The sequence below is a fragment of the Eriocheir sinensis genome, chromosome 42 (assembly GCF_024679095.1).
Source record: "Eriocheir sinensis breed Jianghai 21 chromosome 42, ASM2467909v1, whole genome shotgun sequence".
Classification (NCBI taxonomy): Eukaryota; Metazoa; Arthropoda; class Malacostraca; order Decapoda; family Varunidae; genus Eriocheir; species Eriocheir sinensis.
The window spans coordinates 6,314,530-6,376,894 of NC_066550.1; the positions used below are offsets into that span (position 1 = coordinate 6,314,530).

Here is a 62,365-nt window from a genome sequence, read left to right on the forward strand (position 1 = left end):
CACACACACACACACACACACACACACACACACCAACCCCCCTCATAACACACACACACACACACACACACACACACACACACACACACCCCTCTACACACACACACACACACACACACACACACACACTACCCTCCCTCCTTACACACACACACACACACACACACACACACACACACACACAAACACACACACACACACACCCCACAGGCCTCCTGTACCAACACCATCCACCAGGGCAAGCTGCCAGGCACGTGTAAAAGTGTTGTCAGCAGTAACTCTTACTACTACAACTTTCACTGCAGGGCGAGGAGCGACACGTAGCTTTCCACTGCCACGGCACAGAGGTGACTGCTGACTGGCTGGCGGGCGGCTGCGGCCCACAGTGTTGCCAGGTGCCGGGCCTCTATTTTGTGTGGTATTGTATAGCTTTGCCAGTAAAATGTCTGGAGATTCAAGAAAATAGATCAGGGCCGTAATTTCTGGGGGGCTTGGGGGACTATTATACGCCCAATGATTTCTATACTGACCTTAAAATTCTCCTGAAAGTGATAATTTTTCAAAAAATTTACCCCACCTGCGGATGCTCGCTTCGCTCGCCACCCTGCCCAACCCCATCTCATGAACCCTCTAGTCCCCCAATAATATGCCAAAATTACGGAACAGTTTATGTAGATCATAGTTTTCTACAGGTGCCGTGCGCGAAACGTCGCAACGTCAACAAGTTCACGCTCGCCGGTCTCTGGAGGACGTACCAAGAAGCAGCACCACGCTTCTCCATTGATGCCGAAAGACAGATTTTTTGCCAGAATGCCAGCCTCTTGTGGCATGGTGGGTGCAGAAATAAAAGAAATAAGTTCCCCGATAAGTCATACTACAGACTCCCAGCTGTGGACAAGATACAGGGACGGAAAGGAGAAAATAACACGAGAACGCTGAGGGAAGTGGCTGGCCAACCTGTCCAGTGACTAGCCCGAGGCACGAAGGAGACTTATCGTTGATTAATACCTTGGGGCATAACCTTTAAAGAAAGTCAATAATCTAAGCGAGAAACGTAAGCTACACCCGACACAGTAACCCGCCAGGCCCAACACCCAGACCCACAGCTCGCAACATTGTACCCGAGTCCTTTGATTGCTGAAATAATTATTTTCACTCTGAGCACTTACATCCTCTGTATGTACCTTTTAACCCTAACTTTTGTAATCAAACTAACCTTGCAATATTTTATCTAGTTATTATAAACTATATTTACTTAATATATGATATCTAACCTCATCTAACCTGACAATTAAATATTACCTAACTATACTTGACCTGTGCTGCCAAGCTGTGATAAATGGAAAAGAGTCCCTTGATATATCCCCCCTCACCAGACCATATTTTAAGAAACAATTCTCACAAACAGATGATTTGCTACGAAAAACATTACATCAGTGTGTTGTATGTGCACAAAGTAGCCTACTTCATATAGCACAAGGGTGTCCATCACAGTGTGACTGGTGGACTTCTGAAATAATACCCTAATGTCAACCACCAGAGTAAGTTGGGTGTAATTCCAGGGTGCAGTGGTTAGTGTCCTTAAATAAGAATGTCCTAAATTTTAAGGCTTTGTCTTTTAAAACTCCTTGGCTATTCACCCTTGTCAGTGCCATACCAGACCACCCTGAGTATATGGATATAACCGCTAGGTACCTCCAGTGCACGGGACCTATATAGTTTGTAATATTGTTTACATAAGCAGGTGTATGCTTCATGATGTCAACACACATATTTCAGCTTCAAATAAATCTTTTACATACATACTAAGTAATCAATCACTTCTGTTCATTCCGTTCACGGCAGAAAACATTCTCTATTGTTGCACTGGAACATGGTAAGCACAAACATTTTCGTAGATATAGCCGAAAGTGTTTTTCTGCATAACCTAAAAATCTGAAGAAATACAATTGTTTCTGTAGAGCTGGCAACACTCGCTGCGGCTCCGTGGCTGCTGGCACTCTAGTGTTGCCAAGGGAAATCTTGGAGTCCGCTGCACGACCCTCGGCACGGTACAGCACCGTATCTCACCGTATCCTCCACCCGCCACATGACCATTTTTTAGTTAGCTGCGACGTTAACCTTGCAAGAAAAACAAACTGCGTATGAGGTCAGTAGTCAGTAAAGTCGGAAGACTAGAAATATCATCAGTAAGACAGATTTTGTATTGCATTATAGAAATAAAACTGCCAGCAGCAGGTGAATGGTCCTCGTCTTACTGTGTGTGAAGATAAATCACATTGGGACACACATAAATGTATCCTTAATCACTCAAAGGTTTCAAACTACCCGCTATAACGAGAACCACCAAGCTAGACTAGAAGCAACAATATTCAGAGAGAAATCACCGATATGGCAACACTAGACCATTTTGCATTCTCTCTCTCTCTCTCTCTCTCTCTCTCTCTCTCTCTCTCTCTCTCTCTCTCTCTCGTGCAATTCCTTTCTCCCTTTCTTCATGTTACCAATCAAACAATTCCTTCTTCCTCGTCTCTTCTACATTAGTACCTCCCTCTTCTCTACGTCTCCTACATTCCCTTCTTCCCTCCCGTCCTCCTCCTCCTCCTCCATAATAGCTTAACCTCCAATTCCTTCCCTCGAGCCCTCCACCACGTTACATCATTCCACCCTCCATCCCTTTTGTGGTCCCTCCCTAGTTGTTTTTTGCTCCTTTGCCATCTCTCTCTCTCTCTCTCTCTCTCTCTCTCTCTCTCTCTCTCTCTCTCTCTCTCTCTCTCTCTCTCGTGCAATTCCTTTCTTCATGTTACCAATCAAACAATTCCTTCTTCCTCGTCTCTTCTACATTAGTACCTCCCTCTTCTCTACGTCTCCTACATTCCTCCCTTCTTCCCTCCCGTCCTCCTCCTCCTCCTCCTCCATAATAGCTTAACCTCCAATTCCTTCCCTCCCTCCACCACGTTACATCATTCCACCCTCCATCCCTTTTGTGGTCCCTCCCTTCCCTTCCCTCCCTAGTTGGTTTTTGCTCCTTTGCCATCTCTCTCTCTCTCTCTCTCTCTCTCGCTCTCTCTCTCTCTATCTCTCTCTCTCTCTTCATGCCCTTCCATCCTGTTCTCTGTTTATGAGGTTGATTTTATGTGCACACACACACACACACACACACACACACACACACACACACACACACACAGAGAAAAAATAACAAACAGACTAACGATGTAATATAGTAGACAATACATTACCTAACAATCAGCTTTCCCGTTTCAAATCAAGCTTGATGATTTAAGAAGTAGTCGGAAAACTTTTGAGAACGCCTTTCAATATTTTTCCATTTTTCTTTCTTCCGTCACTTTTTTTTTCTCTCTCTTCTGCATCGTTACCAGAAAAGTAAGGATCCCGCCACCAGGAAAGTTTTAAGTTATGGTGTGCCTTGAGTTAGCACGGAGGGCGCCACACAGAGCAAAGAAAACGGAGTCAGCTCACAGAAGAGGACAAACTATGATATATTGCCTTAGTGTGTGTGTGTGTGTGTGTGTGTGTGTGTGTGTGTGTGTGTGTGTGTGTGTGTGTCATCACGGCTTGATCACGAGCTGGACTTGGAATCGCCAGCAAGTATCCTCCTGACACGAACAAGCCCATGCTCATTATTATCGTCGATCTCTGGGTACTGCCAGAAGCTCACACACCACACACCCCATACCCCTTGCCCGGAGAGTGTGTATCGAAGTATATATGTATGTATATATGTTCGTCTGTCTCTCTGTGTGTAAGTTATGTCTAATTCCCTGTCTGTATCTATGTTACGTCTATTTTCCAGTGTCAGGTTCCTTGATTGTCCGTTAGTGTGCCTGTTATGCCAGTTCTTAATCATAAATATTTCCATTTTATAGATTATTGGAAGTCTCTCTCTCTCTCTCTCTCTCTCTCTCTCTCTCTCTCTCTCTCTCTCTCTCTCTCTCTCTCTCTCTCTCTCAACGTCGGACAACAAAAATGATCCCTTCCTTGCGCAACAAATCCTACGAAGAAAGGCTTTCCACCCTTAACATGTTCTCTCTTGAGAAACGTCGCCTCCGAGGAAAACTGATCGAATGTTTTAAAATACTTAATGGTTTCACGAATGTAGACAGAACAAAATTGTTTATGATCGATGACACTTTGCGAACGAGGAACAATGGCACAAAACTCAAATGTAGACAAGTAAATTCAGACTGCACCAAATTTTTCTTCACCAACGTTGTAGTGCGAGAATGGAATAAGCTCCCACCATCAGTGGTCCAGTGTAACACGATTGACTCCTTTAAAAACAAGCTCGACCGTCACTTCCTTGAACTTAATATTAACTAGAGTAGAAAAGCAACGTTTTGGAGCCATCTGATTAATGTAAAATCACTTAGGTTTAAGGACAGACCACCTAGTCTGGACCATGGGGTCTGTGTGATCTGATAAATCTCTCTCTCTCTCTCTCTCTCTCTCTCTCTCTCTCTCTCTCTCTCTCTCTCTCTCTCTCTCTCTCTCTCTCTCTCTCTCTCTCTGTATATATTTCTTCAGTCTCTTCCATTTCTTTCCCTCATTCCTATTATCCTTCCCCTTCAGGGGCTGAGGAACCTCCCATATCAAAATAGGCTGAAACACCTCAACTTAATTCACTAAAAAGACGAAGAGTGCGGGGAGATCTGATAGAAGTATTCAAATGGGTAAAGGGTTACAACAAAGGCGATATAAGTAAAGTACTGAGAATTAGCCAGCAGGATAGAACACGCAGTAATGGATTTAAATTAGAAAAGTATAGATTTATGAGAGATGTAGGCAAGCATTGGTTTAGTAATAGGGTGGTGGGGGAATGGAATAGACTCAGCAATCACATAGTTAGTGCAGGGACGATAGCTTGTTTTAAGAGTAGACTGGATAGCTACATGGACGAGGATGACAGGTGGCAGTGAGGTGTGGGTGCAGTAAGGAGACAGGGTACTGGAGCATACGCCCGTACCGAAGGTAAACGAGGATCAAGCCTCTACCTGTAACCCCTGAAACTACACCTCACCCATCGTGAGTAGTGGGGGGGATTCTGGAGCTGCCCGTGTAGGCCACTCGGCCTCTTGTAGTTACCCTATGTTCTTGTGTTCTTATGTTCTTATGTTTTCCCTTCACTTTCCTTCACTTTCTTCTTCCTTTTCTTTCCCCTTTCATCTCTTTTCTCACCCTCTTCTTATCTCCCTTCTGACATATTCCTGCTATTTCTGCTTCTAATATTTTCTCCTATCTCCACCTCATCCAATTTTATTTATTTTCCTATTTATTTCTTTGTTTATGTCCTTCTCCTCCTCCTCCTTCTCCTTCTCCTCTTTCTCCTCTTTCTCCTCCTCCTCTTCCTCCTCCTCCTCCTCCTTTTTCTCCTCCTCCTCCTCCTCCTCCTCCTTTTTCTCCTCCTCCTTCTCCTCCTCCTTTTTCTCCTCCTCCTCCTCCTCCTCCTCCTCCTCCTCCTCCTTCTCCTCCCTTTGGTGCCTCTTTCTATCTTAATCTTCGCTAAGACTTTAATGAATAATTTGACACCATTTTTTCATCCTTTAGCTCACAGATTTTTTATTGATATTTTTTACTGTAATCAATATTATTCACATCGGTTAATCATTAATATTAATAATCAGATCTTATAAATAATCCCTGTCCAAGGCCTGTAAGCTAGTTATCCATATTTTGTACAGCTACGGCCTACTTTCTCTAATCTCGCAGGTGTTACTCAGTCGTTATCGGCATATGGCCTTCTTTTTTATTACTGTACTTTAATTCATCAAAAAATTGTTTTACAACGGCACGAAAGGGTTTACATAAGTTGGATTAAACTCAAATTTTATCATTACACTCATTGCAGTTAGTCAGGATGTCAAATTTTATAACATTTCGCTATACTACTACTGCTACTACTACTACGACTACTATTACTACTACCTCTACTACTACTCCTACTACTTCTACTACTATAGTCGGTTTCATTTAATCTGTCTCAACAAAGCGGGAATTTTGATACATGTGTCACCTGCGGATTTCTAGTTCCTGAATACGTGAAAATCAACTGTTGTGATAGATATTTAAGCTAATTTTTCAATAATATATTCAAATGTTTATGTATAAAAAAATCAGTCCTTACAAATCTCAAACAAGCCGATTTGCGTCGATAATATACCATACCAGCACACGAAAGACAATCTTGTATCAAACAATATATATAGTCATATCAGACTCGAACGATCTTATGGTTTTTCAAATGCCTATAATTCATCTCATTTTAGGCACATTAAAAGACAACTTGGTTCTGCAAGTGCAAATAAAGGGTATTTCAACAATTCAACAAATAACGATTAATATTCCAAATCAGTCGAGAACAAGACAAGTTGAATGTTACCCAGCACCGGAATAGAACCAGTGCGTTGGCGCCGTTGTCTGCCTCGCCAACACTTATATGTCACCTTCCCGCACCGGATAGACTAATGCCTGTGACTATAAATTCTCATCTTCCCGTCTCACCACATGGCCAAACCGCTTCAGCGTGGACTTGCTTATCAGCTCCGTAATACACTCCTGCTTTCTTACAATCTTACATTTTCCTCCGGTTCTTACTTTTGTTACATTTCTTGCTTTCCTCCATTCTTACAATTTCCTCCATTTCTTACATTTTCCTCCATTTCTTACATTTTCCTCCATTTCTTACATTTTCCTCCATTTCTTACCTTTCCTCCATTTCTTACATTTTCCTCCATTTCTTACATTTTCCTCCATTTCTTACCTTTCCTCCATTTCTTACCTTTCCTCCATTTCTTACATTTTCCTCCATTTCTTACCTTTCCTCCATTTCTTACCTTTCCTCCATTTCTTACAATTTCCTCCATTTCTTACAATTTCCTCCATTTCTTACCTTTCCTCCATTTCTTACATTTTCCTCCATTTCTTACCTTTCCTCCATTTCTTACCTTTCCTCCATTTCTTACAATTTCCTCCATTTCTTACATTTTCCTCCATTTCTTACCTTTCCTCCATTTCTTACAATTTCCTCCATTTCTTACAATTTCCTCCATTTCTTACATGTTCCTCCATTTCTTACATTTTCCTCCATTTCTTACCTTTCCTCCATTTCTTACATTTTCCTCCATTTCTTACAATTTCCTCCATTTCTTACAATTTCCTCCATTTCTTAAAATTTCCACAATTTCTTAATTTCCTCCATTTCTTACCTTTCCTCCATTTCTTACATGTTCCTCCATTTCTTACATTTTCCTCCATTTCTTACATTTTCCTCCATTTCTTACCTTTCCTCCATTTCTTACAATTTCCTCCATTTCTTACAATTTCCTCCATTTCTTACAATTTCCTCCATTTCTTACAATTTCCTCCATTTCTTACAATTTCCTCCATTTCTTACCTTTCCTCCATTTCTTACATGTTCCTCCATTTCTTACATTTTCCTCCATTTCTTACATTTTCCTCCATTTCTTACCTTTCCTCCATTTCTTACAATTTCCTCCATTTCTTACAATTTCCTCCATTTCTTACCTTTCCTCCATTTCTTACAATTTCCTCCATTTCTTACATTTTCCTCCATTTCTTACATTTTCCTCCATTTCTTACATTTTCCTCCATTTCTTACCTTTCCTCCATTTCTTACATTTTCCTCCATTTCTTACCTTTCCTCCATTTCTTACAATTTCCTCCATTTCTTACAATTTCCTCCATTTCTTACCATTCCTCCATTTCTTACAATTTCCTCCATTTCTTACATTTTCCTCCATTTCTTACCTTTCCTCCATTTTTTACAATTTCCTCCATTTCTTACGTTCCTCCATTTCTTACATTTTCCTCCATTTCTTACATTTTCCTCCAGTTCTTACAATTTCTTCCATTTCTTACATTTTCCTCCATTTCTTACCTTTCCTCCATTTCTTACATTTTCCTCCATTTCTTACATTTTCCTCCATTTCTTACCTTTCCTCCATTTCTTACCTTTCCTCCATTTCTTACCTTTCCTCCATTTCTTACCTTTCCTCCATTTCTTACCTTTCCTCCATTTCTTACCTTTCCTCCATTTCTTACCTTTCCTCCATTTCTTACCTTTCCTCCATTTCTTACCTTTCCTCCATTTCTTACATTTTCCTCCATTTCTTACATTTTCCTCCATTTCTTACCTTTCCTCCATTTCTTACCTTTCCTCCATTTCTTACATTTTCCTCCATTTCTTACATTTTCCTCCATTTCTTACCTTTCCTCCATTTCTTAATTTCCTCCATTTCTTACCTTTCCTCCATTTCTTACATGTTCCTCCATTTCTTACATTTTCCTCCATTTCTTACCTTTCCTCCATTTCTTACATTTTCCTCCATTTCTTACCTTTCCTCCATTTCTTACCTTTCCTCCATTTCTTACATTTTCCTCCATTTCTTACCTTTCCTCCATTTCTTACCTTTCCTCCATTTCTTACATTTTCCTCCATTTCTTACCTTTCCTCCATTTCTTACCTTTCCTCCATTTCTTACATTTTCCTCCATTTCTTACATTTTCCTCCATTTCTTACCTTTCCTCCATTTCTTACCTTTCCTCCATTTCTTACATTTTCCTCCATTTCTTACCTTTCCTCCATTTCTTACCTTTCCTCCATTTCTTACATTTTCCTCCATTTCTTATATTTTCCTCCATTTCTTACATTTTCCTCCATTTCTTACCTTTCCTCCATTTCTTACATTTTCCTCCATTTCTTACCTTTCCTCCATTTCTTACATGTTCCTCCATTTCTTACATTTTCCTCCATTTCTTACAATTTCCTCCATTTCTTACAATTTCCAACATTTCTTACAATTTCCAACATTTCTTACAATTTCCTCCATTTCTTACATTTTCCTCCATTTCTTACAATTTCCTCCATTTCTTACATGTTCCTCCATTTCTTACAATTTCCTCCATTTCTTTCATTTTCCTCCATTTCTTACAATTTCCAACATTTCTTACAATTTCCAACATTTCTTACAATTTCCAACATTTCTTACATGTTCCTCCATTTCTTACAATTTCCTCCATTTCTTACAATTTCCAACATTTCTTACAATTTCCAACATTTCTTACAATTTCCTCCATTTCTTACATTTTCCTCCATTTCTTACAATTTCCTCCATTTCTTACATGTTCCTCCATTTCTTACAATTTCCTCCATTTCTTACATTTTCCTCCATTTCTTACAATTTCCAACATTTCTTACAATTTCCAACATTTCTTACAATTTCCAACATTTCTTACATGTTCCTCCATTTCTTACAATTTCCTCCATTTCTTACAATTTCCAACATTTCTTACAATTTCCAACATTTCTTACAATTTCCTCCATTTCTTACATTTTCCTCCATTTCTTACATTTTCCTCCATTTCTTACAATTTCCAACATTTCTTACAATTTCCTCCATTTCTTACATTTTCCTCCATTTCTTACAATTTCCAACATTTCTTACAATTTCCTCCATTTCTTACAATTTCCTCCATTTCTTACAATTTCCTCCATTTCTTACCTTTCTTCCATTTCCTCCATTTCTTACATTTCTTTCTCTCCTCCATTCTTACATGTTCCTCCATTTCTTACATTTCTTACTCTTATCCATTTGTTACATCTCCTCTTAGATTCGCCACAGTGTCTACCACCAATTTCTTATCCACATCACAAAGAAGATATCGTTAAAATTTATATCGTCTATTAATCTTCCATTCACTTTACACGGGGAATCTCATCATGGTGAACAAGGTACTGGAACCTATTAATTACTTGGTGGTCTTTGTTACCCTCAAGTTCCTTTCTAATACCTTGTGAAAAAGTGTGTGGGTGTTGTGTGCTGAGTGCTGTGCTGTGTGTTGTGCTGTGTGTTGTGCTGAGTGTTGTGCTGTGTGAGTGTGCTGTGTGATGTGTGCTGAGTGCTGTGCTGTGTGAGTGTGCTGTGTGTTGTGCTGAGTGCTGTGTGCTGTGTGAGAGTGCTGTGTGATGTGTGCTGAGTGCTGTGCTGTGTGTTGTGCTGTGTGTTGTGCTGTGTGTTGTGCTGTGTGAGTGTGCTGTGTGATGTGTGCTGAGTGCTGTGCTGTGTGTTGTGCTGTGTGAGTGTGCTGTGTGTTGTGCTGAGTGCTGTGTGCTGAAGTGTTGTGCTGTGTGAGAGTGCTGGGTGATGTGCGCTGAGTGTTGTGTGTTGTGTGTTGTGCTGTGTGTTGTGCTGAGTGAGAGTGCTGGGTGATGTGTGTTGAGTGTTGTGTGCTGTGTGTTGTGCTGTGTGAGAGTGCTGGGTGATGTGTGCTGTGTATTGTGCTGTGTGTTGTGCTGTGTGAGAGTGCTGGGTGATGTGTGCTGAGTGTTGTGTGCCGTGTGTTGTGCTGTGTGAGAGTGCTGGGTGATGTGTGCTGAGTGTTGTGTGCTGTGTGTTGTGCTGTGTGAGACTGCTGGGTGATGTGTGCTGTGTGTTGTGCTGTGTGTTGTGCTGTGTGAGAGTGCTGGGTGATGTGTGCTGAGTGTTGTGTGCCGTGTGTTGTGCTGTGTGAGAGTGCTGGGTGATGTGTGCTGTGTGTTGTGCTGTGTGTTGTGCTGTGTGAGAGTGCTGGGTGATGTGTGCTGTGTGTTGTGCTGTGTGAGAGTGTTGGGTGACGTGTGCTGTGTGTTGTGTGCCGTGTGTTGTGCTGTGTGAGACTGCTGGGTGATGTGTGCTGTGTGTTGTGCTGTGTGTTGTGCTGTGTGAGAGTGCTGGGTGATGTGTGCTGTGTGTTGTGCTGTGTGAGTGTGTTGGGTGACGTGTGCTGTGTGTTGTGTGTTGTGCTGTGTGTTGTGCTGTGTGAGTGTGTTGGGTGATGTGTGCTGTGTGTTGTGTGTTGTGCTGTGTGTTGTGCTGTGTGAGTGTGCTGGGTGATGTGTGCTGTGTATTGTGTGTTGTACTGTGTGTTGTGCTGTGTGGTGTGCTGGGTGATGTGTGCTGTGTGTGTGTCTTGTACTGTGTGTTGTGCTGTGTGAGTGTGCTGGGTGATGTGTGCTGTGTATTGTGTGTTGTACTGTGTGTTGTGCTGTGTGAGTGTGCTGGGTGATGTGTGCTGAGTGCTGTGTGTTGTGTGTTGTGCTGTGTGTTGTGCTGTGTGATGTGTGCTGGGTGATGTGTGCTGGGTGTTGTGCTGTGTGTTGTGCCGTGTGAGAGCGCTGTGTGATGTGTGCTGTGTGTTGTGCTGTGTGAGAGTGCTGGGTGATGTGTGCCTAGTGCTGTGTGCTGTGTGTTGTGCTGTGTGAGTGTGCTGTGTGCTGTGTTGTGCTGTGTGAGAGTGTTGAGTGCTGTGTGCTGTGTTGTGCTGTGTGAGAGTACTGAGTGCTGTGTGCTGTGTGTTATGCTGGAAGCTGTGTGTTGTGCTGTGTGCTGTGGTGTGCTGTGTGAGAGTACTGCGTGCTGTGTGCTGTGTGTTATGCTGGAAGCTGTGTGTTGTGGTGTGTGCTGTGGTGTGCTGTGTGAGAGTACTGAGTGCTGTGTGCTGTGTGTTATGCTGGAAGCTGTGTGCTGTGGTGTGCTGTGTGAGAGTACTGAGTGCTGTGTGCTGTGTGTTATGCTGGAAGCTGTGTGCTGTGGTGTGCTGTGTGAGAGTACTGAGTGCTGTGTGCTGTGTGTTATGCTGGAAGCTGTGTGTTGTGCTGTGTGCTGTGGTGTGCTGTGTGAGAGTACTGAGTGCTGTGTGCTGTGTGTTATGCTGGAAGCTGTGTGCTGTGTGCGTGCATGGTTATTACACATTCCACCATCAGCTTACTCTAGTATATCGCTGGAGTTTTTAAACCTCGTACTATGAGTATTAATAAAGCTGTGGCTAGTTAGGCTATTTACTTTTATTTCTAGGCTAGGAAGTTAATAGAGAGAGTCCATAGAGTTCTGTCGACATTATTACAAACACAATCGAAATCTTGATCTTGATCTTGATGTCACAGGTGGCTTGAGATTTCTCCCAGCCAGGCCTTTGTATCGGCAGCTCCTGTGAAAGAAAACAAAAACATGCGGAAAGTCTATGTTCTACTCGGGGCAAGATATCATTGCCTACATCTTGCACGCCACATGCTCTCCATGCAGGAACCCTTTCACCGCCTCAATCACTCGTCCACTCGTCTCTCCACTCAGCCCCAGCAGCAGCACCATCCAGGATCAAAGGATCCTTTGATCCTGGCACCATCCACTCCTTTACCGTCCTCCCATTCACTCCACGTCCCATCTCACTCAGAAACACATGCATCATCTTCGTTATCTCCCTGTCATACTTCTTACATTTCAGCACTACATGCTGCACAGTCTCGTCCACACCCCTGCCACACATCTGGCACACTTTGCTGCGGGACTCAGACCATCTATAGTTCCTTGCATTCACATCCAGACACTGCGCTCTAGCACGGAAAAGAAGATCACCTCCCAGGCTTCCCTCATACCACACCTCACACTTTGGGGCCTCTTTCTCCCTGTACCAGTCGAGGGTTTCCTTTCTTTCCATCTCATTCTTCCACTTGCTCAATCCCTCATCTTTTACTGCCATATCTATCACATTTTTCCACTTTCTTACATCCCACTCAAACTCCGCTCCATTTCTGTTTGTTATTCTCCATTCAAACACATTTTGCCTATCTTCAAAGGGTCGGTATACCCACCTACTAAGCGCAACATTCCTGTTTATCATTTGCCCACATTTATTCGCCCATTTGCCATCCTCTTATATTCCACAAGTATACTTTTCTTGCTAATCTTGCATCCTCTATTCGCTCCAGTCTCACTTTATACCTCAGGGTTGCCTTCACTGGTCTTTCCCTAAAAGTGCTCCATCCCATGTCACCCCTAAGAGCCTCTACTGCTGCAAACCTTGGTGCATTCAGTGCCATTCTTGCTACCCTATTCTGCCCCACTTCCAGTTTCTCTATCTCTCTCTCGTTCCACGTCACCACATCCATTCCATACATAATGCTCGGGACAGCCACACTCTTCCCCACCTCACGGATGACATCATACTTACTCGCTCTCATCCTCGCTGCACTCTTCAGATGGCCTACCCACTGGTTCGTCATACTTTTTTTTTTTTTTTTTTTGGTATTTCGTTGGGGATATACCCCAATGGAGGAAGGCGGTGCATGCCGCGCAACCCCCTAGACGGCTGGTAGAGAGATACCCAATTCTTTCAAGGAGGAGGCCCAACAACGGGGGTGTGGGTGTCGGAAAGAGCCCACCTGTCCACCCCCATGGTAACTGATAGGTCTCGAACCCACGCCCTAGCACCCCGCCGAAGCGCAAGGCAGAGACTCTACCACGGGACCACGGGAGCCCCCATTCGTCATACTTATTTTCTCATTCTTGATAAATTGGTCTTGGTCTTGGCTCACGAGGCAGCCACTCCGTTACTCAGCTCCAAAACGCTCTCTTTTTAACGGGGTAACTATACGTGTTTTTTGTTTTATTTTGTATTTTACTGAAATTGAATGAGATATATTAACAAGCGCCTTATTAGTATTATTACACCGAAGAGGAGGGGAGGAAAGGAAGAGGATTTGGAGGAGGAGGAGTGGAAGGAAGAGGAAAAGGAGGAAGAAAAGGAGGAAGAGAAATAGAAGGAAGGAAGGAAAGGGAAGGGGAAGAGAAGAAGGAAAAGAGGAGGAAACGGAGAAAGAGAAATAGAAGGAAGGAAGGAAGGAAAGGAAGGAAGAAGACGGAAAATAATCAAAACAGGAGGAATAAGGAAGAGAAAAAGAAGGAAAGAAGAGGAAGGGGAAGAGAAGAAGAAGGAAAAGAGGAGGAATAAGGAAGAGGAAAAGAAGGAAAAAAAAGTAAAGGCGGTCAATGTGGATGACTAAACTGTTAGGCCAGGTAAGTTAACAAGCAATTAGGCCTCTCACCGGTTTTACGTGACACTTATTAAATGTAAGCAACACAGACAATGTAACAACAAAATTTTCATGCTATAATTTTTTTTCCTTTCTCGTGTGTGTGTGTGTGTGTGTGTGTGTGTGTGTGTGTGTGTGTGTGTGTGTGTGTGTGTGTGTGTGTGTGTGTGTGTGTGTGTGTGTGTGTGTGTGTGTGTGTGTGTGTGTGTGTGTGTGTGTGTGCGTGGTTTACCTTCAATTAGTGTCACGTAAAGAAGGTCAAAGGTTTCATTACACGCTGACTTACCTGGCCTGACGAGTTTGATTGCCTGCACACACCTTGCCTTCCTCCTCCTCTTCCTCCTCCTCCTCTTCTTAATATTTATCATAGGAAGAAGAAGACGAAGAAGAAAACGAGGAAAAAGACGAAGAAGACGAAGACGAAGATAATAGTAATAATAATAATAATAATAATAATAATAATAATAATAATAATAATAATAATAATAATAATAATAATAATAATAATAATAATAATAAGAAGAAGAAGAAGAAGAAGAAGAAGAAGAAGAAGAAAAAGAAGAAGAAGAGGAAAAAGAAAAAGAAAAAGAAGAAGAAGAAGAAAAAGAAAAAGAAAAAGAAAAAGAAAAAGAAAAAAGAAAAAGAAGATGAAGAGGAAGAAGAAAAAGAAGAAGAAGAATAGTGTAGTCCCCGTTATTGCTGTGACGGTAGTTTTGTATATATATGAAATCATCGCCCAAGGAACGTTTTGTATTTACCAGACTTTCAGAAAGACCTTGGCGGGGTACCACGCGAACGACTCGTTAAGAACCTAAAATTAGAGGGTTCAGGAGACGGTCTGCTGCTGGGGTAAAAGTATGGGTCACTAGGAAGCAGTTAACAACAATTACTCTGGCTTTGGATTAGGGTTAAAAAATCTACGTGAACAAATACTGCAGCGCAACACTCGCTGCGTTAGGTACAGCCTGGGCCACACCTGCGACTTAGCATATGCAGATTTATCACTGTTCAAGAGGAGAGTATCGAGACGCCTCTCCACCTCTCTTTTGGCCACTTTTTACTACTCTGTTTTATAGAAGCAGCGATTAGCGGTTTATTTTCCCTTCACTTTTGTTTGCCCTTGAGCTGCCTCCTTTACTGAAAAAAAAGTATTTGTGCGCTTGTTTAGCAGGAAACTACTTCAAAGGGTAAATATAAATTCAGTAAATTAAATTATGATAAAAAGATCCGTTCGGCGATGACGACAGATTTGCGTGACGAGCAGGGTCCGTAAAGCCCCAAATAAACTGCCGAATTTTTGTTCACGAATGTGCGCGAATATGCAAGTCATCCTGTGTCGTGGACAAGTTCGGCATCTTTCTTGCCTGTTCTTAGCCATTCGGGGACATGTCTGCGACTTTTGACAGTTGGTCACGACCGCCACGAAAGTTTCATGTTGCATGAAAAATTCGTGGCCGTTCGCGGAATGTGCACGAATGCTAAATGGCCGCCGATTTGTCGCCGAAATGTCGCCGACATGTTCCAGACAATACGGCGTCCAATTCGCGGTGTTCGGCGAATTGTCGCCGAATTTTGACCATTGAAATTTTAATTTTGTTGGCGAATTTGTCGCCGACATGTCGCCGACTATTCGGGAACATGTCTCCGAATGGCCGAGACTATTCGGGGACATGTCCCCGAATATTCGGCGAACATTCGGCGAATTAATCACGACACGGCAATCGGGTCGCGGTGGGAGGTGTACACGGGGGTCTATCTATCTATATCTATATCTATCTATCTATCTATCTATCTATCTATCTATCTATCTATCTATCTATCTATCTATCTATCTATCTATCTATATATATATATATATATATATATATATATATATATATATATATATATATATATATATATATATATATCTATATATATATATATATATATATATATATATATATATATATATATATATATATATATATATATATATATATATATATATATATATATATATATATATATATATATATATATATATATATATATATATATATATATATATATATAATAATATAATCTATAGTAAACAACAAAATATGAAAAACAAGAAGAATCGTGAATTTATAAAATAGGCGTAAAACTAACATTTTCATTTATTTCATAATTTATTTACTATTTATTACTTTATTTATTTCTTAATATCATTATTCTGCCATTATTTAACCTTTGTTTTATTTTTTGGTTACTTAAATTTATTTCTTCTTTCAGTTACTGGTTTGTTTATTAATATTACGTAAACATTCATTCATTCTAAAATATTTGTAGGAGGGCAAAACAAAAACAAGTCACATTTATACATTTTATTACACATACTATCATACATATTGCCACATATTATCACACACGGTATTTACTCACCCACAACAAGTTGCGAGAGACGAGGTGGGCTCTTCAGCTGCCGGTGAAGAAGTGTGTTGCACCCCGGATTCCCGTGCTTTTATATGCCACATGGGCATCAGATGATCAGCTGTCAGAAATCTTGGCACTGTCGGAGAATTGTCCCCGACATGTCGCCGACACTTCGGGGACATACGAAGACAATTCGGAGACTTGTCGCCAATTATTCCGCGACAAAAAAAACGTTAAAATTTCAGATTTTGAACTCGGCGACATGGACGCCGAATAGTCGGCGACATGTCTCCGAATTGTCCCCGAATTGTCTTGAGCATTCGCCGACATGTCGCCGAATGGTCACGAACTGTAAGAATCTTGGTCATGTCGGCGAACCGGTCGCCGAATTTTCTCACGAACTGATTCGGCGACAAGTTCGTGGCCAAAATTCGGCAGTGTATACGAGGCTGAAGAGTCTTCTCAGCAAACTATCACAGCGTCCACGGCATACACGTAAACCAATTAAAGCCCTAAATACACTGCCGAATTTTGGTTCACGAATGTGCGCGAATATGCAAGTCATCCAGTGTCGTGGACAAGTTCGGCATCTTTCTTGCCTGTTCTTGGCCATTCGGGGACATGTCTGCGTCCACCGCGCGACTTTTGACAGTTGGTCACGACCGCCACGAAAGTTTCATGTTGCATGAAAAATTCGCGGCCGTTCGCCGAATGTGCACGAATGCTAAATGGACGCCGAATTGTCGCCGAAATGTCGCCGACATGTCCCAGACAATTCGGCGTCCAATTCGCGGTGTTCGGCGAATTGTCGCCGAATTTTGACCGTTGAAATTTTAATTTTGTTGGCGAATTTGTCGCCGACATGTCGCCGACTATTCGGGGACATGTCTCCGACATGTCGCCGAATGGCCAAGACTATTCGGGGACATGTCCCCGAATATTCGGCGAACATTCGGCGAATTAATCACGACACGGCAATCGGGTCGCGGTGGGAGGTGTACACGGGGGTCTCTCTCTCTCTCTCTCTCTCTCTCTCTCTCTCTCTCTCTCTCTCTCTCTCTCTCTCTCTCTCTCTCTCTCTCTCTCTCTCTCTCTCTCTCTCTCTCTCTCTCTCTCTCTCTCTCTATATATATATATATATATATATATATATATATATATATATATATATATATATATGGAATAAAATAATATAATAATAAATAGTAAACAAGAAAATATGAAAAACAAGAAGAATCGTGAATTTGTAAACTAGGTATGAAACTAACATTTTCATTTATTTCATAATTTATTTACTATTTATTACTTTACTTATTCCTTAATATCATTACTCTGCCATTATTTAACCTTTGTTTCATTTTTTAGTTATTTAAATTTATTTCTTCTTTCAGTTACTGGTTTCTTTATTAATATTACGTAAACATTCATTCATTCTAAAATATTTGTAGGAGGGTAAAACAAAAACAAGTCACATTTATACATTTTATTACACATACTATCATACATATTACCACATATTATCACACATGGTATTTACTCGCCCACTACAAGTTGCGAGAGACGAGGTGGGCTCTTCAGCTGCCGGTGAAAAAGTGTGTTGCACCCCGGACTCCCGTGCTTTTATATGTCACATGGGCATCAGATGATCAGCTGTCAGAAATCTTGGCACTGTCGGAAAATTGTCCCCCGATATGTCTCCGACACTTCGGGGACATACGAAGACAATTCGGAGACTTGTCGCCAATTATTCCGCGACAAAAATAACGTTAAAATTTCAGATTTTGAACTCGGCGACACGGACGCCGAATAGTCGGCGACATGTCTCCGAATTGTCCCCGAATGGTCTTTAGCATTCGCCGACATGTCGCCGAATGGTCACGAACTGTAAGAATCTTGGTCATGTCGGCGAACCGGTCGTCGAATTTTTTCACGAACTGATTCGGCGACAAGTTCGTGGCCAAAATTCGGCAGTGCATTTGGGGCTTAACACAACACAGCAGGGAGCGCACTACGATGCAACGGTGTACCAGGTGAGCAGCAGTGCAGCAGGTGACCGTGTACTGCCGACGGTGTCCAGGCATCCAGGTGCATCAGGTACCCACGTGGAGACTGTTGGCATGCGGCACTCAAGAGAATTTGGTCAAGACTGAGGAGGAGGAGGAGGAGGAGGAGGAGGGGGGGAGGAAAACACACATCAGAGATATTATTTAAATTACTCTCATCACATGCACTAAGCTACAACAACAAAGAGCCACGAAACTCACACCACACGCATCAACAACTTGTGGCTCGTGGTGTTTACAAGGGATACCATTCGGGAATCAGACGATAAAACGCATGCACAGGGCGATACTTAATAAACAACACACTCACTGGTTACACGGAACAATAGCAGACAATATAAAGACAAAACTCATTGGAAAGTATTTAGGACCATTGTCATGATTTCATTATTCAAGGAATAGCCCGTGGAAAAATACCGCGGGAGTCCCCGCCATTTTGATTGAGAGAGCGGGAAGATGCATCAGAGGACAGGCGGGAAAACTAGAAGGCGGGAAACAGCACCTATTTTAAATCATATTCGTTATTACTGCCAAAGCTGAGCTATGTGTGGGATGCATGACCCACTATTACCTAGTGCATGTGTTAGGTTATTAATAAATAATAATCCATAGCCGTTAGGGCGTTTTAGTGTAAGTGTTATGCAGAAAGAGAGATGTCAGTGTAGCGAGAGCTGGCATCTTGACCGCGAAGCCCGGCAGCTGAGCCTTGTGGGTCTTCGCCGCTTCCCGCAGCCATCTTGCTCCCAGACACTACCGTGACCAGACGTCCCGCACCAACCTCCCGCACCACGTGTCCTTCGTGGTGGTTTACCTGCCTTTGTAATATCCACAAGTCAGGGTGACTGTGTACTACAGGCGAGGGAAGCCATTGGAGGTAAGGTACGAGAGGCGGCGTGCTGCAGAGAGGTACGAGAGAGGACTGAAGGAAGACTCCAGGGCTCCAGACTACGAGGGAGATCAGGTGTGGCTTGTGCTTCGCCCACCTACAGTTAAATACTCTATTTGCATAGGATGTTTTAAGATAGATAGCTAGGTTGCTGTGTGCCTGGAATTAATTAATTATTTCTTAATTTCCAGCGAGTTTCTTTGTTGCTTTAACTCGGCAGCGTCGGCGGACCCATTTTTGGGCTCCCGGGAGTCGGTACGCTAAAACGGTGGACCCCGTATGGGGCTCGGCTCAAAACGCCTAATTCGAGCTAATTGTAGGCGGGGGCGGCATAGAGCAACCCACCATGCACGCCCTGGGTCATTGTGGTGAGTGATTGATCTTGAGGTGAGCTCATTTGTCATAGGTGGGGCTGTAAGGTCATGGCAGACTGAATTAGCTATCCATACAGTAATCACTTGTCAAATTCTCTAAAGCAGACAACAAGCGACTCCCGGCTAGATGGTACGTGTCACGAGACCGTTAATTTTGTAACAAACACCACCCCCAGAAAATGGAGTTTGAGTATAAATAAATATTTTTATCGGCTTTATGGTTATGAAAAGAGTACTCTGACATACGTTCCATGCTCTTTTCTTAGTCTCAAAATGCAGTGTACTGGTGCCGTTTCTCGGCCACTTCTCGGGTTTCCCATAGCCGAAGCCCACGGGTTAAATAAACTTAAGAGCAGGTTCATCTCGTCTTTGCTTGTCCTATGAGAGATGTGATTGGTCATAAATAATAAGTGACTAGAAGGGGCTGTGAGTCTGAGAACTAAATTTTCAGATATTTTATTTTATATTTTTTATTGCTGAGAATTTACGGGATTTTCGAAAGTCCAGACCTTTCAAGAACCCCACATAAAATGGCGCCCGAAGCAGTAAACTGACCTTACACTCCATAGGAAAGTATTGGCTGTTAGGCTCGAAGTATTTATCTCGAAAGATGTCTATATCACAGTGGAAACTGGAAGCGGATGTGTTAGGGTACAATGCTAAGGAAACCAGAGAATATATAATCAAAGAGCAAGAAAAAGCGATAGAGCGTGAACAGGAGGAATACCAGCTAGAATTACGGAAACTGGAAGCTGAGAGAGAGCGAGAAAAGGAGGCCCATGCAGTAAAAATGGCCGAGCTAGCGGCGAATAATGGGAATGGTAATAACTCTCGAATAATAAAGTAGTTTCTCCAAAGCTAAAGCTTAATCATTTCAAGGAAGGTGACAAGATTGAGATATTTATAGCGCGGTTTGAGGAAGCCGCTAACTTAATGCAGTATGATGAGGTCACCAAGCGTGTGCAATTCATGAGTCTTTTTGAAGGTAAAGCTTTGGAGGTGATTCATAGATTGGATGATAACTCTCGTGAGTATAAAGATATGAAGGAGGCATTATTGGCAGCTTATGGAATGTCTGTTGATGATTTGAAGAATCAGTTTTCCTCTGCCTCCATAAATGACGATGAGACAGCAATTCAATTTGCTGCTCGCCTCAAGGGGTACTTAGAACAATGGCTCAAGAAAGACGGTGCTGAGGAGACAGTTGAAGGTGTGAAGGACCTAATATTGCGTGCGCAGTACGTAAAATCCTGCCCAGATGAATTAGTCACGAGGCTCAAAATAGACAAGGTGAGGAAATTGGAAGTTATGAAGGAAATGGCTAATTCCTATTTTGAGGCCTGCGGTAGGACGAAAAAGCCTGTAATTAAAAGCAATAACATGCAGAGTGAAGTCCCTAGAAAGATTGGTTCAGGCGTCGCCACCAACCATGGTGCGATCAGCCGCCCATGGCCTTCAGCCAAAAGTAACCAGAATTATGCACCGCGTCCGAAAACTGGAAATTATGGGTCGCGACCGTATCAGGGAAATAAGTGGCACAAAAATGCTGCAGTAAGACAAGAAAGTGCAACGCAGCATGGTAATTATGGTAGGAAGCAGGGTTCGCCACCACATGTGCCTTCCGTGAACGGCCAGTATCGCGATGAGGCGCAGAATCAATGACTAGTGGCCGGCGCAGCCACTAATCAGTACGATGAGCGGTTGAATTTGAGTAAAAGTTGGGCAGGAGACCGAGAGGTTACGGTGATGAGGGATAGTGGTTCTACCATTTGTACTTTGAGGCACAGCTTAGCTAGGAGCCATGAATTCACAGGCAAACGTAGAAAAATATGGCTGTTGAATAGCGCGCCAGTGATAGCTCCTGAAGTCAAGATAAAAGTCAAGTCACCCAATTACACAGGCTGGACCATGGCGGTGACACTCGAAACACCGCTCTATGATTTAGTGATTGGCAGCATTCCCGGAACTACTAACGGGGTGAGTAAAAATGCAGTCACTCAAACACCTAACGCGGTGTTGGATCCAGAGGATTTTGTAGAAAGTGAAAGGGTACAAGGAGAAGGTGAACCTCAGATTGGCGCAGCAGTAGTGACCCGAGCAGCTGCTAAGCGTAAGAGTACTGTTAGGCCTCGCATGGTTACATCTCTTGGAGATTTAACTAACAGCGAGGACGTAACGCAGGAGGTGGAGAGAGACGACACCCTGCACGGCGTACGCCAACGTTTGCAGGAAAACAGTGTCATTCAGCTGAACGACAACCACGTCAGTTTTATCAAGCAGCGTGGCTTGATATATAGGCAGATTATCTCTCCCTCGGGGGAAAGGAAATTGCAGTTAGTTGTGCCTGCGAGATACCGAGGGGTTGTTCTCAAGTTAGGTCACAGTACTACTCTAGGCGGTCACATGGGAAGAACCAAGACACTCGCTCGCGTACAAGCACATTTTTATTGGCCAGGGATAGGCCAGGAGGTAGCTAGATATGTGAGGTCGTGCCATGTGTGTCAAAAGACTAAAGATAGGGGTAGGGTAAAGCCTGCACCCTTACAGCCACTGCCCATTATTGACTCTCCCTTTGAAAGAGTATCGGTAGATTTGGTGGGGCCAATAGAGTCCCGAGCCAGCGATGGCTCCCGGTACATTCTTACGCATGTAGATTTTGCCACGCGTTGGGCGGAAGTGGTGACGCTGAAGAATATTGAAACGCAAACTGTGGCTGAAGCTCTCATGACTATATTTTGCCGAGTAGGTATACTCAGACAGATACTGAGTGATCGAGGTACTCAGTTCATCTCAGGGATGATGGAGGAAGTAATCCGTCTGCTTGCGTGCAAAGGGTTACATACCACGCCCTACCATCCCATGGAGAATGGACTGTGTGAACGTTTTAACGGTACACTTAAGAAAAGGCTTAAACGCATGGCTACCGAACAACCCAAGAAATGGCCTAGGTACCTGGCTCCTTTGTTGTTCGCGTACAGAGAAGCGCCACAGAGCTCCACCAGGTTCTCCCCGTTTGAGCTAATGTATGGAAGGTCTGTTAGGGGTCCGCTTCAGTTACTGAGAGAGCTGTGGGATGACAATGCTCCGGACCCGGACGTCAAGACCACTTACCAGTATGTGTTAGATTTAGGTGACAGGCTGAGAGAGACCTGTAACATTGCTAAGGAGGAGTTACTCAAAGCAAAACAAGTACAGAAAAGTTACTACGACAGGAAGGCAAAGTTGTGTAAGCTTAGTGTAGGAGAACAGTGTCTAGTTTTGCTTCCCACAGCGAGCAACAAGCTGTTAGCTCAGTGGAAGGGACCTTACGAGGTTCAGGAGAAGGTTAATGACCTTAATTATATTCTCCTGGTTGACGGACACCTAAAACGGTTCCACATCAACATGTTGAAACAATACTACCGGCCAGATGCAGCCACAGGTTGCTTGCGAGAAAGTGAGTATGATGAAGAGAAGGTGAGGTGTCTAGAGTTCGTTAAAGCTCACTATTCTCAACCTCAGACCGTAGATGTGGGAGCGGCAGTAGTAATACAGGATGATGAAGACGGCGAGGCTCCTCTCACTGTATCTTCTAGACAGTCAGTGCATGACGTGACGTTGGGAGAAAAGTTAGCCCCAGAGGAGAGGGAACAATCAGCATCGTTGCTAGAGGGTTATGCAGAGGTTTTTTCCGACAAACCTAAGGTTGCTCGGGTACCAGAGTATCGAGTCGAGTTGACGAGCAAGGAGCCTGTCAGACAAAAGCCTTACCAGATTCCTTTATGACTGATAGACGCCGTAAAAAGCGAAATCAGTCAAATGGAGGCCGCGGGTATCATAGAGAGATCAAATTCCCCCTGCTGCAGCCCCATGGTAGTCGTAAGGAAGAAAGAAGGGGGAATTAGGATTTGCGTGATTATCGAAAAGTAAACGCAGTGACGCGCGTAGACGCTGAGCCAATGTCTGATCCGCAAGCCATATTTGCTACTCTGGCTGAATCTAGAATTTTTTCTAAGATAGACCTGACGAAAGGGTTTTTCCAGATTCCTCTGAGTAAGGAAAGTTGTAAGGTGACAGCTTTTAGTACACCTGGGGGCCTGTATCAGTACAAAGCCTTACCCTTCGGGATGACCAACTCACCAGCAGCTTTTAACAAAGTCATGCGCGAGGTCATGAGAGGTATGGAAGGAGTGGAGCTTTTCGTGGATGACGTATTAATTCACTCACCCACATTCAGGCAGCATCTAGAGACCCTCAGGTTAGTGTTGGAGCGGCTTCGGCGCTACAACCTGACCATTAAGCCCAGTAAGTGCTTGATTGGGCACGAAAAGGTGCCATTCTTAGGACATGTCATTGGTGAAGGACAGTATGGGTGCCAGATGGATAAAATAGAAAAGGTTAGAAATGCTCCACGTCCTCAGACCAAAACTCAGGTAAAGTCATTCTTGGGCTTAGCTGGATATTACCGGGATTATATCCCCAATTGCGCTGTCATTGCTGCCCCTCTGCATGAATTGTTGAGAAAACATGCACCCAATAAGGTACTATGGACAGGCGCTCAAGAGGAAGCCTTCGCGACACTTAAGAGCATGTTATGCAAAGAGCCCATTTTGCAGCTGCCTGATTTCAATAAGCAGTTCATTCTGCGTACCGATGCATCACAGGAGGGCATTGGTGCCGTGTTGATGCAAGAGAGTAATAATCAGGTGTTTCCTGTAAGTTATTACAGCAGGAAGTTGCGTCCAGCTGAGAGAAACTACTCTACGGTAGAAAAGGAGCTCCTTGCAGTAGTAGAGGGAATCAAGAAATATTACTTTTACGTAAATGGCGAAAAATTCGTTCTCGAAACTAATCATATGCCCCTAGCCAGTTTGAAAACTTCTAAGAACGCAAATGCATGTCTAGTAACAGAGTAAGATGATCAAAGTGTGCAGATTAGGTGGCTTTCGAGGATGGTTGGCGGAGAGTTTTGCGGCATGCTAAAATTTAAGTTGCATGGTATGGTGCATGGTGTGATAATGTAGGAAAAATCAGGCAGTTAGCCAGGAATTTATACAATAAGTTACACCATTTTACACCTACCTACAGCTACTCCACATCTGTCCCACCTACACTGTGTATACATACATAACACCATTTACATATTGTGAATAATTGTAGTCAAGTTCGCCAAGCCCGCTCTAAAAGGTACTGGCGCCTCGCTATGGATTTTTCCTCTAGTTTGAGTATTAACGTAAATGTTGAGGTTTTTCACTCACAGGCGAACCGTCAATTACCTGAGCAGAGGTTAACTGACATACACCACAGTATGAGAGGGTGTGTGAAAAAGTGTGAAAACATACTGTCAGGAACATGTTAATTCGGTAGGTGCAGGTGTAGGGCATGTTACCAGTGTTGGCAGCGTATCACAGTTAAAAACTTTTCTCTGAAGACAAAAGTTTTCTTAAAGGGGGGGCGAAATGTCATGATGTCATTATTCAAGGAATAGCCCGTGGAAAAATACCGCTAGAGTCCCCGCCATTTTGATTGAGAGAGCGGGAAGATGCACCACAGGACAGGCGGGAAAACTAGAAGGCGGGAAACAGCACCTATTTCAAATTATATTCGTTATTACTGCCAAAGCTGAGCTATGTGTGGGATGCATGACCCACTATTACTAGTGCATGTGTTAGGTTATTAATAAATAATAATCCATAGCCGTTAGGGCGTTTTAGTGTAAGTGTTATGCAGAAAGAGAGATGTCAGTGTGGCGAGAGCTGGCATCTTGACCGCAGAGCCCGCTGCTACCTCCTTGCCGTGGTGCAAGAAAATTGTACGCCAAGCTGCCTGCTCCTCCACCTTTCACCGTAGCGATGCTGAGAGGGCCGCCAGTGTATCTATCCAGCACTACGAACACTTCCTGCCTCGTCCACACATGTACCGTCGCTCCGGTCTCATGGTTCGCCGCCATAATGTAGTGTGTGCTCGTCTCCGGCTTGGGTACCGGCGAGTGTGGCAGCTGGCCGAGGCGGGGGACGCGCCTCACTTCTCCTCCTGCAAGCTGTGTGACGCGCCCAATGCTAACACCCTTGTGGGTCTTCGCCGCTTCCCGCAGCCATCTTGCTCCCAGACACCACCGTGACCAGACGTCCCGCACCAACCTCCCGCACCACGTGTCCTTCGTGGTGGTTTACCTGCCTTTGTAATATCCACAAGTCAGGGTGACTGTGTACTACAGGCGAGGGAAGCCCTTGGAGGTAAGGTACGAGAGGCGGCGTGCTGCAGAGAGGTACGAGAGAGGACTGAAGGAAGACTCCAGGGCTCCAGACCACGAGGTAGATCAGGTTTGGCTTGTGCTTCGCCTACCTACAGTTAAATACTCTATTTGCATAGGATGTTTTAAGATAGATAGCTAGTTTGCTGTGTGCCTGGAATTAATTCATTCCTTATTTTCCAGCGAGTTTCTTTGTTACTTTAAATAAACTTAAGAGCTGATTCATCTCGTCTTTGCTTGTCCTAAGAGAGATGTGACTGGTTATAAATAATAAGTGACTAGAAGGAGCTGTGAGTCTGAGAACTAAATTTTCAGATATTTTATTTTATATTTTTTTATTGCTGAGAATTTACGGATTTTCGTAGTCCAGACCTTTCAAGAACCCCACAGCCATATTATCAATATGTTCGGAGCACATTTATTTAACCCGGTAGCTGCGGGATCATGTTTTTTAAAGGCCCCTCTAAGCGAATTAATGAGAAAAAATCATCACTCACACAAACCATTTCATAATATATATCAACGCATTTGTGATCAGTTTATGCATTATCTATTTTGGGGGGTTTATATCATAGCAAAAATTTGGCCCGTCGCTGGAACACGATAAAGCCACAAATTTGGCCTGTCGCTGCTACCGGGTTAAAAAAGCTCTCGCGGAAGTTGTCGGGGTTTCCATTGGTGGTTTCATGAGTCTGGCGGTAGTTTTGCGAGGCTTCCGTGCTGTGAACGGGAGAAACACTCATAACAACCCGACCTAGCTTCTCTCTGGCCTTAAAAGATAGTCGTAACAAAAACCCGAAGCGTTTGATAATGTCAGTCTTACTCTGCCATCAATCCTTCATGCTCCAACTATTAAGAAGATAAAGTAAACTTAACTAAAAGTCCAAATTAGAGAACATCAAGTTTGCCGAGCCATTTTCGAAGTCCCATCAGTGGCAAGAGCTGAATTTCGAACATCACCTGTCAAAGCTAAATGTGTTGAAAGTGAACTTTTGTATGCAGAACATGCCGGAGAAGGTACAAGTGAACTGAATGAACAACTGAACAAGTGAAGTATTCTTTTACTAGCAAGACAATCATATAGTTTAAGCAACCACCAACTAATCCTAACCCGAAATCGACCTCTCTTCTGGCCTCTCGTTCTTTTTTCTTTTGACGGTCTGGCGGGCTTTTTTGTTGCTACTTTTGTTCTTTACCCTTGAGTTGCTTCCCTTGCTGTTAAAAACAATCTCTATAAACATTACCTCTTAAGAACTCACCGCCACAGTAGAAGAAATCAGAATTAAAACTCTGAGACATTGAAACCTAGAGCAGGCAAGTAAAGGACAAGACACATAACAAATCTTCTCCCCACATGAAGAGCAGACGCACAGCTTGCCGCAGACACAACCCTCCCAGTCCTCTTGAACAAGCACCTGGCCTGCACTCTTTCCGCTAGCAAGTTAGGATTGTTGCCTCCGTGCTGGCCCTGCAGACCTGCCAGGCTGACTCCCCTTCGGCTCACTGACAGACAGGTGGTGTATATTTGTATCCTCCCCAAAGGATGACTACGGGATGACAAAGGTCAATATTCTCAGACAATCCCGCCACTCACATCAACTATTTCAAAAGGCCAACAAGGAGATCAATTGGAACCGGAGTGTTCGAGAATATGACCCATAGCTATGGCACTCGCCATCTTTGTTTTGTGCCGCTCCTGCTCACTGCCTGCCACTCAGCGCTCCTGCCTCAACACAAGCTGCTGGAATCTTAAACAATAACTCTTTCATCTACTGGTGGGCAGCTTGTATCGGGCAGAAGCGCTGGACGAGAGGCGGAGTCTGAGCGGCGTGGATGCACGATGCCGTCTGGGTTATGCCACGGCCAAACATTCCCTCTCCACACCTGGCGGCGCGCTGCCTGCGGGACGCTTCCCTGAGCCTGGCAAAAAGGCAGATATGGAATGTTTTCTCGGCATTTAACGCTACACTCACACTCGTTTTGACATACAGAAACACTAAGAGAGACGAGAAACAGTTCATCAAGTCAGTAATACTACACAGCCTAAACTATTACCCAGCAGTATTATAATAGTGTATTGAATCAATCTGTATTTTTTGTTCCTGGGTCTTATTTAAAGTTTCTTGAGGCTTTTTCTGCGTGTGGTGTGTGCCGGCACTGCTGCGGCAGGCGTGGCGGCTGTGGCGTGTGTCACAAGGCTGCGGTAGGCGTGGCTGTGGCTGTGATCATTTGCCCACCCAACGTTGCCTGTTAATCGCAATCACACACGCTAAGTCCAATACACAGTTGGCATACCGATCCTTGGTGACACACTGTTCGTAGCAAGGCACGACAGAGGTCTGCATCTGCAATGCAAACAAGGGTTAATCATGAGCCTAATGGTAATTCTCATCCATTCACACAGACACATTCATGCACACATAATTCTCATCCATTCACACAGACACATTCATACACACATAATTCTCATCCATTCACACAGACACATTCATACACACATAATTCTCATCCATTCACACAGACACATTCATACACACATAATTCTCATTCATTCACAGACACATTCATACACACATAATTTTCATTCATTCACACAGACACATTCATACACACATAATTTTCATTCATTCACACAGACACATTCATACACACATAATTCTCATTCATTCACACAGGCACATCCATGCACTCGTAATTCTCATCCATTGACACAGACACATCCATGCAGATATGATAAATTATATAGTCAAGAGATGCAAAAACATGTGTGGGGTCCATTTCTTTCCGTTGCAGGCACACACTTGTAGCCGGCACCGCACCGTGGCTGTTCACGGCGACAGACCGGATGGTAAGAACCAATATCTACCCAATACTCAGGTCGACCTACGCGCATCTTGCAGGCGGTGGGTGGAGCTTTGAGTCCCTCCGGATGACGCAGAGGGAGTCCCTTCCTTCACACCTATCCCTACACTCTCTGGTTTTCTTTCATCCAATGCTTTCTCTAAATGACTTTTAGGGAGGACTAATCTCTTTCCTGTGTCGGGCTTAGGAGTAGTATGTCTATACCTACCACAAAATAAATTGGTATAATCCATAATTTGTCGCTGCATTTGTACGGAATCTGTGGAAAAGGGCAGATCGTTTCCTGCGTTCCAGTGCTCGGCGCCCTTTCACACTGCAAACATGTACCATTATCGCTGCGGGGCCAGTGCGCACAATTCAACCACCCACGCGCTGCTCCATGGCACACTGACGCCAGTCGCCAGTACCCGCCACTATAACCGCGACCCTGTCCCTCCGCGTGACGTGCCCGGGATGCGCTGAGGCGATCGAAATCTCGTAAACGTGTAGGTCGACCTGAGTATTGGGTAGATATTGGTAAGAACGAGGCCTCACCGTGCACCGGCCACACCCGCCCACCTGCACGCCCAACCTTCCCGTAAAGCGGAGGTTCTCAAGCTTTTTCCTACCAGTGAGGTAGCAGATCATCCACCCTTACCGCAGGAATCTGACAGTAGTACTGCTGACAAGTAGAGGCTGAGGCCGCAGACAGCGACGTGGCCAGAATGAGCAGCGCCAGGAGAGACGAGCGCATTGCAGAGGCTTCGTTCAGTGCTGTCTGTCAGAATGCTGCTGATACGCGTAGTGTGCGGCACTGGAGTCACCGAACCAAGCGACGATGACAGGAACACAATTCTTCAACACGACGGTCCTCCTGTGAGTGTTGCTGCGGCCGTGTGCGTGTGTATATATCACCGCTCTGCGTACAGCTGCGGGGCGAGGCTCCAGCGGGCGGGGCACAGGATGCAGGTGCTGGGACTTGAAGGGCACGATGGTGGGGCTCAATAACGGAGAGGAAGAGGAGGAGGAGGAGGAAGCTATCAATATGGTGGTTATTTTGGGATCATTTTCCACTTTGAATTCCGTCCCTGGGAAGCCACCATGTTAGATGTGGGAGGCACATGTTCGAGAATGACCCATAGCTATGCCACTCGCCATCTTTGTTTTGTGCCGCTCCTGCTCACTGCCTACCACTCAGCGCTCCTGGCTCAACACAAGCTGCTGGAATTTCAAGCAATACCTCTTTCATCTACTGGTGGCCAGCTTGTATCGGGCAGAAGCGCTGAACGAGAAGCGGTGAGTCTGGGCGGCGTAGTGCAGGATGCCGTTTGGGTAATGCCGCGGCCAAACATTCCCTCTCCACACCTGGCGGCGCGCTGCCTGCGGGACGCTTCAACGAAATTGGCAAAAAGGCAGATATGGAAGTGTTTTCAAGGCATGTAATGTTACAATCACACTCGTTTTGACATAGGGGAGACCTGGGATAGTTGCATACATATTTTGATACACTTTTTTCACTGCCTAAAACAACGGATGGCACTGAGCTTCTGGGTGCGTGCATGCGTCACCATCGGCTACATTGTGCAATAGTTGCAGGCCATCTCGGACAAGCCTCTGCAAGCTGGGGCAAGAAAATCAATTTTGGACCGCTTTCGTAATTATTCTCGCCATAAAGAAAATTTTAATACACCTTGCAAAAAACATAACACAATAAAGCTTACTTGGTTATTTGAAATGACTGTCTTCAAGCTTGATTTACGTGAAGACTTTTTTTTTCGAGAAAGCATGACCTAAACTGCGTCAGAAAGTATAAAGATCGGGTCAGGGCCAGTTGTTACGAGGTGTGGGATGCACATAATGGTCCCATGAAAAAAGCACAAATGGGAATGGTAGTTATGGACTCCACCTTTGTACTTCTAATGTTGAATAAAAAAGGAGTGACAACACCCGGCCCAGCGTGAAGGAGGAAGGATCAGCACTTGCTAGATCATTGCTAATCTTGAGCAAGTTTTGTTCTGTTTATAAGTTTTCCCGTCACCACTTGATCTGAAATTATGTTTCTTTACTTAATTATTTACTGTATTACCTAAATTGAATTGCTGACTGGTGTTTATAACAAAGATTTTTAATTTCACATCTATAACAACTTACCCCGTGGCCTGTAACAATATGCTCCGTGTATGGGGCAAGTTGCATACAGTGAGTTAACACTACATATTTTGATATTTCTCAGGAATGAAAAAATATACAATGTTTCTGTTTAATGTTTACAATAATAGACATGATGAACTTTGAGCAGTAGGATTTTTTCAAAGATTATCGCGTGTAGTTTTTCATGAGGCAGCAAAAATGCGAAAATTGTAACAACTAGCCTCGGTCTCCCCTATAGAAACACTAAGAGAGGCGAGAGACAGATCATCAAGCCAGTAATACTACACGGCCTACACTGTTACCAAGAAGTATTATAATAGTATGTAGAATCAATCTGTATTTTTTGTTCCTGGGTTTTATTAAAAGTTTCTTGAGGCTTTTTCTACGTGCGTGTCTGTATACCCTTCCATGCCGGCACGGCTGTGGCAGGCGTGGCGTGTGTCGCAAGGTCGAGATGGGCGTGGGTGTGGCTGGTCGTGAGGGGCGTGCATGGGTGTGGCTGTAATCACTGAGTTTACTTGTCCACATTACGCCGCCTGTAAGACGCCGTCACACAGTTGAAGTCCACTATACAGCGGCCAAGCCCATCCTTGGAGACACACGATTTGTAGCAGGGCACGACAATGGTCTGCTCCTGCAATGCAAGCAAGGGTTAATCATGAGCCTGATGGTCATTCTCATCCATTCACGCAGGCACATTCATACACACATAATTCTCATTCATTCACACAGACGCTTTCATGCACACATAATATATGGGTAGGCGGTGGCCGAAGTGATAGCGTACTGGACCCACATTCGCCGCGTGATGGACGACGCGGGTTCGAATCCTCACGCTACCACTCGGATTTTTCAGTCACCGCCGAGTGGCTTAAAACTACCCACATGCTGTCCTGAAGACCACCCATCAACCCGGACTCTAGAGGAAGCCGTCCAAGCGAATCAAGAACGAGTTCCGGGGGGCAGCATGAGCCAATGCAAGATGGCGCCACTATAAACACTCGCCTGCGCCAGAACGGGCTGGGCCGACCATCAGGCCCCACCTGGAAGAAGCCGTGGGCCGACCATCAGGCCCCACCGGGAAGATGCCTACCGGCGCAATAGGCAACAACGTAAAAAAAAAATATATATATATATATATATATATATATATATATATATATATATATATATATATATATATATATATATATATATATAAATATATATATATATAGTCAAGAGATTCAAAACGATGTGGGGTCCGTCTCTTTCCGCTGCAGGCACACACTTGTGCACCTGCACCTAGTCAAAGCCAAGCCCCGGCAGGGAGCCGGCACCGCACCGCGGCTGTCCACGGCGAGAGGCCGGATGTATAAGAACGAGGCCTCACCGTGCACCGGCCACACCCGCCCACCAGCACACCCAACCTTCCCGTAAAGCGGAGGTTCTCAAGCTTTTTCCTACCAGTGAGGTAGCAGATCATCCACCCGTACCGCAGGAATCTGACAGTAGTACTGCTGACAAGTAGAGGCTGAGGCCGCAGACAGCGACGTGGCCAGAATGAGCAGCGCCAGGAGAGACGAGCGCATTGCAGAGGCTTCGTTCAGTGCTGTCTGTCAGAATGCTGCTGATACGCGTAGTGTGCGGCACTGGAGTCACCGAACCAAGCGGCGATGACAGGAACACAATTCTTCAACACGACGGTCCCCCTGTGAGTGTTGCCATGGCCGTGTGCGTGTGTATATATCACCGCTCTGCGTACAGCTGCGGGGCGAGGCTCCAGCGTGCTTCCTAATTTTCCTCCTCCTCTCCATTACTGCGCCACACCATCGTGCCCTTCAAGCACCCAGCACCTGCATCCTGTGCCCCACAGGATGCAGGTGCTGGGTGCTTGAAGGGCACGATGGTGTGGCGCAGTAATGGAGTGGAGGAGGAGAATTAGGAAGCAATCAATATGATGGTTATTTGAGGTCATTTTCCACCTTATTCTTCTGATGCCATTTTGAGTTCCGTCCCTGGGCAGCCACCATGATGGATGTGGGAGACATACGTGGCGGTGGTGGCGGCCTCGTCCTTTACGTGGAATCTCCCTTGTTACTCAGCAGGTAGAGGGAGGAAGCAGTGTTATGGTTATGACGGTGATGATGATGATGATGATGATGAGGAGGAGGAGGAGGAGCTCCCGTCAGCTGAGGGCGGCAAAAAAATTATCAAACTCTGTCTAGGACGGAGGTTTGTAACCCTGTATCCAAGAAACAAACAAAAAACATATCCACAAACACAAACACACCATCAAACAAACCAACAAACAGACGTTCGATTCCCGCCGAGGAAGGCAAATCATGACCACACATACCTGGCCAAATCGAGTTAAACAGGAATACTCTTCTAGGTCTTCCCACGCCTGTCACGCTGCAGGGGAGACCGGGCGAGACAGTGAGCGTAGCGCGGTGCAGCAAACCACACGCCCTCACACCTGCCCGGCCCCAGCACAGGTAAGATACAGGTGTTACGAACCTTACTGGTGACTGAAGTGATACAGGTAGATGCGTTCCGTATGATGGTATAGTTCCTAAAGGCTTTGACACAGAAGGAAGGAAGAGAGGAAAGAAAGAGGGATATCATTTAGTAGACCACACGCTCCCACAACTATCCAGCCCGCCGTCACAGGTAAAATACAGGTGTTATGGGCATCATTGGTGACTGAAGTAGTACAGGCAGATGTGTGCTTTATGAGGGTATAATTCCTGGGCTTTGAGGCAGAGGGAGGGAAGAGGAAGCGATGAAAGAAAGAGGGACATAATTTAGTAAACCACACGCCCTCACGCCAGTGTTCCCAGCGGGGAATTTTGGAAACGTACCAAAATACCGTAACATCTGGCAACAAAAAGTAACATTTCTGATTTCTAAAACCAGGAGTTTGAAAAGTGACTTACATTCATCTATATTATTTAAGTCTTTAAGACACTATCAGTCATGGAAATTATAGATATATAGATATTTTTTTAGTTAATGAATCATGCGATCTGAATTCAGTAAGATATTATTTTCCCCAAGTCAGCCAAGATGGCTTTTGGATGAATACTCGATACGCAAAAAAAAAAAAAAAGCTTGTCATCACCAGTGTTTGTAGAAGAATATCGGTAGAAAAATGCACGAAATCCAGCAACGCATTCGAAATAATCTACACCACAAATATGCAGTAGTGTGTGATGCTCACCTTGATTTGTCCTCTGAAGTGACTCGTTCCCTTGACGGCCTGAGAGGGACGGTCAGCCAGACGGTCATAACACTTGTGGAGAGGCGGAGAGGTTGGGAAAGAGGAAACGGCCAGGAGAAGGGGCAGGAAAGGGGCAGGGATACAGAAGGAAATGGGTCATCACTCGCTTCAGAATGAGGGCGAGTGGTTGGGGAGGGGAGAGGGGTGGGGGTGGGGGTGGGGTGGGGGGAGAGGGAAGGGAGAGGTTGGAGAGAATTGCCCCCAAAACTAGATTTGCATGATTTCAGGAAAAAAACACACCAAGACTCCGAGGTGTCACCCCAAAAGCCAAGATCTAGTACAAAAAGTCGAGGAATGGCAACGCTGCAGCGGGCCAGTGCTTGCTTTGTTATGCTTAAACGCCATAAGGACGGAAACAGCGGCCCTCTGCCACACGTACAATCCTGGTTTTCACAGCAAGAGAACGTTTCTACGGTACATTGCCAAGCCTTCCCTGGGAGTTGTGGGCATTTCCATGGATAGTTTTATGAGTCTGGTGGTAGTTTGACAAAAAATTACTAAAACCGGACACAAGAGTAACAAATTGTAGGTGTTTTATCAATTTTGCAGCATTATGGTCAGCGTCGTATATAAATGTACAGCTTATCTAAAAAAGTAACCACTGGGAACACTGCCTCACACCTGCCCGGCCCTCAGCCACAGGTAAGATGCAGGTGTTACGGGCATTATTGGTGACTGAAGTGATACAGGTATATGTGTGTATGAGGGTGTAATTCCTAGGGTTTGAGACGGGAGGGAAGAGGAAGCGATGAAAGAAAGAAGGATAGAATTCAGTAAACCTCACGCCCACACATCTGCCCGGCCCACAGCCACAGGTAAGATGCAGGTGTTACGGGCATTATTGGTGACTGAAGTGATACAGGCATATGTGTGTTGTATTGGGATATAATTCCTGGGGTTTGAGACAGAAGGGAAAAAGAAGCGATGAAAGAAAGAGGGATAGAATTCACAAGCCCTCAACACACGTCCAGCCCTCGACCACAGGTAAATGCACACCTTCCCTTCTTTCTTTACTCCTTCAATTTCTCTCTCCTCCCCTCCTTTCCTTTCCTTCTAAATTAATGCATAACTTCTAACTTTCCCTTCTTCCCTCTTTCTCATCTTTCCCTCTCTCCTTTCTTTTTTCTTTATTTTTCCTTCTTGCTCTTTTTCTTTATATTTTTTCGTTCCTTCATTTTCTTTTTCCTATCGTTAATTCTTTCTTGTTTTTCGGTCATATATTCATTCTTTCGTTTCTTCTTTGTTTGTGATGTAGATATATATGTTATGTATGGGAGGATAATTCTTGCGAGGGAAGAGGAAGAGAAGAAAGACAGAGGGATATAAGAAGGACATGAAGCGTAGGAAGAGACGCAGAGGAGACGAGATAACGGAGTAAAAGGAGGAAGCCAGAAGAGGGAGGAACGGAAATGAAGAGGAAAAAAAGAAAGAAAGAGGGTTATAAGAAAGCCATGAATCATAGGAAGAGACGGAAAGGAGGCGAGATAAATAAATAATAAATAAAGGCGGAATAAAAGGAGGCCAGAAAAGGAGGAAGAACGAAAATGAAGAGGAAGAGAAGAAAGAAAGAGGGATATAAGAAAGACATGAATCATAGGAAGAGACGGAGAGGAGGAGAGATAACGGATTTAAGGAGGAAGCCAAAAGAGGAAAGAAATAAAAAGAAGAGTGGAAAAGGAAGAATAAGGAAAGGAATAGGAAGCGATGAAAGAGAGACATAGAAGAAGAGAAAAGCGTTAATGGAGGAAACCAGAAGAGAGAGGAAAGAAAATGAAGTGGAAAAGGAAGAATAAAATAGAAAAAAAGAAGAGAGGAGAAGGAAGAATAAAGAAAGGAATAGAAAGCGATGAAAGAGAGACATAGAAGAAGAGAAAAGCATTAATGGAGGAAACCAGAAGAAAGACAATAGAAAATGAAGTGGAAAAGGAGGAATAAAAAAAAGAAAAAAAGAAAAGTGGAAAAGGAAGAATAAAGAAAGGAAGAGGAAGCGATGAAAGAGAAACATAGAAGAAGAGAAAAGCATTAATGGAGGAAACCAGAAGAGGAACGAAAGAAAATGAAGTGGAAAAGGAGGAATAAAAATAGGAAGCAGGAAAAGAACCTAACGTCGGTATTATCAGACGCTTCCTCTTCTCATTTTAACAATTTCTAAAGGCCGAAGAGGAGATGAATCGCTTTATCATGAGAGTTTTTCACATTCATGGCACAGAGGCTTTGTCAAACTACCACCAGGCTCATAAAACTACCCATGGAAAGGGAAGGAGGGGAGGAGAGAGGAACTGAGCGAATAAAGAAAGAAGGGAAGGTATGAAGGGTTAAAAAGAAAGAAAGGGAAGAGGGAACGAGAGAGGGAAAGAGTGAAGAAGGAACAGGAGAAGAAGGAGAGTACGAAAGGGTAGAAGAGAGAATAGAATAATGGAAGAAAGAAGACAAAGAAAGAAGGAAGATGAGGGAACGGAGGAGGAAGGAATGATGTGTATTGTGAGGAAAAGAAGAGAAAAGGAGAGGAAAGAAGAGAAGAAATAAGAGGGAAGGAAACTGTGAAAGAGAGGAGAAGAGAAAGCAGTAAGGAATAGGAATGGAGAAAGAAAAAATAAATAAACAGTAAGAGGAATGCAGGCAGGAAGAAACGAAATGGAGGGGGAGAGAGAGAGAGAGAGAGAGGAATATTGGATAAGAAGTGATGTAGGTTATGGTTATTGCCGTTGTGTGTGTGTTCGTGTGTGTGTGTGTGTGTGTGTGTGTGTGTGTGTAATGTAAGTGAATAGGTGAATAAGGTATACATAACTCTCTCTCTCTCTCTCTCTCTCTCTCTCTCTCTCTCTCTCTCTCTGCCACACTGACTTATTCAAACACCTGACTCTCTTATCTTTCTTTCTTTATCTGTTTCCTTCTTTTCTTCCTTCTTTTTTTTCTTTTTTTTCTTCTTTTTTCTTTGTTCCCTCTTTTTTCGGTTATATTCTCATCCTTTTTGTTTTGTTTCCTTGTCTAAAGTTCTGTCACTTCATTCAAACTTCTTCCTTGAAAACACCAGCACGTATACGGCCCGGGCCTGCGCGGGACCTGCTCACACCGTTTTTTATCAGTACGATTCTGTCCTTCAACCTGGAAATATCGCTGCTGGGCTTACCATGTTTAAGAATGTTAGTGTCAATGATTTAGCCGTAATAGCACTTCTTCTGGAGGAAAAGAAAAATTAAAAACTCGAAAGGATAAAACAAAAGACTTTGAGTACACAAATTCTTAAAGAGAAGGAAAACAGAAGAAGAATGTGTGACACTATAGAAATAACTGCTGGACGATAAACAAAAATTCCATCAATATTTCTGGCTCAGAGAGAGAGAGAGAGAGAGAGAGAGCAGGCTTGGGTTGAGGTACATGTTTTGTCCTCGCGTCCATGCACGTCTACAACACGATGTCACGAATCCCAGTACGAGTACTTTTGTACTGTACTCGATTCCAAGAACAAGTTCTTTTTTATTGATTTAACCTTGAGCTTTTCTGCTTCATATTGTGTATGTAATTCATAAAATCAAATTACAATTCACTGAGGCCATGACCTGTCCGGCAGCAGCTACACAGCCCAAACTGCACATTGCCGCTCCAGGCATCTACTGAATCACCTCAGTGTTGGGACTTTACAACTGCTATTTACAAGTGGCAAACTGCCAGCCTCTCTTTGCCCTGCGAAACCTCACATCCTCATTACCTCATATTTGCCTCATCCCGAGGGCGTAATTTTTTTTCCTGACCACTTCCGTCCTTCTCGTGATGCGGAGAGCCGCACTGTTCGACATTTGGCAGCGTCGCCAGCGGCCATATTCAGAGAGCAGGTTGTAAGCCCGAGGGCGTTACTCCTTCCAACCTGGACTATTATGTGGCGTTAGGTGGCTTTCCTTTTTAATGCTACGGAAGGAGTGACCTCCCTCAGCCTGAGTCCTGCAGTATATTATGTAGTATACTCGACCTGCTCAGACCTTACAAAGGAAAGTGACGCTACAAGGCGGCCCTTTCCCTCCCCTTCCAGCATTCTCTTCTCCTCCCCTTCCTCCTCTCCTCCACGGTCTTATCCCTCCTTTCATAGATAGAGCAGGATGCAGGAAAAAGCTGTATAATATTTGTATTCTTGATATTTTTATTCAGTGTTTTACATCTCCAGCAGTCCGGCGAGCAAGATGATGACCAAGGCTGTGCTGGGGCTCGTGTCTGCCATCGCTATGTGTGTCCTGCTGTTCAGTCTGGGGGACCAGAAGGACCTCCACGACCACCTGGAGGCGCTGGTGCAGGGCTAGGAGGCTGACGGCCCCTTCAGGAGGCGCTCCAGGACCTCGTCATTGTCCTGCACTGGAGGGGCCACGCAAGGCTCCTTCCGCACTCGGCGGCTGGAGACGCGGGAGGCGCAGTTATTCCGGGTCTGGACGCCACACAACGGCGGTGGGGCGGCTCAGAGCGCTGCTGGCCGCCCTCACCTGGCTGGGGCCGCTGTGGCCTGATGCACCGCGGGACCCCCTCAGAGAGTGCGGGATGCCCCCGGCCGGTGACGCCTGGTGGACCACGAGGAGCCGTCTGGCCTGCACAGGGCCGAGGCCCGAGCCGAGCACAGCCTCGTTGAGGCGAGGCTTCTAGGCTTGATCGTTATTACTGTTTGTCACCTGGCCTTCGTCTTGCTCCTCCTCGCCAAGGTGCCGCAGCACATTCCCAGACATCCTCTGTCCCGGGAATTCAAGATGCGGCAAGTCATCTTGGGAAAAATCAGTCTGGCGAAGCGCTTGCCGCCGTGGAGGCACTCCCCGGGGCACATCTCATGCCACCGGCGGCTGAAAGACGCCATGAAGGCCACTCTCCTCCGGCCCTGTGGTCCTTGAGGCAGGCCAGACGGCTCCTCGTGGTCCACCAGGCGTCACCGGGCGGGGCCACCCCGCACTCTCTGAGGGGGTCCCGCGGTGCATCAGGCCGCAGCGGCCCCAGCCAGGTGAGGGCGGCCAGCAGCGCTCTGAGCCGCCCCACCACCGTTGTGTGGCGTCCAGACCCGGAATAACTGCGCCTCCCGCGTCTCCAGCCGCCGAGTGCGGAAGGAGCCTTGCGTGGCCCCTCCAGTGCAGGACAATGACGAGGTCCTGGAGCGCCTCCTGAAGGGGCCGTCAGCCTCCTAGCCCTGCACCAGCGCCTCCAGGTGGTCGTGGAGGTCCTTCTGGTCCCGCAGACTGAACAGCAGGACACACATAGCGATGGCAGACACGAGCCCCAGCACAGCCTTGGTCATCATCTTGCTCGCCGGACTGCTGGAGATGTAAAACACTGAATAAAAATATCAAGAATACAAATATTATACAGCTTTTTCCTGCATCCTGCTCTATCTATGAAAGGAGGGATAAGACCGTGGAGGAGAGGAGGAAGGGGAGGAGAAGAGAATGCGTCACTTTCCTTTGTAAGGTCGAAGCGGGTCGAGTATACTACATACTATACTGCAGAACTTAGGCTGAGGTTGGTCACTCCTTCCATATCATTAAAACGGAAAGCTACCTAACGCCACATAATAGTTATGGACATTTTAAACTAAATCGAAACCCGACATAAAATAAACCATCGAAAGTGGAAATAGATTTGTAAAGTAGTACATAAAACCTTAGTAAAGTCTTTATTATTGTCAGTCTAATGACCTAGTCGCTTAGTGTCACTTCATAACTACCCATGCCGGAATATATATATATATATATATATATATATATATATATATATATATATATATATATATATATATATATATATATATATATATATATACACACACACACACACACACACACACACACATATAAACATACATATGTTTCAGTGACTACATTATGAAACAGCACCCAACAAATGATAGTCATAAGAAGCCGCTGCCTCCGACACAATTCTCATTGTCGGATGTGGTGTTCGGAGCTGCAGTGTGTATCGCTGTGTAGGCCACCGCTTGTGTCCAAACAATTCACACCTAAAAAGTCAAACATGACAACAGCATCAACCAACCACACTCAGTGGGCAGCCTAGATTCAAACACTATTCTACACTGTAAGGAAAGGCCAACAAATGATGGAATACTGGAATATATAATTGCAAGAAAGCTTATGCTAATGATTCAATTATTTTAAATTGTGTTTTTCTCTATTATACTTCCATTTTTCAAGTACTGTGCCCCAGTTTGGATGCCAGCAGCCGATTCACATCTTAAGCTTCCTGATCGTGTCTTTAAACAAATTATTTTTTTTATGTCTAATCATTGTGTTAATCATGCTCATTGTTGCCTAGTTGGGGCCTCAGCTGTTCTTTATAAAGTAAGTATTATCCTCTTATAATAAACTTTCTCCCCACTTTTATGCGTCTCACCCTACTTGTTTCTCTCTGTCTCAGAATTGCAGGGCATTGTTTGTAGTTTACTGCATTCTGTTGTCAAAAAGAAGGGAAGGATAGCTATTCACTTTCTGGCTTCAACTTTCCTATAGCAGTGACACTGCAGAATAATACAGAAAACTATATTTACCATGCACAGAGGCACTGGACCTTGTGATCTAGGGGTTTATTTTTCTTGGGTTAGTCCTTTGGTGGTGTGACAGTAACTCCGTAATAAGCTTGAAATGGAGCAAGATTAGACAGCAGCTGGATCGTATTTGCTGCGTGAATGCCAAGAGACAACACGTACCTATTAGCTCTGTCATCTTCTTCTGGAGTGTTTTAGGAGGCTAGTTAGGCAGTGGGACCCCTGCCTCCAGAGCCCCGTCACGACGGTAAGCGTTTGGTAACATCAAGGTAGGGAGGCGAGGTCTCCTATTTTCCACAACATGGAATATATTTCGCCCTAGAGGAATTGTGATGTATATAGAAACAGCTTTTAGTATTTAAAAAAAAAGACGCACCGCGTATAAATTCGTGCTTAGTTGAGAGGAAAGCTGTGGTAGCGTCATGGTTACTATGGTAACGAAGAGGGTATGTTTACAATGTCAGCTGGGCCAATCCAGGCGTCTCCTGGCGACACTGCCAAACGTCGAACAGTGCGGCTCTGCCGCATCACGAGAAGGACGGAAGTGGTCAGGAAAAAAATTACGCATCCCGGGGCCCTGGCCACCTGGCCCTCCCCAATGACCCTTAGCTTGGCTCATACTGCCCACCGGTGCTCCTCTTGAGCGAAATCGCTGAGGTTAGGGTTGATTGAAGATCTGGGCAATATCCACCACTCGGCGATAGCTTGAGTAATTATAATCAGCGTGTTTCGGTGGGACTCCAATCAAGGTCCACAGGCTCACCACTCCTGCACGCTGACCACTCGGCCACCGCCAGACCATTGTTGCTCCCCTACCCTGATTTTACCTCCACCCACGCACGCAGTTCGTCAAACACCACACCAGCCACAGGTTTCGAGTTTCTGTTGTATTCGAATGTTTTTTTTTTTTACAACAAAGGAAACAGCTCGAGAGTATTCGCAAAATTCTCCAGTACCTGCAGAAAAAAACGAAGAAGAAAAGAGTAGAAATATAGAAAGGAAGAAAAAATAAGGTACAGAAAACAAAACAAAAGAAAAGGAGAATCTGAAGAAAAAAAAAACACTACACTTAATGCTTCCATTCACCATTAAAAATAAAAGAAAATAAAGGAAAAATTCCCAAGAAAAATCAGTTAGCCATCATCATAAACCATCACAGAAAAGAAGAAAAAGAGGAAGAAAAACTGAAAAAGGAAAAAGAGAAAGAGGAAAAACAGTCTGCCAAAAAAAACATCATCATAAACCAACACAGACAGGAAGAAGAAAGAGAAAAAAAGGAAAAAAAGAAAAGGGAAAAGAAGAAAGAAGAAGGCAAGTCAGCGAGGACTAAGAAAAAAACTCTACACTAATACCTTTCCTGCATCACCTTAAAAAAAAAAAAATCACACCTTTATCATAACCATCATTTCCCTTATACGCAATTACGCAATTCTCACGCTTCCCATCACTCCATTTCATCACAGGCGGCTAATTACAGGGAGTTAATCACCTTCTCTCCCTCCCCAGGCGCAATGCTCCAGCCAGGGGTGGTGAGGACGGTGGAGGTGTGGGGGGGAGGGGGAGCGAGGTGGCTGTGCTGTGGTGGAGGAAGGTTTCTCTCCCTCGCTGTGGTGGTGGTGACGGTGGTGGTGAAGGTGGTGGTGAGTGTGAGGCGGAGGAGGAGGAGGTGAGTAGAAGTGGTAGTGAAGTAATGATAGTGGTGATAGTGGTGATTGTGATTGTGGTAGTTGTTATTGTAGTAGTAGTAGTAGTAGTAGTAGTAGTAGTAGTAGTAGCAGTAGTAGTAGTCGTCGCCGTCGTAGTAGTAGTAGTAGCAGTAGTAGTAGTAGTTGTAGTAGTAGTAATATCAGTCGCTCATTATAATCCAATTAGAGTATTTTTTTCATATCATTATTTAACTTTTCTTCACAATCTTCCTATCACGAGTGCTAAGTAGGACAGGTGCAAAAAAAAAAAAAAAAAAAAACTCACCTACTCGGGGTTACTCACCTTCCACGGTGCACGAAATAATGAAAACAAAACAAAACAGAACAAAAAAACAAAAATAAAAACAAAAAATAAAACGTAGACTGTGAAAGGTAGGTCACGTTCGCTGAGGAAGAGTTGCATCCTCTTTTCACCTCCTTACCTGAAGACACCGTAATTAAGGAAGGATAAAACACACCGTCATGCCAGTTGGTTATTCGTGAAAAGACTCGGAGTTTTCTAAATCATCATACTGTGCCGGATTATATAACATCAGAACATCAGAACATAAGGAGTCTGCAAGAGGTCGGTAACCCTGTAAAAGGCAGCCTCTGTAAATCTAATCCCACTTAACCTCACTATCCATATATTTATCTAAGCTCTTATTGAATGTCCCAGTATATCAGATGTAAAGGCAAGAGTCATACACCACGGCAGCCACTATAGATAAGTTCGCCTGCGCCACTAACGGTATATATCTGCTCACCAGGCACGTTGGGGGCACACGCTATACATGAATCTATCTAAATCTATCTGGATATATCTGAAAAAGTTAACAAGGATGGGAGTTCTAGAGTGAGTGATTCTTGGGATTGAAATTTCGTAGTAAAGTTTTAGTATTTCGATATGGCCCAACAAATTACAACAAACCAGAGCAGAACTTAAAAAATAACATCACATAAACAGATACACAATGGCAACATAAACACAAAAAACAACAATGAAAACCCTACCACTAACATCTCACAAAACCAACGACAATAACAATAATATCTGTAACAACAATAACAACAGCATTACCTTAGAGAAATTACAATAACTTTACCTTTTCTGCCCATCATCTTCGCCATTCTTTCTTTACGCCTCTCTTCCTCCTTTCCTCGTCCATAATCCACCTTCGCTTCCCATTTCTTCTCCCTATTCACAATTTTAATCCTTCCACTCATTAACAACATCTCAAGCAAAACCACCACCGTCAAAAACAACAAGACCATCTCGGACAACAATGGCAGTAGCAACAGAGACACGAACACCTGAATTTAAACATTAACCCAAAACCGTCCCGTTAACACGCTCCCCCTCTCCCCACCGTCTGCAGGGCTCGGTGGGCAGGCGTGGGCAGCGACGTGGTGGTGCTACACATCTTCCCGCGGGGCACCACCTGTCCAAGCCTTTCACCTTTCGTTATGAAGCTGGAGACCTACCTGAGACTGGCCTCCATCCCCTACCTGGTGTGTGTGTGTGTGTGTGTGTGAGAGAGAGAGAGAGAGAGTGAGAGAGAGAGAGAGAGAGAGAGAGAGAGAGAGAGAGAGAGAGAGAGAGAGAGGTTAATCTTACTAATACCGTTTATTTATTGCGATTTTTTTTGTGAGTGAAAAAATACGGGTGTTTGCTTTCACTTAAGGGTCTGTTTACTCTCTCTCTCTCTCTCTCTCTCTCTTCTTTCTAGACACCAAATTTGTGAACCTAATTTTAACTTTTTCACTCTTCCTCATTGCTCTCCCTTCGTCCCTTCCTCTTCCTCTTCCTCTTCCTCTTGCTCTCAACCTCTATCTCTCTTCATCCTCTCCTTTTCCTCTTCCTCTTGCTCTCCTCTCCCTCAATTCCTCTTTCTATTAATTTCAACTCACCTTTTAATCCCTTTCTCTTCCTCTTCCTCTTGCTCTCCTCTCCCTCAATTCCTCTTTCCACCTTTTCATGTCTTCCTCTTCCTCTTCTCCTGAATTCCTCTTCTTCCATTACCTTCACCATACCTCTTTCATCTCTTCTTTTCTCTTCTCTTTCTGTCCCTTTTCTCTTCTCTACACATCTCTAATTTACCTTCCTTACTCAACCTCTTTCTCTCTCCTCTCTTCTCCTCCATATTCTCCCTCCATTACACTAAATATACCTCTCCATTAACTCTTTCCTTACCATTTATTTTCTCTCAATGTCTATCTCTTCTCTTTTCACTATCTCCTTTCCGCTAATTTTGTTCATCTCTTCTCTCATTACACCATCTACCTCCTCTTTCTCTACTCATTATCTTCACTATTCTTTTCTTTTGTCTCTTTTCCTCCTCTTCCTCCTCCTATTTCCATCTTTTCCTCCCATTACTTTCTCCCGGTCACAATTTTTACCCTTCCACTCATTAGGAAAGTCTCTCTCTCCCTCCATTACGCCTCTCCTCCTCCTATTCCCACCTTTGTTTCCTATTTCTTCCTTCCTTATTAACCCTTTCACAATTTCAACCCTTCCACTTATTAGTTAAATCTCCCCCTCCCTCCATTACGCCTCTCCTCCTCCTCTCCTTCTCCTATTCCCGCCTTTGTTTCCTATTTCTTCCTTCCTTATTAACTCTTTCACAATTTTAAGCCTTCCACTTATTAGTTAAATCTCCCCTCTTTTCTTTGTTCATATTGACTTTCCCTTTCATTATTTACTCATTGCCTCATTTTATCTATTGTTTTCTCACCTTTCTTAATCCTTTTCTTCCTGTTCATATCCTTCCATCGCCTCCCTGCCCATTAGTTACCCATTCATCCCTATTTATCATCTCTATCTACCCCATTCATTATTTACTCATTGCCTCCTTTTACCGATTGTTTTCTCACCTTTTTTAATCCTTTTCTACCTGTTCACATCCTTCCATCACCTCCCTGCCCATTAAATACCTATTCATCCCTATTTATCATCCCTATTCACCCCTCACTCTTGTCCTAATATATTCAGTTCTTTTATCTATTGTTTATTATTTTTCTTACATTTCCTCTCCTTCCTTCCTTCCTGCCCACAGCCTTCCATTACCTCCTTGCCCATTAGTTACCCATTCATCCCTATTTACCTTCCTTATTCACCCCTCACTCTTGTCCTAATATATTCAGTTCTTTTATCTATTGTTTATTATTTTTCTTACATTTCCTCTCCTTCCTTCCTTCCTGCTCACAGCCCTCCATTAGCTCCTTATCCATTAGTTACCCATTCATCCCTATTTACCTTCCCTATTCACCCATTTACTCTTGTTTTGATATCTCTTTAGTCCTATTTTTCCCTTCCTTAATACCTACTCATACCCATTATTACTTTAACATAACCAATTACTCGCTAACTACTCATCTACGTCCTTCTGTTAACCATTTCGTTTTCCTATTGACCACTTACTGTTCCCTTCCCTTCTCTACCTATTATCTTCCTCCATTCTCTTACCTATTTTCACCAATTAAGTCCCTTCCCTTCCCTACCTATTATCTTCCTCCATTCTCTTACCTATTCTCACCAATTAAGTCCCTTCCCTTCCCTACCTATTATCTTCCTCCATTCTCTTACCTATTCTCACCAATTAAGTCCCTTTCCTTCCCTACCTATTATCTTCCTCCATTCTCTTACCTATTCTCACCAATTAAGTCCCTTCCCTTCTCTACCTATTATTTTCCTTCATTCTCTTACCTGTTCTCACCAATTAAGTCCCTTCCCTTCTCTACCTATTATTTTCCTTCATTCTCTTACCTATTCTCACCAATTAAGTCCCTTCCCTTCCCTACCTATTATCTTCCTCCATTCTCTTCCCTATTCTCACCAATTAAGTCCCTTCCTCTTCTCTACCTATTATTTTCCTCCATTCTCTTACCTATTCTCATTAATTAAGTCCCTTCCCTTCCTTACCTATTTTCTTCCTTCATTCTCCCATTCTTACCTATCTACATTTATTACGTTTCTTTACCCATTTCTTACTGTTCCTTCCTTTTCCTACCCTTATCTTCCTCCATTTTTTTTTTCATTCTTACCTATCCATACCTATTACGTTTTCCTATTCCTCCTCTTTCTCTTTTCTACCTCTTATCTTCCTCCATTTTTTTTCATTCTTTCCTATCCATACCTATTACGTTTTCCTGTTCATCCCTTATTCTTTCACTCCTTTTCCTACTCATTATCTTTCACCATTCTCTCACTCCTTCCTATCCACATCCATTTCGTTTTCCTATCTCTCACTCCTTCCTATCCACATCCATTTCGTTTTCCTATCTCTCATTCCTTCCTATCCACCTCCATTTCGTTTTCCTATCTCTCACTCCTTCCTATCCACATCCATTTCGTTTTCCTATCCCTCATTCCTTCCTATCCACATCCATTTCGTTTTCCTATCCCTCATTCCTTCCTATCCACATCCATTTCGTTTTCCTATCTCTCATTCCTTCCTATCCACATCCATTTCGTTTTCCTATCCCTCATTCCTTCCTATCCACATCCATTTCGTTTTCCTATCCCTCATTCCTTCATATCCACATCCATTTCGTTTTCCTATTCCTCCCCTTCCTCTTTCCTACCCCTTATCTTCCCCCATTTTCTCATTCCTACTTATCCACACCTATTAAGTTTTCCTATTCATTCCTTACTATTCCCTTCCTTCTCCTTCCTCTTATTTCCCTCCATTCCCTCATTCCTATCTCTTCACATCCTTCCCTTTCACACTCCCCTTAACCATTAATCTCCCATTATTCTCGTTTATCTCTCCTATTCCTTCCTTTATCTCCCTCTTTCGTTGTCTTAATTTGTCTTCCCCTTCCTCTCTAGACACTTCCTCCTTCCTCTTATCTTCTTCCATTCTCTCATTCCTACCTCTTCACATCCTTCCCTTACACACTCCCCCTAACCATTAACCTCCCCTTATTCTCGTTTATCTCTCCTATTCCTTCCTTTTATCTCCCTCTTTTGTTGTCTTAGTTTGTCTTACCCTTCATCTCTATACATTTCCTTCTTCCTCTTCCTCTATTTTTACCTATTACCTAACGATCATACCTACTTGCCTTCTGTTCCTCCCTTTCTCCTATTTTCTTACCCTAGTGTTACCCTTCCTTCACTCTTACACAATTTCTCCTTACCCCATTCCCTCACCGACCAGTTTTTACCCATTTACCTTCTCCTATGCCTCCCTTTATCCTATTTCCCTACCCTAGTGTTATCTTCCCTTCACTCCTATCCTGCCCTCTTTCCCCCTTCCCTTAATATACGCTAGCTACCCATTATACCCATTTGCCTTCTTCTGTTTCTCACTTTTTCCTTCCCTTTCTCCTCTTTCCTTATCTTAGTGCTACGTTCCCTTCACTCCAATCCTCACTTCTTTCCCCTTCCCCTTAACACACATTACCTACCCATTACTTCTCCTATTCCTCCCTTTCTCCTATTCCTCCTTTTCTCCTATTCCTCCTTTTCTCCTATTCCTCCCTTTCTCCTATTCCTCCTTTTCTCCTATTCCTCCCTTTCTCCTATTCCTCCTTTTCTCCTATTCCTCCTTTTCCTATTTTCCCTACCCTAGTGTTACCCTCCTTTCAGTGCTACACCCCTCCCCTTAACACCCAATAACTACCCATTAAACCCATTTACTACTTAACTGCTATGTATATTTCTCCTACTCCTTCCTTTCTCCTTCCCTTTCTATTACTTTCCTTACCCTTCACTCTTACGCCTTTCCCCTTACCCACTCCCCTTAACATACTCTAAATACCAATTACACCCATTTACTATTTTACCATTACTTACTGTACATTGCTCCTATGCCTTCTTTTCTCCTTCCCTTTCTATTACTTTCCTTACCCTTCACTCTTACGTCCCTCCCCTTACCCACTCCCCTTAACATACTCTAAATACCAATTACACCCATTTACTACTTTACCATTACTTGCCTCCTTATCTCCTTCCCTTTCCTCTATTTCCCCTATTCTAGTGTTACTCTCCCTTTGCTATTACACCCTTCCCCTTTTCCCCCCTCGCTATAAAACGCATTAACTCTCCCTTACCCATATTTACCTTCTATTCCTTCTTTTCTCCTTCCCTTTCTCCTATTTTCCTTGCTATTCACTCTTACATCCTCTCCCTTTCCCCCTTCCTTTAAATCTCACTAACTACCCTTTATTTCTCCTATTCCTCCTTTACTATTACTCTTATTCCTCCCTTACCCTTTCTCTTTCTCCTATCTTCCCTACCCTTCCCTCCTACACCCTCCCCTTACCCACTTCCCATACCATCCACTAACAACCCATTACACCCATATACCTTCTTCTATTCCTTCTTTTCTCCTTCCCTTTCTATTATCTTCACTACCCTTCACTCTTACACCCTTCCCCATACCCACTTCCCATACCACCCACTAACAACCCATTACACCCATATACCTTCTCCTATTCCTCCTTTTCTCCTTCCCTTTCTTCTATCTTCCATACCCTTCACTCTTGCACCCTCCCCTTACCCACTTCCCGTACCACTCACTAACCACCCATTACCCCATTGACAGGTGGACTTCGAGGAGCCACTTGGGCCTAAGGGGAAGTGTCCTTGGATCACGCTCAACGGGGAGGAGATGGGGGACTCGCACCTGATCATGGCACACCTGGGGACACGCTACGTGCTGGACTTTAGCGGCCACCTGAGCGAGAAGGAGCGAGCCGAGGCACACGGTTTGAGGGTAATGATGGACGAGCACTTCTTCTGGTGAGTGTTGGGGGTGAGAGGGAGGGGAGAGGGAGGGGAGGGGGGAAAGGGAGGGGAATGTGTGTGGGGATTGTGGAGGGGAGGGAAGTGTGTGTGTGTGTGTGTGTGTGTGTGTGTGTGTGTGTGTGTGTGTGTGTGAGAGAGAGAGAGAGAGAGAGAGAGAGAGAGAGAGAGAGAGAGAGAGAGAGAGAGAGAGAGAGAGAGAGAGAGAGAGAGAGAGAGAGAGAGAGAGAGAGAGAGAGAGAGAGAGAGAGAGAGAGAAAAGCAGACCACACAGACCCCATGGTCCAGACTAGGTGGTCTGTCCTTAAACCTAAGTGATTCTACATTAATTAGATGGTTCCAAAACGTTGCATTCCAACTCTATTTAATATTAAGTTCAAGGAAGTGACGGTCGAGCTTGTTTTTAAAGGAGTCAATCGTGTTTCAGTGGACCACTGAAGGTGGGAGCTTATTCCATTCTCGCACTACAATGCTGGTGAAGAAAAATTTGGTGCAGTCTGAATTTACTTGTCTACGTTTGAGTTTTATGCCATTGTTCCTCGTTCTCAAAGTGTCAACGATCATAAACAATTTTGATCTGTCTACATTCGTGAAACCACTAAGTATTTTAAAACATTCGATCAGTTTTCCTTGGAGGCGACGTTTCTCAAGAGAAAACATGTTAAGGGTGGAAAGCCTTTCTTCGTAGAATTTGTTGCGCAAGGAAGGGATCATTTTTGTTGCCCAACGCTGAACACCTTCTAATTTAGCAATGTCCTTTGCATGGTGGGGAGACCAAAACTGTACCGCATATTCCAAGTGGGGTCTGACTAAACTTGTAGAGCAGAAGTATTACATCTTTATTCTTGAATAAAAAGTTTCTTTTAACGAAGCTCAACATTCTGTTCGCTTTATTTGCTGCATCGATGCATTGCTGTGAGAATTTGAGTTTTGACGCGATTTTGACCCCCAGGTCCTTAACGCATTGAGTTTAACGCCGCGCATTTCGTAATCGAACTTCTTATTTCTTGTTCCAACTTGAAGGACCTGGCACTTGTCTACGTTAAAGGGCATCTCCCATCTATCCGACCAAGCTGAAATTTTGTGCAAATCCTCTTGGAGGAATCTTAACTGGAAACTTCACATCTCCTCTCTTACTAAATCAGCTTCCTCGAGGTTGGGCGTTCTGTATCGTCTCCGCCAGTTCTTCTCCCCCGCACAGTTGCTATCCAGATACATGGGCCTTGTCCGCCCTCGTATGGAGTATGCATCTCACGTGTGTGGGGGGCTCCACTCACACAGCTCTACTGGACAGAGTGGAGTCTAAGGCTCTCCGTCTCATCAGCTCTCCTCCTCTTATTGATAGTCTTCTACCTCTCAAATTTCGCAGCCATTTTGCCTCCCTTTCTATCTCCTATCGATATTTTCACGCTGACTGCTCTTCTGAACTTGCTAACTGCATGCCTCCCCGACTCATGCGGCCCCGCCACACACGACTTTCTACTCAAGCTCATCTCTTTACTGTCCAAATCCCTTATGCACGAGTTAACCAGCATCTTCACTCTTTTATCTCTCACGCTGGTAATCTCTGGAACGATCTTCCTTCAACTGTATTTCCTCCTGCCTACGACTTGAACTCATTCAAGAGGAAGGTATCAGGACACCTCTTCTCACGTAATTGACTGCTCTTTCGGCCACCTCTTCGGATTCTTTACAGGAGCAGCGAGTAGCAGGCTTTTTTTATTGATTCCTTTTTTTGGGCCCTTGTGCTGTCTCCTTTGCTGTAAAAAAAAAAATGAAGGAAGGAGTGAATGAATGGGCGAGGAGGCAAATGAGCGAGAAAGAAAGAGCAAAAAATAAAATAACCTTATAACATATCTCCCACGACTAAAATCCCGAGTCTTGTCCATCTCCCACAAAAAGCTATTCATCACAAAATTAATCCCTCGACTTCACTTTCTTCATCCCCTTTTATTCCTCAATGGCTTCTAGATTTTCTTTATATATTCACTCATTTCCCTGATTTTATTTCCAGAAGCTTTTTCTGTTCTTCACTTACTTTATAACTTTATTGATCGTACTTTTTAATTTCCTTTCCACTCATATTTTTTTTTATTGTCTATTTTTTTGCTATTTTTTTAAGGGAAACTGAGATAAGGGGTCTTTGTAAGTAGTAGTAGTAGTAGTAGTAGTAGTAGTAGTAGTAGTAATAATAGTAGGAGTGGTAGTAGTAGTAGTAGTAGTAGTAGTAGTAGTAGTAGTAGTAGTAAAAAGAATAAGAACAACAACAATAACAACAACTATACAACTACTAAAACACAATAAAATAGTAGAAATAATAATAATTACAACAACAACAACAGCTAAAAGGTAAGGGCTGGGTGCACCTGTCCGCCCATCAGGTGTAATTAGTGCAGGTGAGCCGACGCGGTGTCACCTGGGGCAGCGGCAGGAAACGCCAGGAACACTCTTACCTGGAAAAGAGAAAAAAGGGTTAAATGTGTTGTTGTAATGGCCTCTGATTTTTTTTTATACCTGGGGAAGATAAAAACGGCTCAAAAAGTTTATACTGTGGTTGGAGAGAAGAGGGAAGGGGGAGGAAAGAAAGAAAAGAGGAAAAAAGGAGTGAAAATATTGCTAAACTTTTGCATTAGAAGGGGAGGGTAGGAGGGAAAGCAAGGAGGGAAAAAGGAAGGAGTGAGATAACTGCTAAACTCTTGCATTAGAAAGTTAAAGAGCATTGAGATGGTGGAGAAAGGGAAGAGAGAGGAGGGAAAGGAAAGAGCATAAAAGGATGGAGTGAATATACTACTAAACTCTTGCATTAAGGGCCGTCCACACTATGGGTGGGCCATCGCGGAGTCAGGCGGACTGACGAGGGGTAAGGGGGGTGAGCGTCCACACTATAAGAGCGACAGGCGAGGCACGACTGGTGAGCAGCCCGTGCTCATGAGTGATGGGAAGGCGCGGCGCGAATGACCCCTCCGGCTATTAATTAACAACTGGGTGTCGCGCGCTGGGCCGCTGGCCGCTGGGTTACCCACCTACCTCTCGCTCGACGCTCGCTGCTGCTCGGCGTAGCCCCGCTCACTTTACCATATATGGGAGTTGTGTGGAGCCAAAGACAGAATTCCGGGCCTGGTCACCCATAGTGTGGACGCCGCTTTAGAAGCTGAGAAGGTGGTGGAGAAAAGGAAAAGAGAGGAGAGAAAGGAAAGCGGGAAAAAAGGAAGGAATGTAAATGCTGGTTAACTCTTGCATTATAAGTTCTACGGCAGTCATATAGGAAGGTGGTGGAGAGAGGGAAGGGGTAGGAGGGAAAAGAGAGAGGGAAAAAGGAAGAAGTGAGATAACTGCTAAACTCTTGCATTAGAAAGTTCAACGAGATGGTATAGAAGGGAAAGAGGGAGGAAGGAAGGGAAAGAAGAAAAACAGGAAGAAGATAAATTACCGGTTAACTCTTGTATTAGAAGTTGTAGAGCATAGAGATGGTAGAGGAAGGAAAGGGAAAGGAAGGAAGGGAAAGATCAGAAATGGACAGAAAAGTGGAGATACAGCTAAACTCTTGCATTAAAAGTTGATCAGCACAGATGGTGAAGAAAGTGAAGGAGAGAAGAGGGACGGGAAAGAGAAAAAAAGGAAGGTGTGAAAATACTGGTTAACCCTCGCATTAGGAAGTTGAATAGCACATACATTGAGAGGACGAATGGGCAAGAGGGAAGGGAAAGAGAAGGGAAGCTACTCGTTAACCCTTGCATTAAAAAAAGTTGAAGAGCGCAGAGATAGAGAGAAGGAAGGAGAGGAAGGGAGGGGAAGTGTATGAAGTAACTGGTTATCTAAGAAACTGGGCGGAAAGGCGATGGAGAGAGGGAAGGGGGAGGGCAGGATAAAAAAAGAGAGAAAATGGAGAGAGAAGAAACTGGTTAATTAGTGAGTTGAACAACACTGGGAAGAAAAGGAATGAAGATACTGATTAACCCTTGCAGTAGTTAGTTGGACAGCATAGTGATAGAAAGGGAAAGGAGGGCGGATACTGAAAGAGAAGTGAAGATGCTTGTTAACTCATGCATTAGAAAGTTGAACAGCATTGAGAGAGAGAGAGAGAGAGAGAGAGAGAGAGAGAGAGAGAGAGAGAGAGAGAGAGAGAGAGAGAGAGAGAGAGAGAGAGAGAGAGAGAGAGAGAGAGAGAGAGAGAGAGAGAGAGAGAGAGAGAGAGAGAGAGAGAGAGAGAGAGAGAGAGAGAGAGAGAGAGAGAGAGAGAGAGAGAGAGAGAGAGAGAGAGAGAGAGAGAGAGAGAGAGAGAGAGAGAGAGAGAGAGAGAGAGAGAGAGAGAGAGAGAGAGAGAGAGAAAGGAGAAAGGGAATACGTTAAAAGAGGGAAAAATAAAATACAAAAAAGCTCACAACTCTACTCATGCAAGATAAAAAAAGTTATCAATTTAGGCTGGAAAGAGTGCCACCATGCCTCCTAAAAGTTTAAATCATGAGGACTTCACTATTTATTATTTTTTCTACAATATTCAGCGATTCTACACACGACAACAACATCAAAAAGTTACACAAAAAAGTTACACTGACTTCCGTGACTGTTAAAATTGCTTCACGCGTTTAAATGAGTCAGGAATGAATCGTGTCCAATTTGATTCTCTCTCTCTCTCTCTCTCTCTCTCTCTCTCTCTCTCTCTCTTTTACGATATTTATTTAGAACATAAGAACATAAGAACATAGGGAAACTGCAAGAGGCCGGGTGGCCTACACAGGGCAGCTCCAGAATCCCCCCCACTACTCACGATGGGTGAGGTGTAGTTACAGGGGTTACAGGTAGAGGCTTGATCCTCGTTATACCGACGGTACTAGGCACGCACCAGTACCCTGTCACCTTACTGCACCCACACCTCACTGCCACCTGTCGTCCTCGTCCATGTACGTAGCTATCCAGTCTACTCTTAAAACAAGCTATCGTCCTTGCACTAACTATGTGATTGCTGAGTCTATTCCATTCCCCCACCACCCTATTACTAAACCAATGCTTGCCTATATCTCTCTTAAATCTATACTTTTCTAATTATATAGTTATAATTGGTAGTAGTAGAAGCATTAGTAGTAGTAGTAGTAGTAGTAGTAGTGGTAGTAGTAGTTGTTGTAGTAGTAGTAGTAGTAGTAGTAGTTGTTGTAGTAGTAGTAGTAGTAGTAGAAGGACGAGGAAGAAGACGAAGAAAAACAAAACCAAGAAGAACAAGAACAAAAACCAGGACAAAAATAACAAGATCAAGACGAAGAAGAAAAAGAAGAAAAAGAAGAACAAGAAGAACAAGAACAAGTAGAAAAGAAAGAACAAGAACAAGAACAAAAAGACGACAACAACAACAAAAGAAAGAAAGAAGAAGAGAAAAAATAACCAAATCTGTAGTCTTTCTCCTCTCCATTATCCTTCCTTTATTTACACTATCCACCCCCCCCCTTCCCCACCACCACCACCACCACCACTATCCCACCGCTGCCACCAGTGTAATACAACCATGATCAATACGCCGATGGGGGCAGCCGGGCAGTGTGTGTGTGTGCAGGCCGGGTTTAGATTATTCAAGATTCTTACCATAATTGAAGTGTTTCCGGGGAGAAGGGAGGCTTAATCTGGCCTTTCCTTTGGGGTTAGGGGGTGAAGAATGGGAAGGGGAGAGAGAGAGAGAGAGAGAGAGAGAGAGAGAGAGAGAGAGAGAGAGAGAGATTTACCTCGATCTTACCTTTGTGTGTCTCATCAGTAATGTAATACCTAGATGTCTGTTTACCTGTATTGGAGGCTCAGAAAATAAGTCCAAAGGTAATGGAAATAAGGATTGGATGGTGGAAAGAGGATGAATGATTTTATTTTGTATGTATCTCTTTAATGGTATGTATCGCTCATTCCTTCTCTCTCTCTCTCTCTCTCTCTTACATTCCCTCGCCTCAGCATCTAATTAAAACAGAGGAGGAGGTAAAGGCTCGTATTTGATTGGCTCTTTACGTAATCAGCAAATATAAAGGATCAGTGGCGCATTTGATTGGACGAAAGGATGAGTGCAATGGTCAGTTCACGCCTTGAGGATAATGTACGCTTGTTTGTGTGTTTGAACAAGCGTAGGTATCTTTATTAACTGTGCAGGTAATATGAAAAGGACATGATTGAGTGTATTAACGTCTGAGTCTAATAATATAATGCTCAATAACTACACTTACTTAAAAGGAGAGATATAGAGGCTCACGGTAACTTCTTTTACACATATATTCTTAACTATCTATCACAGCACTAAGTAATATTATTCCATTGAAATTATAGGTAAAAACTTTATATTATCCTCATCTTAGCAGTTAATTTTTCTATCACCAAAAATTGAAGAATCAGCACAAATGTATATCTAATCTGTATTCAATGCAATCACGAGAAATAAATTCACGTGTTTTAGTTAGTGATCAAACTGTAAATTAAACTATAATCATTTAATATTTATTTTAATCGTGAATATCAAACACAAAAGCAACAATCAACCCCCCCAAAAAGGATTGTCTCTCAACAGTCTATTCCACCTCTAAACAACTAAAGTAAATTAAAGGAACTATAAGACTTAACAAAATTTAAAGTACAAAAGTCCGGACAATATGAACAAAATCCTTTCCTTACACCACATCGGAAATCAGCGTTTACATATAGTTTCATATTTCGTCCTCGGTAACTTCTTTTTCTTCTTCTTTTACCTTTTCGTCTTTTTCTTCTTCTTTTACCTTTTCGTCTTTTTTTTTTTTACAACAAAGGACACAGCTCAAGGGCACAAAAAAGGAGACAATAATAATAAAAAAAAACCACTCGCTGCTCCCAAAAAGAATCCAGAGGTGGCCGAAAGAGAGGTCAATTTCGGGAGGAGAGGTGTCCTTATTTTCGGTTATGGGGTTGGACGGGCTACGAATCTCTCCCACTTCTGATTATCGTGTACTCTCTTCTCCCTGGTGTTCATCCTTCCCATGCCTTCTTCCACACACCGTCTCCAGGTCATCTTCCGTTTTCCAGCTGGTCTCCTCCTTTCTATCCCACCCTCGCAGCGAGTACATGGCTCTCCTCCCTCCTCTTGACGTGCCAACACTATCTCAACCTCTGCCTCCTCAGCACACTCAGCACGTCCTCCATACCACACCTCATCACCTCGTTTGATACCCTTTCTCCGAGGAGGCGATCATGTATTGTCCTCGGTGACTGTGTGTGTAGAGAGAGACTTTGCTGAATAAGTTAAACATGTCCGTCAACCAACCAATCAAGAAGGAATTGAGAAAGAGAATAAGGTAGATTAAAGACGAGGGAAGATATTGAGGTAGAATGAGAGGCTGCAAGGAGTGAAGAAACTTAGGAAGGGAAGAATGAAGAGGGAAGGAGGAAAGGAATATGGAAATGAAAAAATGGAGATAGGGAAAGGGGAGGGGAGGAAGAAACTAAGGAAAAGAACAAATTTAGAAATGGAGAAATGGAGATTGGAAAAGGGAGAGGAGGAATAAACTAACGAAGGGAACTAATGAAGGAATGAAGAAATGGACCTAGCAAGAAAGAGGGGAGGAGTAAACTAGGAAAGGGAGTAAATCTGGAAATGAAGAAATGAAGCCAGAAAAAAGGCAGGGGAGGAGGAAACTAAGGAAGGGATATTTTTTTACAGGGGGGCAGCTCAAGGGCAATTAACAAAAAACAAAGAAAATAAAAGCCCTCAAGACGCTGCTCCGAACACACACACAAAAAAGAGCGAGAGGGGCTAGAAGAGAGGTTTAAAATTTAGGAATGAAGAAACGGAGGTAGGAAACACAGAGAGGAAGAACAAAATAAGGAAGCGAATATACTTTTTTTTCCTTTTTTTGAGTAAACTTAATAAACATCCTCCTCTCCTCTCCCCCCCCCCCCCCTCTCCCCCCAGGGTCAACGTGTTATGGCGGTGGGTGTACGACAGGCGGCGCGCGGTGTGTTCCCTGACGCACTGGGGGACGTGGCTGCCCTTCCCCTGGGTGTACCGCCCCCTTGTGGCCCGCCTGCTGCGCCACCAGGCCGTCATGCAGGGCGTCGGCAGACACACGTGGCCGCAGGTGTTCCAATTAGGCTGGGAGGACCTGCGCGCGCTCTCTGCTTACCTGGGTGTGTGTAGTAGCAGCAGCAGCAGCATCAGTAGTAGTAGTCGTAAAAGTAATAGTAGTAGTAGTAGTAGTAGTAGTAGTAGTAGTAGTAGTCGTTGTAGTCGTAAAAGTACATTCCTTCACGATATAATCTAAATATAATTGTGAAACTACTTACACATCCCAAAACGAAAGGGAAGCTCAATAATGAGTTTAGCATTTTTTTAGCACCACTGTAAAATATGTGTGCCACGTTTCTTTATATGCTTATAAAATATCTTATCCATAATAATTTAACTGTTCTTTTATACGTTATAATACTAAGATTAAACGTGTATGCATATTTGGTGATCATATTTGCCATGGTTTTACTTATATTAAAACATTTCTACATCGCGGGCTAGGAGACACGCGGCACTGCTGTACAAGGGGTCCCCTACGCTGAACCCGCCCACAACCGCACGTTTAGTTGAGCCAGACTATTGTAGTAGTAGTGGTGGTGGTAGTCGGTTTGAGGATGTCTTTGCACCGCCACCCTGTTTGTGTTTGGCCTGGTGGATGGGAGGGATCAAATAACTGGTGTGTTGTAAGACAGTTTGCTTTCCCAAGAAGGTAAACTGGATCTTTTCTTCCACATTGTACTGATCAGGTCTTTCTTAACTTCATTCCGTTATGGAAAGAGAAACAGGTGATTGTGTCAACAGGTGAGGACTAAATCAAAACCATTCTACAGGTGACAAGAAATTCCTGACGGGGGACAAACCGACGGAGGCTGACTGCGGCGTGTTCGGGATGCTGAGTCAGGTGGTTTGGAACTCACCAGGCTCACCCCTCCTGGCGGCTGTGAAAGGTAGGTAGGCAGCTCTCTCTCTCTCTCTCTCTCTCTCTCTCTCTCAAATTGCTTTATATCCACTTTTTATCGTAATTTTCTTGTCTTTAACCTCTTCTCTCTCTCCTTTTTCTTCTTTTTCCTCCCCTTTTTCTTTCCCTTTTCCTTTCCTTTTTTTTTCTTTTTTTCCCTTTTTGTTTTCTTTTTTCTTTTTCTTTCTCTTTTTTCTTTCTCTTTTTCACTTTCTCTTTTTCTTTCTCTTTCTTTTTCTCTTTTTCTTTTCCTTTTTCTCTTTTCCTTTTTCTCTTTTTCTTTCTCACTTTTTCTTTCTCTCTCTCTCTCTCTCTCATAACTCCGCACGGTTTTTCCAGGTAACTTAATTTGAAGGTCGTAAGGTATAGGCGTAACGATCACCTTCCTGTTGTTCTTGTTTTACTTGTGTGTTTCCATTGTGTTCTGAATATACATGTGTTGCTGGTTGTTGTTGTTTTTGTGTAGTGTTGTTAGTGTTGTTGTTGGTTTGTGTTGCAAGTTTATTGGTTATTTTTTTATATATATTTCGTGTTTGTCACTTACGCTTTATTATTTCTCTCTTCATCAACTGTTTCCTTCCATTCCTTTCATTCTTTCCTATCTCGTGTTCCTTTTCTATTACTGTAACTCCTTTCGTATTTCTTTCTCAATTTCTCTTTCTCTCTTCATCAACTACTTCCCTTTGTTTCTTTTGTTCTTTTGTGTTTTGTGTTGTTTTGCATGTGTTGCGGTGTTGCGGTGTTACTAGTTGGCTGTTACGGTGTTGTGTTGCTCGTGTTGTGATCCTCATTTGGTGTTCTTGTATCCTAATGTTTCTCGTGTGTTGTGTTTCTTCTTTACTCCTGTGGTCATGTTTCCTGTTGTTACTCGTGTGTTGCGTTGTGTTGCTAGTTTACTCTTATGGTGTTGTTTCCTGTTCCTGTTCTTGTTTCCTGGTACTCGTGTGTTGTCAAGTTGTGTTGCAAGTTGCTGGTGGTGTTTAATGGTTTAGTGTTGCGTTGCTGGTGTGCTGTGTCGTGTCACTATAGTTTATTCGTGGTGTGTTGCAAGTTTAGTGGTTTGCCAAACGTGGGTTGTGTTGTGTTGTATTGCTTTGTTGTGTTGCTCGTTGACTCTTGTGGTAGTGTTACTGGGTTAGTGTTGTTTTTACATACGAGTATATACAAATAAATACATACATGACAATCTGCTGGGGTGACAAGATACAGGTTGGAGTCACAGATTATGAAAGAAACACAAGAACTTCCTTCACCTTTAGTATTCTTAAGAGACCATAAACAAAACAAAAGGTAAAGGTGATCCATTTTGCTGTGTGTTGATACGTTGTTCCTTGTCCGTCATTGTGTCGGCGTGTTTGTGCGTGTTTGAGTCACGGAAAATGAAACACAATGACATACTTCATCTTTATAATTAATCTTTAGAGATCAATAACAGAACGAAAGATGAAGGAGACCCATTCATGCATTGTTCCTTGTCCGTGCCTGTGTTAGCGTGTTTGTGCGTGTTTGAGTCACAGAAAATTAAACACAAGGACTTATTTCACCTTTATGTTTCATTCTTAGAGATCATAAACATAACAAACGATAAACGAGAGCCATTCAGTTACGTCTTGATGCGTTGTTCCTTGTCCGTGCTTGTGTCCGCGTTTGAGCATGTTTGAGTCACCGAAAATGAAACACAAGGACTAACTTCTTTATATTTCATTCTTATGGGCTTATTTTAAAACATTTCATCGCCCAACTTCACATATTTGTCAAGGCTTTCGTAGGAGTGTGGGACATTTCCAGGAGTAATTATATGACCCTGGTGGTAGTGTGACCCATCTTCTGTGCCCTGAACCTAAAAAAACACTCATTAGAACCCGACTGATCGTCTCTTTGACCTTTAGGAATACCTTATGTGAGAAGCGAAAGTGTCTTATAATACCGGCCTTTGAGATCAATAACAGAACACACGATGAAGGAAACCCATTTAGTTGTGTCGCCGCGTCCTTCACCTCCGTTGGCCAGGTCACTCTGAAGCCGCACTCACATTCTTCTCCCTGTCCGTTAAACCTGTGGATTTTTTTTTTACAGCAAGGGAGGAAGCTCAGGGACTTAAAAAAAAACAGTCTGCTAGGCGCTGCTCCCGCAAAAGAAAAAGAATGAAACCAGAAAAGAGGTCAGTTTCAGAAAGAGAGGTGTCAATATACTTGAAAAAATATGGTTTCCGTTATAAAAAAGATAAAAAAAAGTGAAGAAAAGGAGAAATTTAGTAAGAAAAAGAAAACCACTGCTACTGTCATTAAAGCTCATGGCGTACGCTTCCACTCACTTTTCACTAGGCGGTGGCTGAGTGGTTAGTGTGCGGGCCCCGCATTAACCGCGTTCTGGACGACGCGGGTTCGAATACGCCGCTACCACTTGGGATTCTTCAGTCACCGCCGAGTGGCCTAAAGCTACCCACATGCTGTCCTGAAGACCACTCATCAACCCGGACTCTAGAAGAACCGTTCAAGTAAATCAAGAATGAGCTCCGGGGGGCAGCATGAGCCAAGAATAGATGGCGCCACTATAAACACTTACCTGCGCCACGACGGGGTTAGGGCTGACCACCTGGCCCCTGAAGAAGGCCTACCGGCGAAATAGGCTGGCACGTAAAAATGAAAAGAAAAAAACAATGATACATATACGAAAAAATATTCTCTTATACGTCTTCATCTATTTTTCATTCCGTTTCCTCCCTCGTTCACTCCCACCATTTCCTCCCTCGTTCACTCCCACCGTTTCCTCCCTCGTTCACTCCCACCGTTTCCTCCCTCGTTCACTCCCACCGTTTCCTCCCTCGTTCACTCCCACCGTTTCCTCCCTCGTTCACTCCCACCGTTTCCTCCCTCGTTCACTCCCACCATTTCCTCCCTCGTTCACTCCCACCATTTCCTCCCTCGTTCACTCTCACCGTTTCCTCCCTCGTTCACTCCCACCATTTCCTCCCTCGTTCACTCCCACCGTTTCCTCCCTCGTTCACTCCCGTTTTGTTCACTGGGCGTAATTTCCCGGTAGTCACTTAAAGGGAACAGAAGCAAGCGGGGTTGAATATTCCCTATAAATACAAATAATAGCAAACACTTTTTTTCTATACTTTTAAGCCTCTCGCCCAGTTCCCATCTCCTCCTCTCCCTTATTGCTTCCTTTTACATACTCTCCTAACAGACATTTGTACAGTAAGAACGCAAAGGAGGACTGAATAAGTGAACAAATATATGCAAGTCTTTTTATAGTTAATTTTCTCTTTCCTTCTGTTCCTTTCCTGCTTACTCCCATCATCCTCTCTTCACGTAATTTCCTGCCAGAGATTTGAAAAGGAAAGTGAGCAAAAGGGGGTTGAGGACACTTTAGGAATACAAGAACATATATATTGTTCTATAATAATGAATCTTTTCCCTTTCTTTTATTTCCTTCCTCCTTCATTTCCATACTAATGTCATGTAAGAGGGTTCAATACACTTTAGAAATACAAGCACATACTTTTTCTTCTATAATTATGAACCATTTTCTTTTACTTCCTTCCTCCTTCACTCTCATCTTCCTTCACTTTACACATTTTTCTGGTAGATATTTAAAGGGAAAGTAAGGTAAGGGTGATTGAAGACACTTTAGAAATACAAGTACACATTTCTTTCTGTAACTATTGACCCCTTTCTTTCTTTTTCCTTCCTCCTTCACTCCAATACTACTTCCCTTCATATCATACTTTCCTGTCAGATATTTAAAAAGGAAGGTAAACGAAGGGAGGTTGAGAACACTTGAGGAATACAAGTAAATATATTTCTTCTATAATCAACCTTTTTTTATTAACCTCTTCCTTTTATTTCCCTTCTCTGCCATTCCCATACTACTTCACTTCATATTATACTTCCCTCTAGATAGTTAATGTAAAGGATTTAAACTTATATAGAGGGTGGAAGCGTATATGAATGGTCGAAGTTTGTATGTAAAGGTTCTAAGAGTATTTATAAAGAGGATCGAAGAGTATTTATAAAGGATTGAAGCCTATGTATTAAAAGGGGAAAAGAGCAAAGGGTGTTAAATACTTTAAGATTACATATAAATCCATTTAAGTGTTTTCTTTAGGTCGTTCCCTCTTTCCTTCTGGGTCCTCCTTCACCTACTTCCATGTCCCTAGCTTCTTACACTCAAGAAATACTAACAAATATTCTTTTTCTGTACTTACTAACCTTCTTTTACTTCCAATTCCTCAATCCTCCACTCCACCCCAATACTACGTCACTTCATACACTTTCCTTCCATTGTAAAGAAATTTGATTGTAAATAAAAAAAATAAAAAGAAAAACAGGAAAAGAAAGAAGGAAGAA

At 43.6% G+C, this 62,365-nt stretch overlaps 1 protein-coding gene and 1 long non-coding RNA gene across 2 annotated transcripts; one reads left to right on the top strand and one right to left on the bottom strand.

Annotated features, from left to right (window-relative positions):
• Positions 1 to 27,994: 27,994 nt before the first annotated feature.
• On the bottom strand, positions 27,995 to 32,564 carry LOC127009870 (uncharacterized). The gene is made up of 3 exons (XR_007762495.1): positions 32,308 to 32,564; positions 29,340 to 31,466; positions 27,995 to 28,185 (listed from the first exon to the last, which is right to left on the bottom strand). It is a non-coding gene; the product is annotated as an uncharacterized LOC127009870 (long non-coding RNA).
• Positions 32,565 to 33,169: 605 nt separating this feature from the next.
• LOC127010206 (failed axon connections homolog) lies at positions 33,170 to 58,007 on the top strand (the record flags this gene model as incomplete). Its single annotated transcript, XM_050884084.1, has 5 exons — positions 33,170 to 33,309; positions 43,682 to 43,814; positions 48,851 to 49,047; positions 56,957 to 57,171; positions 57,883 to 58,007. Coding segments are annotated over 5 exons (810 nt in total), but the record flags the coding sequence as incomplete, so codon positions are not given.
• Positions 58,008 to 62,365: the final 4,358 nt, after the last annotated feature.